Genomic DNA, 59,412 nt, shown 5'->3' on the forward strand with positions numbered 1-59,412 from the left:
CATCGATGAGAGAGAAACATCGATCAGCTGCCTCCTGCACATCTCCCACTGGGGATGTGCCCGCAATCACGGTACATGCCCTTGACCGGAATCGAACCCGGGACCCTTCAGTCCGCAGGCCGACGCTCTATCCACTGAGCCAAACCGGTTTCGGCATGCAAACATATTTTAAAAGAGGAGAGGAAAGGGAAATGTGTAATCCACCAAAGCGGCCCCCACGTGGTGGGGAGGCCTGAGGACTCTGTGCTCTCCAGGTGTCAGGATGTTGGGCTGGGTCCAGAGGGTGCTGCCTCAGCCCCCAGGGACCCCACAGAAGACCAGGATGGAGGAGGAGGAGGGGGCGGAACCAGAGCTGGAGCCCGACCTGGAGGCGGAGCTGGAACCAGCGCCAGGGCCTGACACAGCCCCCCGGGAGGCCAAGCTAGAAGGCGAGTCGCTGGTAAGAAGGGAAGGCGACGGAGGACATGCTCCTCAGTGAAGATTTCAGGCTTTGCGGGTCATGCCATCTCTGGTCATTACTTAACTCTGCCATTGGCGTGTGAAAACAGCCATCGGCAATACGTCAACGAATGAGCAGGGCTGTGTTCCAATAAAACTTTATTTACAAAATACGCAGCAGGCTGGATTTGGCCCAGGGGCTTTGTTTGCCAGCCTCAAGAGTCTAGAACAGTGGTCGGCAAACTCATTGGTCAACACAGCCAAATATCAACAGTACAACGATTGAAATTTCTTTTGAGAGCCAAATTTTTAAAACTTAAACTATATAGGTAGGTGCATTGTTATTAACTTAATGAGGGTCCTCCTAAGCTGGCCTTTGCTAAAAACGTCCTCAATCTGATGGAGGTACGTTCGCTGAGGTCCACCCTTTCCAACTCTCCCATCCACACTCGTCTTGTATACTTGTTTCGTCTGTCTCCTTTCGTTCATCCTCTCTCTATGTCCAAACCATCTCAACATACCTTTCTCAATCCTCGACACTGCATCTTCTTTCACTCCACAACGTTCCCTAAAATTAACTTAATAAACTTTACTTAAAGTGTTAAGTCAACTTCGCATTGTACGTGCGCCCGCGCACATGGTATTTTGTAGAAGAACCACACTCAAGGGGCCAAAGAGCCGCATGTGGCTTGCGAGCCGCGGTTTGCTGACCACTGGTCTAGAATAGAGCTGCCGAAGTAGCCAGGGCATGGGCTGTTTGCTAGCAGTCCACCCTGAGACTAGGAGCTTCTGGAATGAGTCTACTGCGCCACTGAGCGTGCTGCTTAGTTCAGTTGGTATTTGTTTGGTGGTAAGACTGTCTCAGTGGGGGGTGTGATAGGCCTGGGGACCACTGGGAGGCTGTGAGGGCCCCGCCCTGGATGAGGGGCCCTTGGGGCTGGGAGGAAGGGCGTGTCCTAGGGGGAAGGTGAGGCCACCAGGATTTACAGAGACGATTATGAGGGTAGAGTTGTTTGGTCCCCTGGGAGGTGGAAGGGTCCCTTACGGGTGGGTCAGGGGCTGCCCCTGCCGGAACCAGACTGGCCTCTCGAGGGCTTACATGGTCCTATTTGAACCCTCCAGCCTCCCGAGGAGCCATTGGAAGGGGAGGAAGGAGCTGTGGCTGCCCCCGGCCCTCAGGGTGAGTGCTGACGCCCAGGATGGCAGGGCCCAGGTGGGACGGGCTGTGTTCTCCCCTCAGCCTGTAGAGGAGCCACAGGCTGGCATGCCTGCTGGGCTCTGGGCACTTTGAGGCTGAGCTGAGCTGGAATCCCAGCCTCCTGACCCGCTTGGGGTTCTCCTGCCTCTGACTTGACCTCCCAAACAGGGTAGAAATGGGCTCTCCAAGGCTCCAGATCTTAAAGTGTGGGGGACTTGCCTGGCCGGTCAGTGGTTGGGCACCGACCTATGAACCAGGAGGTCACGGTTCGATTCCCGGTCAGGGCACAGGCCCAGGTTGTGGGATCGATCCCCAGTGTGGGGTGTGCAGGAGGCAGCTGATCGATGATTCTCTCTCACTATGGATGTTTCTATCTCTCTCTCTCCTTCTCCCTCTCCCTTCCTCTCTGAAATCAATAAAAAGTATATTTAAAAAATGAATATGAAGTGTGGGGGCCTCTTTTTCCAGAGATCCAGAAAGCCGCCTCTGCTCCGCCCTCATCCCTCCAGGCCCAGCTTGCTGTGGACCCCGGAGTGAACAGGTGCTGTACCCCTCCCCCTCCTGAGGGCCCGCCCCCCGCCCAGCTAGGGAGCCACTGGGGTGGGGTCCACACTGTTCTCAGAGCCACGGTCACCCCCAGGCCAAGTGTGGGACATTTGGGGAACTGGCTGAAGAAAGCCTCAGGAGTGGGGGGCCGTCTCTAGCCACACGGGCCACGCGACCAGGAGAAGTGAGGGTGGGAGTCTCAGTGCCGGAGTGAAATGGCCAGCGCGGCCAGAACCTCCGACTTTTACATGAAATCTCTGCTCACAAGTTACCCAAGTGAGCACGTCTGCGGCTGGGGCTGGCCCAGGCAGTGAGCCCAGAACCTTCATATCTAGGATGACCAGTCTCGGCCACAAGGAACCCCCCCCCCCCCCCCCCGCCCACCAGAAACCCTCCACCCTCTAGAGCAGGGGTCTCAACCTGGGGGTCAAACGACCCTTTCACAGGGGTCGCCTAAGACCATCGGAAAACACATATATAATTACATATTGTTTTTGTGATGAATCACTATGCTTTCATGATGTTCAATTTGTAACAATGAAATCGGGGGTCACCACAACATGAGGAACTGTATTAAAGGGTCGCGGCATTAGGAAGGTTGAGAACCACTGCTCTAGAGCATGGGATGTGTGCCAAGCGCAGGGTGGGGACCCCTGAGCCAGATGAGGGGGAGGCAGGATGATGGTGAGAGCTGGCTGTTCTCAAGCATGGGCCCAGGATGGCACCGGGCACACCCAACTCACAGAGACTTGGTGCCCCCACTTCCCAGGGAGGGAAGACAGCATGTCTGAAGTCTCCCAGGGGGGAGATAGAGGTTTGCAGTTCCAACCAATTGCTGTAGGTTGGAAAACCCAGGATCTTTATTTAGTTGTACATCCACTCAGACCAGGCTGGGGCTGGGGAGGTTGAAGGTGGGTGTGTACCTCTGTCCCCCACAGTCCCAGCGCCTGGGTGTTGACCTGGCTGAGGAAGGGCGTGGTGAAGGTCATCCCACAGCCCATCCATAGCACTGCAGCCGGCTTCGAGGGCCCCGGTCAGGTACTGCTGGTACTGGGAGGGTTGGGTGCGGAAGGAGCCCTGGGAGGCTGGCGCACCTGGGCTCTCTGCCCACAGCTGTCCGTCTGTCCGTCCCCACAGGCAGGAGCTCAGATCCTTGGGCACTGCAGCACTGGGGCCTCAGGTAAGGCCAGGAGGGAGGATAGCTTTACAAGAGGTGGGGCTGAGGGGCCATTGGCATGGGCCTGGCCCTGGCTTCAAACCTGGTTTTGAGTTGGGGTGACCAGGGGGCTCTGGGCAGGCCTCTTGCTGCTGACCGCCATGCCTTCTTCTGCAGATGGATCCAACGAGGCCTCCAGGGCAAAGGACACTGGGTGAGTCCCCGGCCCTGAACGCTGGTTTGGGTGCCCCTGAGCCTCATCTGTAGTGTGTGTGTGTGTGTGTGTGTGTGTGTGTGAGTGTGTGTGTGTGAGGGGGGTGGTATTGAGGGGGATGGGAGAGGGGAGCCAGTGTGTACAGAGCCAGGGTCTTGTGTTTAAGAGCAGGGTCCACCACCACCTCAGTGTGTGACCTTGGACATGCGGTTGGTCTCTTCTGGGCCTCAGTTTTCTCATCCACAAAATGGGGCTATGGGTCCTGTGCTGCCCATGGCTGGTTGTGTTGATTCCTGGGAGATCCCCAGGCAGGGACACCTTCTGAGGACAGGAAGAGGTGTGGGTGAGCTCCTCACAAGGTGGGCTTCGTGTAGGCCAGTGGTCAGCAAACTCATTAGTCAACAGAGCCAAATATCAACAGTACAATGATTGAAATTTCTTTTGAGAGCCACATTTTTTAAACTTAAACTATATAGGTAGGTACATTGTTATTAACTTAATTAGGATACTCCTAAGGCTTAGGAAGAGCCACACTCGAGGGGCCAAAGAGCCGCATGTGGCTCGCGGGCCGCAGTTTGCCGACCACGGGTGTAGGCGATGCCGGGTGGAGCCCAGAGGCAGAGCCTGGGCCACTGTGGGAGACATGGGGGCACCTAGGTTGGCCTCGTAGTTGTCAACAGTGTGGAACTTGTCAGAGGTGGCTGAGGGGGTGGCTGCCTTGTCATCAGGAGGACAGGCTGGGTGAGGAGCCCGTGTCCTTCTCCAGGGAGGGGCCTGCTCAGTTCCAGGTGCCTCTGCCCTGTAGGAGTGCGGGCCTAGGGAGGCCAGATCCTCCAGTTTTTCAAGAGAAGCTAGAAAATACAAGTACCATATGGTTTCCCTTAGATGTGGAATCAGAATCCTATCTAATAAAAGAGAAACATGGTAATTAGCATACATCCGCTACCCTTCCCATTGGCTAATCAGGGCGATATGCAAATTAACTGCCAGCCAAGATGGCGGCCGGCAGCCAGGCAGCTTGAAGCTAACATGAGGCTTGCTTGCTTCAGTGACGGAGGAAACCAACGTTCCCTGCCTGCCTTGCCGGCCTCTGAGTCTGCAGTTTGAAACATAGTTACAAATATAGAAGCTAAACAAAACCCCAGAAACCTGCTTTCAGCTGGCCCGGGATCTCAGAGCTGGAGTTATACAGTGTTTCGATTATAGAACCAAAACAAACCAGATACCTGCTTTCAGCAGCAGAGGCCTCAGAGCTGGAGTCAGAGCTAAAGCTGGCCCAGAATAAAAAAAAGAAAAAGAAAAAAAGGAGCAGTTGGGAGCTTCAGTCACCCACCAGCCTGAAAACAGCCCTCAGCCCCTCACCCAGACTGGCCAGGCACCCCAGTGGGGACCCCCACCCTGAAGGGTGTGTGACCAGCTGCAAACAGCCATCATCCCCTCATCCAGGCTGGCCAGGCACCCCAGTGGGGACCCCCACCCTGATCCAGGACACCCTTCAGGGCAAACCAGCCGACTCCCACCCATGCACCAGGCCTCAATCCTATATAGTAAAAGGGTAATATGCCTCCCAGCACCGGGATCAGCGTGACAGGGGGCAGTGCCTAAACCCCCTGATCGCCCTGTGGCTCTGTGTGTGACAGGGGGCAGGGCCACAACCTCCCTATCCACCCTGCTCTGTTCGTGACAGGTGAAGGCACCCCAACCCCCTGATCAGCCCTGCTCTGTGCCTGATAGGGGGGAGCTCCCCAACCCCCCCTGATCGCCCTGCGGCTCTGTGTGTGACAGGGTGCGGCGCCCCAACCCCCCTCCCCCCAGGGGCCCTGCTCTGTGTGTGACGGGGTAGAGCCATAACCTCCCCATCGGCCCTGCCCTGAGTGTGAGAGTGGTGGCGCCCCAACCCCCTGATCCGCCCTGCTCTGTGTGTGACAGGGGGTGGCACCGCAACCTCCCCATCACCTCTGCCTTGAGTGTGACAGGGGGCGGTGCCCCAACCCCCCAATCGGCCCTACCCTGAGCGTGACTGAGGGTGGCATCACAACCTCCCAATCTGCCCTGCTCTGTGCATGACAGGGGGCGGTGCCCCAACTCCCCAATCAGCCCTGCTCTGAGCCTGACCAGGGGCTGCACCTAGGGATTGGGCCTGCCCTCTATCACCCAGGAGCAGGCCTAAGCCAGCAGGTCGTTATCTTCCGAGGGGTCCCAGACTGCGAGAGGGGACAGGCTGGGCTGAGGGACTCCCCCCTGCACCCCCCCCTCCCGAGTGCACAAATTTTTGTGCACCAGGCCTCTAGTAACAATATAAGTGAACAACCAAAACAGAAACAGACTCATAGATACAGAGAACAGACTGTTGGTGGCCAGCGGGGAGGAGGGCTGGGGGACTGGGTGGAAAAGGTGGGGGGGTTGGGAAGTATAGTTTGGTAGTTACAGAGTAGTCGTGGGCCAGCCCAGGGGAGATAGGCAGTAGTACTGTAATAACCATGTATGGTGGCAGGCGGTACGGGGGAATGGGGGGAGCACTGTGTAAAGCATATTACGCTGTACACCCGAAGCGAATACAAAATAATATTGGGTGTAAACTGTAATTGCAAAAAAGGGGAGATGCTGGAAATGTAGGCTTTAATGTCACACTGCAAGTCATTGAAAAGTTGTTAGAACGGCGTGGGCTCCCCAAATAAGCCTGACGCCTCCAGTTCGCAATCTCTACGGGAAATCCAGTCAGGTGTTCACCTCCATTTACCCGTTCGTTCAACCCTTCCCTCATTCATTCTTTTAAAAACATATGCATATATATTTATTGATTTCAGAGAGGAAGAGAGAGGGAGAGAGAGATAGAAACATCAGTGATGAGAGAGAATCACTGATCGATCGGCTGTCTCCTGCATAACCCCCACTGGGGATTGAGCCGGCCACCTGGGCTTGTGCCCTCTGTGGGAATCGAACCGTGACCTCCTGGTTCCTGGGCTGATGCTCAACCACTGAGCCACACGGGCCAGGCCTGAGGTCCTTTGAGAATATTCAGTACAAGGCTCCCACTGGGCAGAATGGGAGCCGAGGGCTGGGAGGGGCTGGGTGAGGCGGTCAGGACAGCATGGCTGGCCACTCCTTGGGCCGCCTGGCTGACCACCGGCCGCTCTACAGGCCTGTGCCCTGGCTGCTCAGGTGGTTGGAGCAGCACCTGGAGAAAGTGCTGCCTCAGCCTCCAAAAATGTCCGAGGTAAGTGGAGGAAAAGGGGCGGCAGGAAGCTGACCACCTGGGCGGGCTTCTGGGGTCTCAGGCCGTCTGTCCCCACCCCGTCCCTGGAGGGCCCCTGATGGCAGGAGTGATGGAGGAGGGGCTGGATTCAGGGGAAGGTGGGCGGGCTTCTGGGGTGTCAGGCCATCTGTCCCCACCCCGTCCCTGGAGGGTCCCTGATGGCAGGAGTGATGGAGGTGGGGCTGGGTTCAGGGGAAGGGGGGCGGGCGCACAGCTGGCCAGGGGAGGGGTGCGTGGGGCCCGCCTTGCTCTGTGACCTCTCTCCCTGCTTATGATCCAGGGCTGCAGAGACGAGCCTGCAGACGCTGCCTTGGGCCCAGGTACAGCAGGGGACCTGCGAAGGGGCTGTCTGAGATGGTCACAGGCTGGGTGGGGTAGCACTGGGGCCTAGGGATCCCGGCTGGGGGGGGGGGCGGTCAGGGCTTGCTGGCCTATTGTGGGGGCACTAGGACCCCCTCCCCAGGCCAGGCTGGGAAGCCAGTGGCCTAGGACAGCCTAGCGAATCCTTGAACAAGTCCTTCTGCTCCCTGGGCCTCAGTCCCATGTCTGTCTGCTGATGGGGATGGTTGGGGGATCCCAAGGGGCTCCCCATTCGGTCATGGTTACCCCTCAGTCTGGTCCCCTGTGCCCTTAAGGGGTCCCATGTCATTTGAATCTCCTTCTCTCCCTGCTGCTTAGAGACCCCAGGGTGCTCCTTGGAAACGGAGCCCGTGCTGCAGGCCCCGGAGAGTCCCCCCCTGCCCACTCCTGGCCCCCCGGAGCCCGAGGAGGAGGCTGAGGAGGAGCCCGGAGGAGCCCCAGGAGGAGCCCCAGGAGGAGCCCCAGCCCGGCTTCCAGGCTTCCTCCCTGCCACCACCCGGAGACACTGCCAGGTGAGCCCCCTAAATGCCACACTCCCGTGGGGAGCAGCCCAACACCCAACCTTCACCAAACTCTTTTTAAAATTATAAAAGTGACAGATGCCCCTGGGAGAAAACTCAAAGGGGTTTCCAGGGCCCCTGCCCAGGGCCACCTCAGCAGCACCTTCTCAGCCTGGGCCAAAGGATACATGCATTTAAAATCAGGCTAGGGCCTGGCCGGCGTGGCTCAGTGGTTGCACATTGACCTATGAACCAGGAGGTCATGGTTGGATTCCCAGTCAGGGCACATGCCCAGGTTGTGGGCTCGATCCCCAGTCGGGAGCATGCAGGAGGCAGCCAATCCATGGTTCTTTCTCATCATTGATGTTTCTATCTCCGCTTCTCCCTTCCTCTCTGAAATCAATACAAATATATACAAAAGATAAAATAAAATCGGGCTAGGTACTGACCAGTTCCCCACCTGGCAATGGGTGAGGGGCCTAGGGGCACCTGCAGCGGGTTGGGGTGGGGGTCGGGGAGCCTGAGCTACCTGCTGGTGCCTGAGCAGTAGCCTGAGACTTGCCTAAGGAGGAGGCGGGGAGAGGGACCATGGTCTTTGGGGCTGGAGGCCTGGGTTCTGGTCTGCCTTCTGGGGGCCTTGCTGTCTGCCTGGGGTGTCACTTTCCCCCCTGGACATGGCCACTCTCTCCCACCCACAGGTTGGTGGCGTGGCTCCTGCATAGACTGCAGATGGCCCTGCCGCAGCCCGTGCTCCGTGGGAAGGCTGGGGAGCAGGTGGGTGCTGGGCTAGGGGAGGGAGGGCCGGATGGGGGCAGGAGTGGGATGGTTGGTCTGTCTCGGGGGGGCCATCATACAGAAGGAAGAAGGGCGCCGGCCACGGGAGCCCAGCCCGCCCAGCCCGCCAGTCTGCCCTGCCCCGCCATTCTGCACTCTCTCAGGCACCGTGTCTGTGGGGCTGAGCTGGCTGGCTCAGCCCTGCCTGTGAGAGGTCACAGTCGGTGGGGGAGGTGCTACCGTGGTGGAGCAGAGAGGATGTGGGGTGCAGAGGAGGAGCCTCCCGGGAGCATGACAGAAGGCTTCCCAGTGGAGGTGGCCTGCGAGCTGAGCCCTGAAGGAGTAGGAGGTGGGTGGGTGACAGTGAATGTGGGCGATTGGAAAGGGCCCTCAGGCAGAGGACCAGCATGTGCAGAGGCCAGAGGTAAGAGAGGACCTGCACGTTCTGGGAGAATGGGCTGTAGGAAGCCCGAGGCTCTGTGTGCCTCCTGACAGCCTAGGACTCCAGCGTGCGTGGGTTTGGGGAGCAGGGCCCCGGTCACCTCTTCCCCTCCAAGAACCTGGCCCCTGGCCCTTCTCTCTTGGGGACAACTGGACACCTTCATAGAAGCACCTGGAACTGGGGGTGGGCGGCCTGGGTCCTGTCCTGCTGTGGTAGGGGGTGGAGAGCGGCTGGAGCAGAGCCAACCTCGGAGGCAGGGAAGCGAGGGGCCCGGAGCAAGGGGATCTTCTGCGTGTCCTGGGTGCGGTGGTGGTGGTGGGGGGCGGGGAAGTGTCCTGGCGGGGAAAAGGAAGGTCTCTTGCCCCTGCGTGTGCGGGAGGGACTGTGGAACCGGGGAAGTTGGTGGGGAGGCCACATGGTTTTCCCCTTTCTCCCCGTGCAGGAGCCTGACGGCCCAGGGACATGTGACGTGCAGACCAGTAAGTGACACGTTGGTGGGTGCTCCCGTGCATCTCAGGGAGGGTTGCTTGGCCTGAGCGCACAGGGGCCGTGGGCTGTCCCCTGCCAGGCCTGCACCCGCTCAGGGGGCACAGTCAGGGTTTCCTGAAGGAGCCTGTGCTCCGAGGCCCCGCCTCAGGTCAGCCTGGCCAGGGAGCCAGAGCAGGGCCCAGAGCAGATGGTGGCTGGAGGCTCTGCTGGAGGCTGGGGAGGGGGAGGAGGGGATGAACTTGGCCTGTCTTGAGCTTCCATGCAGAGGAGCCCGTCCTGCTGGGACACCAGAGAGAGCTCCCCACTGCCCCTGGCAGCTGGGCCGGCGGGTTTGGCCGAGCAGAGTTTCTGGTTGAGGGATGAGGGGAGACGGACAGGGAACTGGACCCCACAGACTTCAGCTGCCTTGAACCGGGAGGGTATCCCCTTACCTGTGACCAGGTTAGGTAGGTGAGTGTGTTGCCTTTTGTCTCAGACCTGCATCGGGACTCGGGGAGAGGCTGAGGCAGGAGGGGTGGGCTAGGGCCCAAAATCTGCTCGTCTTTCATTTTGTGGCCTCAGGAAAGGCCTGTGGAGGACAGGGCATTCATCCATCCATCCATCCACCCATCCATCTACCTATCCACCCATCCATCCACCCATCCACCCATCCATCCACCCATCCATCCATCCATCCATCCATCCATCCATCCATCCATCCTCCCATCCATCCATCCATCCATCCATCCATCCATCCATCCATCCATCCATCCACCCACCCACCCACCCATCCATCCACCCACCCACCCACCCATCCATCCACCCATCTACCCACCCATCCATCTACCCACCCATCCATCTACCCATCTATTCATCCATCCTCCCATCCATCCGTTCATTCATCTGCTCATTCACTTGCTCACACATGTAAAGGAGGGCCTGCTATGTGCCAGGCCTGTGATGAATGCTCGAGGTGGGCAAAGCAGCGCTCAGGCCCTGAGGGCGGTGGCCCTATTCCACCTGGATCCGGGCACTGGGACTGCAGGGCTCAGGGCCTCCCACTGACTGTGGAGCTCGGGTCTGACAGCGGCTGTAGGGGGCGAGGGGGTCTGTGTGATTGTGTTGACATTGGCAGGGAGGCCTCAGAGCAGGACTCCACAGTCTCGTGGAGCTCATGGCCGCCCTGGAGGACATAGAGCGGGGACCCCCATCCTGTCGGGGCAGGTAGCGCTGTGCCCAAGGTCACCGGACAAGTTCTTGTGGACTTTCGGAGACGAGAGACCACGTGGCCTGGCAGCAGCTTCTCAGTCCGGCTGAGGTTACCTCACGGAAAACGTGCCCTGGGACAGAGACCCCTCCCTGGGATGGCTGAGAGCTTTGAGGGTGGGGCCCCTGGCTCCTCTTCCCCCTAAATATGTTTTTATTGACAGAGAGAGGAAGGGAGAGGGAGAGAGAGAGATAGAAACATCAGTGATGAAAGAGAAACATCATTGATCAGCTGCCTCCTGCACGCCCCACACTGGGGATTGAGCCCGCAACCCGGGCATGTGTCCTGACTGGGAATCGAACCGTGACCTCCTGGTTCAATGCTCAACCACTGAGCCACACCGGCTGGGCCCACTGGCTCCTCTTAACCCTCTCTCTGCTCCTCTGGAGGGAGGCAGAATTCTCAGCCAGCCCACACAGGGCCTCCCTGTGTGCCGGAGCGTGGGGGTCAGGGGTCAGCAGAGGGCCCTGGGGCCGCCATGGGGCAACTCAACACCCCTACCAGGGACCCGGTGTTAGTTGCCGGGGGCTGCAGACTGGGTGCCTTCCAGCAGCAGAATCGTGCCATCCCCCAGTTCACGCGGCCAGAAGTCCAAGGTCAAAGTGCTGGCAGGGGTGGCTCCTCCTGGGGCTCTGAGGGGCACACCGTCCATGCCTCTCTCCCCGCTTCTGGTGGCTGCGGGCACTCGGTCCCCGGGCTTGCAGCTGCCTCCCCGGCTCTGCCTCTTCCTCTGTCCGCTCACCCTGTTTTCTCCTATAAGGGCACAAGGTCACATTCACAGGGGACAGGAGTTAGGGCTTGAGTTATGCTTTGGGGGTCCTGAGGGGCTGTGTCCCCCTTCTCGCCACTCTGCCCCAGCCTCCCCAGCCTTCACCCACTCAGGCACTCACTCATTCAGCCCCTCCGCCTGGCCACCTGGCCACCCACCCTCTGTCTTCTCCTTTGTTTCAGGGGTGGCAGCAGCGGGAGGCCTCTGAAACAGGGGAGAAGGGAGCCTGGGAGAGCACAGATGGACAAACGGACGGATGGATGGAAGGAAAGAAGGGTGTCCTGAAGAGAAGACCTGCAGGGACCGGGAATGAGTGGCCATTGATCCCCCAATCCTCCTTGAACAGTGACCCCTGGCAGGACGAGGGGGGATCAGACTCCCTTCCACTGTCCCAGAGCTGCCTTTTGGGGACACCAGAGCAGGGGAGGGTCAGGGGGCACAGCCTGTGGCATTGAGGCTGGACAGCAGGACTCCCACCTGAAGGCTGGGGAGGCCCACAGAGGACTGTCTCAGCACAGAGCCTGTCACGGAGTTGGTGTTCCCATGGGACACAGGTTTTCCCAGGAGCCGTTCTTCTTAGGCTTGGCCTCAGGGTGGGGACTGCCAGTGGACAGCAGCAGATGCTCTTATTGACTTTAAAGAGCGTAAGCAGCCAAGCTGGCGTGGCCCAGTGGTTGAGCATCGACCTATGGACCAGGAGGTCACGGTTCAATTCCTGGTCAGGGCACATGCCCAGGGTGTGGGCTTGATCCCCAGTGTGGGATGTGCAGGAGGCAGCTGATCAGTGATTCTCTGTCATCACTGATGTTTCTCTCTCCTTCTCTCTCTCTCCCTTCCTCTCTGAAATCAATAAAAAACATATGTAAGTCACCATTAGTCATGCGTGCTTGGCGTGAGGGCCACCTAGACCCCTTGAGCTTTTTGGAAACACCTGGTATCCCAGCAACCTCCCCCTTTCTTCCTTTCCCTGCCTGGGGGTGCGCTTAGGTTCCTGATGAGTCTCCCCTGCACCCACGTCCGCCAAACTCACAGCGCACAGAGTTTTCACTGTCAGGGGACAGGGTACATGGAGAAATGGGGAAAACTGCACATTCTCTCTGAAGGTGGGACCACCTCCATGAGAAAGTTGGGGGGTGGGTGGAGCCTCTCGGTCCAGGAGGGAGAAGAAGACGCCCAGGGGCAGGTGCTGAGATGACAGGCGGGTAGTGTGCCCTCACCAAGGGGCGGCGTAGAGAGAGCAGGCAGCGGGCAAGCACTCTCTGCATCGTGGGGACATTCAGGCTCCCTGCACCTGCTGTGCGGGGGGGGGACCTCGGCCTCGGTCTTTTGGCATCACCTGCCACACTGTGGTGAGAAGCATTGTTTCTGCTTCTGCACAGACGCCAAGAAGGAGAGACACAGACTCGCTGTAACGGAAGCTCGGTCTCAGGAAAACGAATGGCAGGAGACAGGGTGACTGATCGCGGGCTGCAGCCCATCGCTTAGCGCCGATCCAGTTGTTAACAGTCCCGCTGACCATGGCGCCGTGTCCACTGCTTGGCTGAGGGCTGGCGCATGGCTGGCGATGGCCAGGGCTCCCTGGATGGTCCCTGGGACTGAGCCCCAAGCCCACTCTCCCCCACACCCTGTGTCCCCTGCAGTCAGCATCCTCCCTGGAGGCCAAGAAGAGCCCGGTGATCTCATCCTAGAAGAGGTGGACCCTCACTGGGAGGAGGACCAGGCTCAGGATGGCAGCGCCAGCCCGCAGGGAGCAGCAGCGGTGGCGTCAGCTTACGCGGAGGAGAATGAGGCCGGGGAAGAGATGTCCAGGTGGGAGCCAGGGGAGGCCCTGAGGAATGACTGGGAGGACAACAGGCACTTAGTACAGAACCTCGAGGACTTAAAAGGGCACAGAGGGTGGGCCAAGCCTGCCTCTCCCTCCCTCCTCCCCCCTGACACCCATCCCTTTCCCAGGTTCCTCTGTGCCATTCCAGAGACCATCTGAGCACATGCAAGCTTGGACGCCCCCTCCTTTTATTTTGATTTTTATTCACAAAGCATAGCATGCACCTACCTAGCTGACTTCGCTATATTCATTTACCCATTTATCTTGAGATCTTTCCCCTTCAGTACATAGAGATTGCTCACACTTTTTATTTTTAAATAAATGCATCCTATTCCGTCATGCGGATGTGCCAGCGTTGATTTAACCTGTCTACTATTGATGGACATTTAGGTTGATTCCAAAAATTTGTTGTTGTAAGTAATTCTGCAACAAGCACCCTTGTGCATGCCCGTGAGTACAGCCACAGGAAGTCTCAGGTCCTCAGCCCCGCGCCCCGCATTGCACAGAGGGGGAAACTGAGGCCCAGAGAGGATCAGGGGCTGAGACAGGCCCCTCGTGCCATGTTGTTAGCGAGAGTCTGGGGCTCCTCGGGTGGGGGTTCCCGGGTTGATTCTTGGTTGAGGGGTTCAGGTCTGATCTCAAGGGGTCACAGGACTTCTTACTGAAAATTGGGGCAGGAGGTGGACTCGGGGTGCATCTTCAGGGAGGCTCACCTCTTGCCTCTGATCTCATTTCAGGGAGTTTTCCTGGATTCAAGAGGACAAAGAAGATGAGGAGGATGGGGAGGAAGAGGAAGAGGAGGAGGAGGAGGAGGAGGAGCCTGAGTAAGGCGCTATGCCCTGGGCTAAGGAGTGGCCCAGGGAGGGGGGGCTCTTAGATGATAATCCTTCAGAGGCAGTGGGCCATATTGTAAAGGCCTTGAACTGAATTTCCTGGGAGCAATGGGGAGCCATTGCAGGTTTGTGAGCAGGGGAGGGGCATGATCTGGCAGCAGCGTTGTGGAGAGATTGAGGCAGGAGGAGCCTGTATTCCCATCAGGCCAGACTGATTGAATGGGTCCCTTGGCTCCACCCCCGGCACTATTCCCAGTCACTCTGCCCTCTGTGGTACCCCCTGGCCCACATCCTTCCTCTCTGACCGGCTCCTCTGGCCGTAGCCTGAGGCAGGGTAGCCCCATGAGTGTGAGGGACACAGGCTCTGCTGCTCTTAGGGGCAAGGACATCCCTGCACAGAGCTTCTCCCCACACCCGTCAGCTGGGGGAGAACAGCAGCGCCCTGCAGGGTGGTCACGGGCCCGGCTGTGAGAATGGGGGCGGCAGGATGTTCGAATCCCCACTGAGGGTCATTTTTAGTCCCTGCCAGGAAAGAGTTAAACCCTGAGGCCAGCATAGGAGCCTGCTCAGGGTCATCTACATTTAGTCTACCCTTGCCCGGGGTCGCATGTAATCTTTTCATCCTCGGCCAGAGGCCACACAGCTGTTTGCTTCCCTCCAGTGATGGGGAGCTCACCACCTTGCAGAGGCTGTGCATCCATTCCGTCCCTATGCACCCCTGGCTTATGAAGTGATTTCTTCCACCAAAACTAAGCATGCTTCCTTATGATTTCTGTCACCTGGTCCTAATTCTGCCCTCTGGGCCCCCAAGCCAGGCTGCTCTCACGGACAGGTGACCGCTCTTGCCCTGGGTGAGGACCTTTGAGGCTGCCAGCTCCCTTAGTGCAGCCTTGTTTGCCTTCTGCCTTCCACCTGCCTCTGTGTGGGGCGCATAGTGGGGGAGTTGTTCCCCCATTACACCTGCGTGCCCAACACTCAGGCCTGAAAACCCCTTTCTGTGCCATGGCTTCTGTGCCATGGCTCTTGAGGCCAGTGATCCAATGTGCTCACACACCTCTACATGCGCTAACTACATGTATTTTCATGCACACAGGTACATACAGGTGTCTGCACTGTCACACACACCAGCACACAGGCACAGACACATAAGTCTGCATACATACACAACACACACATGTTCGCACATGTGTGCTCACAGGCACACATGTACACACTTGCAGATACCCACACGGCACCCTGCACACATGCTCATGCACACAGCACATGACTACAGATACCCACAAACGCTGCAGCCGCATACACACGCCTGCACACATGTTTACCCAGAGTTTCAAACTCAGGGAAGTTTCGGGCCCGGACCTCAGGCAGGGATGGGGGCTCTGTGGTGAGAGAGCGAGCGATCCCAGAGCCAGGGCCAGAGGGGTCTGCGTGGGCAAGCCGCTGGGCTGTCACTGGTGGGGGAAGGATGCTCTCGGCCAGCTTTGTGGAGCCACAGGGGTGACTGATGACGCTGGCAGATGGTCGCCTAGCGACCAGGTCTCTGCCGGCAACAGCTCGGCTCTTCCTAGCAACCACAGCCTTTTGGTCCCCACCTGGCCTCCCTGGGGGCGCTTCTGCAGAGTCGCCCGCACAATCTGATTAGAAGCAGGAAGAATTGGTGGCTCATCCGCCACCCGGGTCGCACTGGCTCCAGAGCCAGCCTGGCAGGCGCAGGCTCGCGGGCTCGGGCTGGTGGGCTGGTAGACTGTCCAATTCTCCACTTGTTCGTGCTGCCTGGAGCCCTGGGATGAATGGCACCGCCCCCCGCTGAGCTCCTACACCATGGCTGTCCTGGTCGGCAAAGCCAGTGAGACCCAAGTAGGTGCCTGCATCTCCTAAGGGCTCCCCCTTCCTTCTTTTGGGGTTGGGGTGCCATGAAGAGTCTGCGGAAGGCGGAAGGTGACTGTGAGGACCTTAATTTGGGGGCACAGCCTGCTGGGTGACTTGGGGGAGGAGGGGGCTGGCAGACCCTGGCAAGCTGGCTGCCTTGGCTCCTCCCTGCACCTTTAACCCTTTCATGTAGAGAGCGGGGAGGGAGGGGTAGCTCCTCTGGGATGCCCACCTTAGCCCGTCTCTTTGACCCTCCATGTAGAATTCCCTGGGATTTGGGAACCTTCCAGAAGTTGATAGCCTGCTGTTTCTGGGCCCGGCAGAAAGGGGTCTTGGCAGGCACTGAGCACACTGCAGGCCAGAGGCAACCATGACTGTGGGTACATAGGTCCCCCAACAGCCCTGGTAGTGCTGGCAGGGCCAGGGTAGGGCTGGTGAGGCGTCTCTATAGCTGGAGATGTTTGTGCAAAACGTTCCCAATCCACGGGGGTGACTCCTAACCCTGCAGAAGGTGCTCCTCTGGGACTAATGGTGATGGTGACAAGGACGAGCCTAAGAGCAGCTGCCATTGGACTAGCACTTGTGTTCTGTGCCGGACGCCGCACTGCAGCGTCTGTCATTAATCCCAGCTCCCAGGTGAGAGGCCCGAGGCTCTGAGACAGGGGTGTCTGCCAGCAGGTGCAGAGCTGCCCGTCCCAGGTCAGGCTGGCTCTGCGCTCACACTTGGGACCCCAGACCAAGCTGCTGACCGGTCGTTAGAGAATCGAGAATGACCCCTGACATGGGGAGTCTTTTTTGACTTTTCCATGAGATTCTCAGGGGCCCTCTGAGCTCACCCAAGTAAGTCAGGCTGTGCAGGCTGAGCAGGTCCTACCCATTTGACAGGCGAGCAAATAGAGGCAGCCAAGGGCGTCCCGGTGACTTACCCACAGCCACACGTTGACTTCCCGGCCTGATTCTGGAAAGGCCAGGACCCTGGGCAGCCCCTGACTGGGCTGTGGGAAGCGCATTTCCTGGGCCTGTGTGCTCTGAGGCCCAAGGAGGGCATAGTTTCCACAATACTTCTAGGGGATTCTATACTGCAGTGGAGCTCTGAGCTCACGCGTGGGAACAAACGCAGGGCCTGTGTTTGAGGGTTTGTGTGGCGTGTGACAATTTGCTGTGTGATTTTGGCCAGGCCAGTTCACCTCTCTGGGCCTCCCTTTTCTCAGACTCCCTGCCCTGCCTGCAGCACCAAGGGAGCCAGGAGACTTCAGAGGGACATGCTGGGCATCTGTTGTGAACACTGGACAGTGCCCTTGGATCACACCCAGAGGACAGTTCCTTAGCCGTCCTGCACACTTCCCTTTGCACATGCTGTTCCCCCGTCCTGGACACCCTTCCCCACCTATTCCTCGTGGTTCATTCATCATCCTTGAGATTGAGCTCACAGGCCACCGCCTCTGGGAAGCCTTCCTTCCTGGGCCGAACTGTGGCCGTGGCCTTCACGGCCCCTTATCCCAGCACATGTCTCAGACTCGGGGATCGTTAGCAGGACGTGCATCTGCCGCCTCCCGGTGTGGGAGTCTCACTAGGGCAGGACCTATTCGAGGGCATCTTGGTACCCAGCTCCCGGCACAGAGCGGGCACTCAGCCTGACCCAGCCCTTTTCCCTCCGGGTCACAGTGTCCTGCTGGATAGCTGTCTGGTGGCAGAGGCCAGCGAGGACCTGGGCGGCACAGACAGGACGGTCACCCAGAGGGCCTCCTGCCAGGTATGGAGCAGCACCGGGCCTGGCCCCGGCTGCCCTGGGGTGCGGGCTGGCCTCGGTGGAAGGGCTGAGACCTTGACTCCTTCGTTTATGGGGGGTTTTCAATGTGTGAGATCCCGCCAGACAGAGGGAGCAGGGTGGTGGGACCGCAAAGCCCGCTGGTACCAGGGGTCAGATGGTGTGAGGAGGGGCCTTCGGTGGAGTGGGTGAGGAGCCGCTGGACCCGCACTTCAGTCCTCACGTGGCTGTGTGACCCTGGACCAGTCACCGCCCCACGCTGGGCCTCAGTGGCCATCTCTGTGAAATGGGGCTAATCCCCTCCCCTGCAGGCTGTGCACAGTTGTGCAGTGCCTGTGGGGAGGACTGTGTGGCTGCTCTGGTGCCTGTGTCCCCACACACACAGGGCTCATTACATGTGACAGGTCGGGGTGGGGCCTGGGGCTCCTGTACGCACTGCCTCTACGAGGTGGAGGCCGCCTCCCTGGACTCCCCAGGAGAAGCGCTGGACAGGGCTGGGGGTGGGGGGGGTGGGGGAGGGTGTGGCGTGCTGGTCTCAGCTTCTGTTTCCACTGTCTATTTTACAGGAAGAAGCCATAGCCGCCAGCTCAGGAGGTAAGTGGTGCTGGGTAGAAGGTGGCAGAGAGTGTGCAGGGCCACCCCCCTCCTCTCCCTCCGTCTCCACCATCCCTGTCCCCCTCCACCTGCCCCATCCTCAGGCAAACCACCCTCTGCGCCCGGGACCACATCATCAAAGCGGGTGATGGAGTTCAAGGGCCCGGGGGATTGCACTGAGGCCCAGGACTCCAGCAGCCTGGGGAAGCCTGCTCCCAGCCAGCCGCCCCTCTCCCACCACCCAACTCTCTGGGCTGCCACCCAGCAGGGGCTTGGCTCAAACGTGTAACAGATTACAGTGAAAATTAGGACCAGAGCTTGCTAAGGGCAAGTCCTAGACTCCATGCCTCTCCTGAGCTTTTATTAAAAAAAATATTTTTATGGATTTCAGAGAGGAAGGGAGAGGGAGAGAAAGATAGAAACATCAATGATGAGATGATGAGAGAGAATCATGAATCAGCTGCCTCCTGCACCCCCCACACTGGGGATCGAGCCTGCAACCCGGGCATGTGCCCTGGCCGGGAATCAAACCGTGACCTCCTGGTTCATAGGTCGACGCTCAAGCACGGAGCCGTGCCCGCCCGGCTGATCCTGACTTTTTTGAGCCTGAGGTGGGAAATGCTATCGGGGGTTGGTTAACAGAGTGCAAGGAGTTGTAGCCGTGGGCAAACTACGGCCCGTTTGAAATGAATAAAACTAAAAAAAAAAAAAGACCGTACCTTTTTATGTAATGATGTCTACTTTGCATTTATATTAGTTCACACAAACACTCCATCCATGCTTTTGTTCCGGCCCTCCGGTCCAGTTTAAGAACCCATTGTGGCCCTGGAGTCAAAAAGTTTGCCCACCCCTGGGCTAGGGGCTGCAGGCTGCCCCTCGGAGCTGTGGGGAGGACCAGCCATAACACGTGGTGATGCATTTGACATCGAGTTCCAGGGACAAGAGTGATGCTCCTGATTTTGGGAGCAGCTGCTACAGGTGCAGCCGGGCGCCGGGCTGGTCTGTGTTGGCGCCGGTGGGGAGACCCCCGCTCCCCTGCCTCCCCCAACTCTGTGCTCCTCATTGCAGTCCCCAGGGTCCTGCCTCTGCCTGAGACCCCCCTGGCCCCAGCACCATGGCTACCCCAGGCCGGGACATGGAGCTGAATGGCCGGGTCCGGGACCAGCCGCCTGGCCAGGTGGCCCCTAGGCTGGCCCCCCTAAACCCGGTGGAGCACCTCCCCAATGTGCCCAGCTACTGCCCCCCAATCACCCGCATCCCCGTCCTCGTCTCCCGGAGGACGACCTTGTCCAACTCCAGCTTCGCCAAGGAGACCAGGAGCTCCGTCCGTCGCCTAGGTAGCGTGAGCCCGCCCACCCAGCATGCTCGCTCCGTGATGTGTGCTTCTGCATGGCCTGGGCTATTTCCCAGTGTGGGTGCCGTGGTCAGCACGTGGACCACTAGTTGGGCTCGTGGGAAACCACCCTTCCGCTGCTGATCAATGCCTTCCTCATGCTTTGTGGTGACTGGAGGGGCTTTAGTCTCCTTCTCCCTGTGCCTCAAGTCCCACAATTAGCAATTCATGTCTTGGAGTTAAACATTGCTTTCTCCAGATCATCATCATTTGTACAAATAGTCACTCACACGCTAGTGTAAACTAGCCACTCAGATCCCCAGGCCCAGAGACTGGGGGCAGGGAGCTGGGAAGGGGAGAGGTGAGTGGAGGGGAAATGGGGCAGGAGAGGAATGTGGAGTCTGTTGCAGACAGAATCTTCTGACCTTGAGAGTTTGCCGGGAGCTGGAATTTCCGAGGACTGTTGGTATCTGCCCGGCAAATTCCATGTCAGGGAAGCAGAGGCCCCAGGTGCCGGCAGGCAGAGCAGGCAGCTCAGGAGGAGCGGCCTCCCCCGGGGCCAGTGCGGAGGACGGCCGCCCGGCTCTGCTCCACTGTGACAAGGTGCCCTCCGCGGCCGGCAGGCCTGCTACTTGCTGTCTAATGACCAAGTGCTCAGGGACACACCGACCCCTCTGGGCTGACCCCTGTCGTTTTCTGCCTTAACTCAAGCCCGCCCCGCCCACTTGCCCTTTCGATCTGTGTGTGTTTGGCTGGCACGGGGCAGGCTGCCTCCAGGTCAGCAAGCAGGGGGAGCGCTGGACGTTTCATGACGGAGACCACTGTGGTCCTTCTCTCCTGTTCCTAACACGGGGTGGGCAGAGCAGGCCGAGGGGGCACCAGTCGTCCTCATGACAAGGGGTGACGCCCCGCTGCCGTCTTCTGGGCAAGCCCTCCAACCACCTGCTCCAAAGGGTCCCCGACTCCCACCCTCTATCACTCCCGGGTTTTACGCAGGTCTGTATCAACTCTGCTTTGATCTCCTTACTGTTTTCCTCCCAATCGATGCGCTTTTTAATGTAATGAAGTGTATTTAGTTATTTATTTTTAAATATATTTTTATTGATTTCAGAGAGGAAGGGAGAGGGAGAGAGAGATAGAAGCACCAACGATGAGAGAAAAATCATGGATCGGCTGCCTCCTGCACGCCCCCTACTGGGGATCGAGCCCGCAACCCAGGCAAAGTGCCCTGACCGGGAATCGAACTGTGACCTCCTGGTTCACAGGTCGATGCCCAACCATTGAGCCTCGCTGGTCGGGCTTAATGAAGTGCATCTAAGCAGGAAACTTGCCTTTACTCTAACAATGAAAACCGGCCTGCCTTACCGTAATAGAAGGCACAGATAGAAAGAACCACGAAGACACTGAAAGCAAAGCGATGACAATTTTCAGTGGCACAGGACGGCCGGCGGGGCTCGGGCGGAGACCTGCTCCAAGGGCCAGAGGGGAGGAGAGGGGCCACACAGGTGTAAGGCCAGAGCAGCACTAGCCCGACACTCCCTCTCTGCACCCAGGACCTACAGAGCGTTGACGAGAGGAAGGTCCTCATGCTCTGCTGTCCTTGGCCTGCTCTGTGCCATCTCGTCATCTCATGTCCTCCCTGGTCCCGGGAGCCCCACACCCTGAGAAATATTCCCAGTGACACGTTGGGACAGTGGACACCCGGCCCCGCAGTCCCTGTGGTGGGGGAGGGAGCCTGAGGTGGGGCCACACTCAGGCTCCCAGGGAGGACCAGTCTCGGGATGTGGGCCTCTCAGAGGTCGGGAAGGGGTTGGGTTGATGAATTTGGGGGGTTCCTGGCATGTAGTAAAGCAAGGAAATACCGCCCGGCCAGTGTGGCTCAGTGGTTGAGTGTCACACCTATGAACCAGCAGGTCACGGTTCGATTCCTGGCCGGGGCACATGCCCGGGTTGTGGGCTCCATCCCCAGAGTGGGGCGTGCAGGAGGCAGCCGATCCATGATTCTCTCTCATCATTGATGTTTCTGTCTCTCTCTCCCTCTCCCTTCCTCTCTGAAATTAATAAAAATATCTTTAGAAACAAACAAAGAAATACCCAAACGGGTCCCCCAACAGCAGTAACGCTCACGACAAAGACAGGCTGTTGCCCTTGACTGGAGGACGCTCCACATAGCCCCCTGAGGCCTTCAAGAGAGCGAGGCCTGGTGCCTTCTCCTCTCATCCCCGGGCCTGGGAAGGCATCACCCCCTTCCCTGGGATGGGGACACTGAGGCCCAGAGAAGGGAAGCAGCTGAGCCAGGCTGTGCTAGGCCAGGCGCTGGGACTGCCCCCCCCCCCAGGCTCCCCATGCCTTCTCTGAGGCTGTACCCCCACCCCCTGCAACCCTGGGTCCTTGATGCTTACCAGGCCAGGGAATCCCAGTGGGGCTTTGGAGACCTGGACTCCAGGCCGTGTCCTGGGGCTCCGGTGGCTTCTGTGGCATCACAGCTGCCTCTGTGGGTCCTGGCTGGTGGCCGGGGTCGCGTGGCTCTCGGAGGCCTCTGGGCTCTGTGCCTTGCGCATCCTGCATGGAGGTCTGTGTGGGCCCCTTTGGGAGGTGGCTGCCAGCGGCTGCTCCAAGCCTGTGTCTATGGCCTCTCTCTCTCTCTCTCTCTCTCTCTCTCTCTCTCTCTTTCTCTCTGTCCCCTCCCTTCTTTCCCCAAGTGCCTGCCACAGAAGAGCACCCGGAAGTGCAGGTGGAAGACACTGATGCTGACAGCCACCCCCTCATCGAGGAGGACAAGCCACCCTCACCCGAGCGGCTGCCACCGTCTCCTGCCAAGTCCGACACCCTCACAGTCCCGGGATCGGCCGCGGGGACCCGCAGGTCGCCTTTTATGCTTCTCATGGGCTTTCCGCAGCACCGTGCCACCTGCCCATTTGGCAGATGAGGAGACTGAGGCCAGAGAGGGGAAGCAGCTGGCCCGAGGTCACTCAGGGAGTTGGGGTTAGAACCGGGACTGTGCCCTCCCTTGCTGGTTCTCCTAATTCTCTATAGAGGACCCTCCGGGGAAGCCCTGTCCCTACTACCCTGAACTGCATATTAGAAGGGGGTAGAATGTGACAAGCCTGATTTCTACCTCCCCTTTTTTAAAATAATTTTTTTTAAAAATATGTTTTTATTGATTACAGAGAGAGGAAGGGAAAGGGAGAGAGAAAGAGAAACATCAGTGATTGAGAGAGAATCATTGATGGACTGCCTCCTGCACGCCCCCTACTGGGGATGGAGCCCACAACCTGGGCATGTGCCCTGACCGGGAATTGAACTATGACCTCCTGGTTCATGGGCCGATGCTCAACCACTGAGCCATGCTGGCCAGATGAGGGCAGTGACTTTAGACTGGGATGGGAAGGAAGGAGGATGTTTAGGCCGAGGCCCAGCTGAGAGATCAGGTTCTTCTTGTGCTGGGTGGGTTTAGTTCCGTTTTACAGAAGGGGAAACTGAGGTGGCTCCGAGCGTTTAAGTCACTTGCCAAGGCCACACACTGGGAAGAGGCAGGGCTGGATTCGAACTCAGGTCTGCCCGAGACCAAGTCAATGCTGTTGTTTTTATGCTCAGCCTTTGAACGGATGTGGAGACTGAGGTCAGAGAGCAGCTGCGAACCTCTCCTCTCCCTTTCGGTGTCCCTGCAGGGACGTGAGGACCCTTGGGCAGCAGCGTCTCCTGCCCCATCCCCACCCAGGATTTGGCTCTGGGTGATCTGCAAGGGCCCAAGTCGGCTCCCTTCCCCCAGGGCCTGCCCTCGCTGAAGGCCCCTTCCATACTGTGTCCTCGCAGGAAGAGGCTGCCCTCCCAGGATGAGGAAGCGGAAGAGAAGGAGCTGTCGCCGGCCGAGACCCCTGTGGTCGCCTGGCCCGACGCCCCCACCCCGCAGGGTACAGAGTGAGTGGGGGCCTCGCCTGGGGTCTCAGAGAGTCAGAAGGCTGGGGGATGGGTGGGCAAGAGGAGGTGAGTGGGCGGGGGGGACCCTGGATGCTTTAAAATGTGTGTTTATTGATTTTGAGAGAGAGAGAGGAAAGGAAAGGGAGAGCAACATCCATGAGAGAGAAACATCATTGATTGGCTACCTCTGTACGCCCCACACTGGGGGTCAAGCCCACAACCTGGGCAAGTGCGCTGGCTGGGAATTGCACTGTGACCTCTTGGTTTATGGGTTGACCCTCAACCACGGAGCCATGCCAGCCGGACACCACAAGGCAGCCTCTGCCAGTGACTTCTAAGAAGTGAGACGAGGCTGGGTCTCCAGATCTGAAAACACCAGTGTTACACTCAGCTCAGCGAGGGGGACAGGGAGGCCACTCAGAGGAGAGCTGACTTACATGTCTGTGTCCAGGCACCCAGGGCCCTTGCTACACGCCGAGTGGAATGTCAGGCAGACTCGTTCATTCATTCGTTCATTCATTCATTCATTCATTCATTCATTCAGTCTCTTTCTCTTGCTGTGAGTTCATAGTTTAAATTCCTGAAAGTTAAAAAGATATATAATATATCTGTACTGTTTTCCCCACCTCCAGCTATTTCTGAAGCCTAAATAACTAGCCCTGCCTGCCCCTGCCCCCCCAATCTGTCCCAGACACGTATCTCAGGTGAACCCCACACTAGGACTGGTAGCCCTGAGCTGTGTTCACCCCTAAGTCACAGTGGAATCAAAGTTTTTTCAGAACTGCCCATCTGACTTAACGTCTGCACGGTACATTTTCTTTTTTTAAAAAATATATTTTTATTGACTTTAGAGAGGAAGCAAGAGGGAGAGAGAGAGATAGAAACATCAATGACGAGAGAGAATCATTGGTTGGCTGCCTCCTGCACCCCCCACACTGGAGATGGAGCCCTCAACCCGGGCATGTGTCCTGACCGGGATGTGAACCATGACCTCCTGGTCCTCAGGTCGATGCTCAGCCACGGAGCCACGTTGGCCAGGCTGCGCAGCGCCTTTTCTGAAAGCTGGGCCCGGGGCCTCACTCCCAGGCGGGACTTCCTGCCAGGAGGTGACAAAGTGGGCTCTGACGTCCAAGGGGTTCCACCTCCGCAGGCCAGGTGGGGTCAGCTCTTGCCGGGGGCACAGGGGTCCCTTCCCACGTGGTGTTTCCATAGCGACCAGGACCGGGCGTCCTCCTCCGCCAGCCAGAACAGCGCCGTCATCAACGAGCGGCTGCAGGAGCTGGTGAAGCTCTTCAAGGAGCGGACGGAGAAGGTGAAGGAGAAGCTCATTGACCCGGATGTCACCTCCGACGAGGAGAGCCCCAAGCCCTGTGAGTCCAGAGCTGGGGCCACCCAGCAGGGGTGGGGTGGGGCCCCTAAAGCCTATTGACTCATGGTGAGGGTGGCCCCCCAAATGACTGAGGTGTTTGAGAGCAGCCACATCCCCACTGCGTGGATTTTGGGGTCCTGTAGGTACAGGCTTAGCTATGTACCCAGGGGAGGGGAGAAGGTCCCAGTTCTGACCAATGATCTAGTACTTGGCTCCCCTGTCCGACAGGGCAAGTACCCTCATGGACTCTTATTTATTATGATTAAATATATTTTTATTGATTTCAGAGAGGAAGGGAGAGGGAGGGAGAGAAACATCAATGATAAGAGAATCATTGATCAGCTGCCTCCTGCACGCCCCCTACTGGGGATCGAGCCCGAAATCCAGGCATGTGCCCTGACTGGAAATCGAACCGTGACCTCCTGGTTCAGAGGTCAATGCTCAACCACTGAGCCACACCTGGCCAGGCGACCCTTCTGTCTTTATCCCCCTGGCGTCAGGTGGTCCACCCTGGGGCGTATCTCGGGGTCTTACAATCAGATGGTGTCCATAACTCACTGTGGAACCAGACGGTCTTGTCTTTCAGATGCCTCACTAGCAATACTCTCATGGGGCTACCTGAACGTCTTCTGCTTTCGAGGTGGCAGGAGGAAATGAGGAGCCTGCTCTGTTGGTGGGGGTGGTGGGGGTGGGGCGAGGGTTCTAGGTCTTTCCAAAGGAGGACCGTGCCTTAGAACTCACGGTGCCAGCAACGAGCCAGCAGAGCCAGCCTTTGCCATCCTACCGCTAGGAACATGGCCAAATTGCACCTGTAAGAGCCAATCTCTAGGTCACCCTCCTCGCCATCCACTGGCTGTCATCCATTCGGTGTCTTGTTTTAGAGACAAAGGAGCCGAGCTTCCTGCTCTGAGGAACCTAGAGCAGTGTTGCCCTGGTTTCTGACCCTGGGGGGTGGAAGTCCTGGGTCCGAGGCGCTCCTGCCCTGCAGGGGGAACCAAACGATCCAAACAGATGCACAAGCAGACACTCAGCTGACACATCCACTGGCCCAGAGGCGCCTCCTGTGGGCAGTTCCACATGGCGGCTGCTGAGCGTTGCTGGACGGCCCAGTCGCTGCGAGGAGGGAGCTTAGGGTTTTCCTCCAGGAGAGCCCCCTGGCGGCTGCCCACAGAGCCGGGACGGGGCCAGGGTCCCTCAGCCCCAGTGCGGGGTCTGCAGCTGGGAGCCTTCTCCCTGCATCCCCTGCCTGAGCCGCAGGGCTGGGTCAGGGGTGACCGGCGTCCTCCCACAGCTCCCGCCAAGCAAGCCCCGGAGCCGGCCGCGGGCACGACGCCCGCTGGGGAGGCGCAGGCGGAGGAGGAGCACTACTGCGACATGCTCTGCTGCAAGTTCAAGCGCCGGCCCTGGCGGAAGTACCAGTTCCCCCCGAGCATCGACCCGCTGACCAGTGAGTCCCGGCTGGGCCGTGGGCATGGCCGCCACGTGACACGAGAGGACGGGAGAGCGGGACGGGATGGAGGGGCTGAGCCAGACGTGGGCTGGGAGGCCGTGGGCATCCAAGGCTGGGACCCCGAAACAAACACACACATCCCTGGAAGGGAACGCACGATCACAGCCGTCGGACAGACACGGGAACAGAGGCACAGAGAAGTTCGCCGCCGACACACACCGCTAGTGCTGGCAGCTGGGCCCCTGACAGCTGACCAGGTCTTTCTGCTCAGCTCTTGCTGGCTCCTTCCTGGAGGTGCTGCTCTGAGCAGAAAAGGGAAGTTCTTCCCACATCTGAAGGGAATCCCCTCTTTTAGCCCATTCACTATTCCTCAGGAGTGACAGACCTTCATGTGTGCGCGGCTCTTTACAGTTTACAGAGAATCTTCCTGCCTTTCTTATCTGACCTCTTAGGCCTGAGCCTCAGGGCAGGGCAGGAGCCACAGAGGGACTTCCTCAAGGTCACACAGGCAGTCATTTGGGGGACACTGGTGTCCACTGGGCCTCTAAAATGACCAGGTGACCTATGGTATCCACCCATCCACCCATCCATCCATCCATCCATCCATCCACCCATCTGTCCATCCATCCATCCATCCATCCACCCATCCACCCATCCATCCATCCACCCATCATCCATCTATCTATCCATCCACCCACCTACCCACCCACCCACCCACCCACCCATCCATTCATCCATCCACCCATTCATCCATCCACCCATCCGTCCATCCATCCATCCATCCATCCATCCATCCATCCACTCATCCATCCATCCATCCATCCATCCATCCATCCATCCACCCACCCATCCATCCACCCGTCCGTCCATCCACCCGTCCGTCCATCCATCCATCCATCCATCCATCCATCCACTCATCCATCCATCCATCCATCCATCCATCCATCCATCCATCCAGTCATCCACCCATCCATCCATCCACCCGTCCGTCCATCCACCCATCATCCATCCATCTATCTATCCATCTATCTATCCATCCACCCACCTACCCACCCACCCACCCACCCATCCATTCATCCATCCACCCATCTGTCCATCCATCCATCCATCCATCCACCCATCCATCCATCCACCCGTCCGTCCATCCATCCATCCATCTATCCATCCATCCATCCACTCATCCATCCATCCATCCATCCATCCATCCATCCATCCATCCACCCATCCATCCACTCATCCACCCATCCATCCATCCACCCGTCCGTCCATCCATCCATCCATCCATCCACTCATCCATCCATCCATCCATCCATCCATCCATCCATCCATCCATCCATCCATCTACATGTCTGTGTATCCATCTGTCCATCTTCGGTGCATTACGTACCACTGTGTATTTACTAAGGCAGGAACTAGATTCCCCGCTCTGAGTTATAGGAGTGTCACACGTACTTAGTGCTTCTAGGAAAGTGCAGACAGACAAGGGGAACACAGAGGCCCCCACAGAGAGCTCACACTGGCTGAGGCTTGGGCCCGCCCCGGCCCCTCCCGCCCGCAGACCTGATGTACATCCTGTGGCTGTTCTTCGTGGTGTTGGCCTGGAACTGGAACTGCTGGCTGATCCCTGTGCGCTGGGCCTTCCCCTACCAGACGCCGGGCAACCTCTACTTCTGGCTGCTGATGGATTACCTGTGCGACCTCATCTACTTCCTGGACATCACCGTGTTCCAGATGCGCCTGCAGTTTGTCAGGGGAGGGGACATCATTGTGAGTCGCCGGCAGGCGGAGCGGGTGGCTGGGGGATCCCCCTCCCCACCTGGGAACCTGGAGGCTCTCCCCAAGCGCATCTGCTCCGTTCTGGTTCCTCCTTGTCCAGGGGCTACAACTCTGATAGGAAGGTGTGTGTGGGGGGGTCATTAGGGACTTCCATCGCCGCTCCCCATTTCTCGGTCATGATTCCATTTCCTTCCAGACAGACAAAAAGGAGATGCGCAATAACTACCTGAAGTCTCCCCGCTTTAAGGTGTGTGCAGGGATGAAGGTGGTACCTCAGGGGGCCCTGGGTGCTCCGGGGCAGGTGGGACGTGGCTCCCCGGGCTGGCACGGGCTGGGCAGTCAGCAGCCTGTGGGTGGGAGGCCTTCTGCTCTACGCTTAGGCCTCCTGAGTGCACCTGTCCGCTGAGGGGAGAGGCCCCATCGCTCACCCCCTCCCAGCCCTGGGTTTCCTGTTGCACACGCTGTGCTGCCCGCTGGGATTGCAGATGGACCTGCTGTGCCTGCTGCCCTTGGACTTGCTCTACCTGAAGTTCGGCGTGAACCCCCTCCTGCGGCTGCCCCGCTGTCTGAAGGTAGGACCGGTGGCTTCGCCCCGGCAGCACCGGGAGCGGGAGGCGCCGGGAGGGTGTCCCCCTCGGAGAGGCAGGGTGAGTCCAATCTGGGTTCGAGCCCTGGCTCTGTCACTTCCTGCCTGTGTGCTTTGGGTAAGGGCTGAGTGCGTTTCCTCGCTGCAAAAGGAGAATGCTAATAGATACCGCACATGCAAAACATGTGTAAGGTAACATATCTATCGCTATAGAGACAGATATATACACACGTATATAGCTGACCTTGAACAGCACGGGTTTGAACTGCGTGGGTCCACAGATATGCAGATTTTTAAAAATAAATACATATATTACTACAAACGTATTTTCTCCTCCTTACGACTTTCTTAATAATATTTTCGGTTCTCCAGCATCCTTTATTGTAGACATACAGTGTATAATACATACAATGTAAAAAATAGGTGTAAATCAACTGATTATGTGATCGGCAAGGCTTCTGGGCAAAGTAGGCTGTTTGTTAGTAGTTCAGTTCGTGGGGAGCCCAAACTTACACACGGATTTTCGGCTGCACAGGGGTCCGCACCCCAACCCCCACGCTCGTCACTGTACGGTGCGGTGGTCGAAGGTGCTCAGCACAGAGAGCGGCTGTGTGGTTACTTTTATTGTTAGAAAAAAAAGGGTGTAAGTGAGGGCGTTAGGGACACGGTTCACTATGAGATGGTTTTCTTTCGAAGGTAACACTGACAGCAGTTCCTTACCTGGGACACAGGGGCCCCTCCAAGGCTCATGATCAGAGTGAGAAGGTCTAGGAGGCCCCTGAGATTATGCTGTTAGGACATGATGGCATGAAACTTCAGAGGAAGAGGCGCCATGGTTGCCGCCGGATTAGTAACTGGAGTCTCTGGCCCTGACCCTGCGAGGACTCAGGACCTGTGATTTTTTAAAAAATATATATTTTATTGATTTTTTTACAGAGAGGAAGGGAGAGGGATAGAGAGTTAGAAACATTGATGAGAGAGAAGCATCGATCAGCTGCCTCCTGCACATCCCCTCCTGGGGATGTGCCCACAACCAAGGTACATGCCCTTGACCAGAATCGAACCTGGGACCCTTCAGTCCCCAGGCCGACGCTCTATCCAGTGAGCCAAACCAGCCAGGCAGGACCTGTGATTTTGAACGTCCCCTCTCCAGCCTCCTCCTGAGTCCTGGCACCCCCAGGGGAACTGGGCTATGGTGTGAGGGTGGGGTGTCACCCCTGGACCGCAGGCTGCCCTGATGCCTTGTTCTCTCTCCAGTACATGGCCTTCTTCGAGTTCAACAGCCGCCTGGAATCCATCCTCAGCAAAGCCTACGTTTACAGGTGAGAGACACGCACACACACGCACACGCACACACACACACACACGCACACATGCACACATACACACACACCCTCCACCCACGCTTCCCCTGGCCTGCAGGCCTCAGCACGGCCGGAAGCCGGGCCCCTTCCTGGCCCTCCTCGGGGGATGTTTGTGTTTCAGGGGAGCAGGGATGTCCCGTTTCCCGCGATTGTGAGAAGGGAACACCTCGGTCGGCACGCACGCCTCACCCCTGTTTCCAGGGTGAAGCTTCATGTTGGTCTCAGCTCAGGGGACTGACCCCCCCGCCCAATTGCTCAAATCCTGGGGGACGGGGAGCAAGGACCTAGCGGGCCATTGGGTGGTGTCCAAGGATGGCCAGCCAGGGCAGGTCGGGGACAGGTCCTCTCCCCTCTCTCGTGGACTGGCACTTCTGCACACCCTGTCCCTCCTCTGCCCCTGCCCACGGACGCACTGCCCAGGACTGTGTGCACAGGCCTCTCTGGGCCAAACCAGCCCTGGTCTTGACAGTGCTGTCCGGAGCCACCACTCCCAGCGCGCAGTCTCAAAAGAGCATCCGGTCGGCTCCGTGCATTGGCTCCTGTGCTGTCCCTATTGGCCAGTGACCGCCCCCAGGCAGCTGGGCGAGGCCACGCAGCTCCCACGGGGGCGTCTGTGGGGTGGGTGCCGGAGAGGGGAGGTCGGCGGGCGTGTTCCCTGTGCGCCTGCCCCTGGTGAGATGTCACGGCCACCCTCCCGCTGCATGTTCACGCCTCTCCTTCCCTGGCAGGGTGATCAGGACCACCGCCTACTTGCTCTACAGCTTGCACTTGAACTCATGCCTGTATTACTGGGCATCGGCCTATCAGGGCATTGGCTCCACCCACTGGGTGTACGATGGCGTGGGGAACAGGTGAGCCAGCCTTCCTCCCGGGCCATCCTGCCCGCACAGGGACTCCCATACAGCCCCATCCCCGCATGCTCCCCAGGCCTCCTCCATCCCAAGGAACTACCACGGTGATGAGGTTGAGGGCCCAAGTCTCCCGTCCTCGCTCAGCTAACATCTGAGCCCCTGCCACGTGCCAGGCAGAGGGGCACAGCCCTGAGCCAGACCCGCTGGAGAGACCCTTTGGGATCCCGGAGTCTAGCTGAGTTGGCAGAGTCCCCGCACATGTGCATTGGGGTGGGTGCCCTAAGGGCACAGCTGTATGGGAACGAGGCCGCAGAAACCTCAGCACAGCTCCCGGGCGTCCCTGGCCCCTCGAGGGTTGACCAACAAGGCGAAACCTACTTCCCTTCGGGCGGCATGGCTCAGTGGTTAAGCGTTGACATTTGAGCCAAGAGTTCACGGTTCGATTCCCTGTCGGGCACATGTCCAGGTTGCGGGCTCGATCCCTGGTGGGGGTGTGTGTGCAGGAGGCAGCCAATCAATGATTCTCTCTCATTATTGATGTTTCTATCTCTCTCTCCCTCTCCATCCCTCTCTGAAATAAATTTTTAAAAATATATATATATTTTTTTTAAAAAGAAGAAACCTACTTGCCCATCCAGAGAGCTGCCATACACTGTGGGACATGATCAAATGATGATGCTGATGGTGATGGTAATGATGATGATGATAATAATAATAATAATAATAGCAGGAACCGCAGCGCAGCTATAAGGTACCAGCCCTGCTAACACAGTCACTCACTTAATCCTCCCAACAATCACACAAGAGAGGTGCTATCATTGCCCCGTTTCACAGACGAGGTAACAGGTGTGCAGCAACCTCTGAGGGCAGCGCAGTTCCTAAGTTAGAGAGCTGGGATTTGAGCCCAGGCAGGGTGACTACAGTGTCACAAATGTCTGCCTGGGGCTGCGGAGGTGGAATGAGGTCAGTTCTTGGCCTTGGCAGGTGGAGAGAAGGGGCAGAGCATGCCTGGGGGAGGGGCCACCGTGAAGACAGGTGTGGAGTTGCAGGACAATGGAGTTAAGGACCTGCTGGCAGTCTGTGTCCTCCAAGGGGGCGGGGTGTGGAATGACCTGGGAAGGTAGGCGGGGCCTGGTTGCCCAGCAGCCTCCCTACCTGAGCAGTTCCAGCCTCACCTTCTTAGGCCAGTGGTTCTCAACCTTGTGGTCTTTTAAATGCAGTTCCTCATGTTGTGACCCAACCATAAAATTATTTTCGTGGCTACTTCATCACTGTCATGTTGCTACTGTTGTGAATCGTTATGTAAATATCTGATATGCAGGATGGTCTTAGGCGACCCCTGTGAAAGGGTCGTTCGACCGCCAAGGGGGTCGCGACCCACAGGTTGAGAACCGCTGCTCTAGGCCCTCTCTGTCCGATACTGGAGCGACTAGCCACACGGGGTACTGGGCTCTTGAGATGCAGGTGCAAGTGAGATGTGTGGGACATACTGGCTCTTTGAAGGAGAAGTCCCTGGCTTTACTAAGATTCTCAGAGGCGTCTGTACCCCAACAAGCTATGGACCCACGTCCTGGGGCTGGGCCTGGCACCGCCATCGCAGGCACAGGGGAGGAGTGGCCAGCAGGGAGTGGAGAACAGGGCCTTCCTCCAGTAGGGCCCCCAGGAGCTCTCAGTACTCAGCGTGGAGGGCACCCCTTTTCTGGCAACACTGCTCTTTTCCAAAGGAAATCCTACGGGGAACCCCGATACATGGCCAAAGCACAAGCAGCGAAGGAGGACTCCCCTACGAGTCCAGAAGCCCAATACCATGGATAATTATAATACTCAGAACAGCGACCATTTGTCCAGCGTCTGCTATGGGCTGGGGCTTGAGGACCCAACATATCTGGCCCTTCATCCTGCAGGGTCCCCACAGACCGGGTAGCATGGAAGACAAGGCTTCAGGGAGCCCCCTGAGATGTGCCAGCCAGTGGACGGTCCCTCCCGCCAGGAAGGGTTTGGGGAGAGGCTGAGGCTTGCCGACATCACGCCTGTTTTCTTCCTGTTGGCTCAGCAGCTCCCCGCTTCCTTGCTCAGTCCCGCTGGCTAAAGGCCTTTCCTGCGCCCTCTGGTGGCCAGGACAGGTGGGACAGGGGACCTCACAGGGCCGGCCGGTGTTGTCCGGCGATTCCCCTGCACCAGGTGGAAATGAGGGACAGGGCGGCTCAAAGCCCTGCCCAGGCCTCCAGCTGGTCAGAGCCAGAGAGCCCTCCATACCATCGCCGACCACCGCTGCTTCCCTCCCCCATTACGTGTTTGCTTGCCTGTCCCCACTAGATGGTGAACTTCTTGAGGTCACGGGAGTCTATTGTTCTCAGAGCAGGCACGTGATGGCTGGCACTTACCCAGAGCCCACCTGGGCCAGGTGTGCTTCTAGCACAGCGGTTCTCAACCTGTGGGTCGCGACCCCTTTGGTGGTCGAACGACCCTTTCACAGGGGTCACCCAAGACCATCCTGCATATCAGATGTTTACATGACGATTCATCACAGTAGCAACATCACAGTGATGAAGTAGCAACGACAATAATGTTATGGTTGGGTCACAGCATGAGGAACTGTATTTAAAGGGCCAGAAGGTTGAGAACCACTGCACCTCAGCTGTCCTCACGGTCACCTGTGACGGGTGTTGTCTGTGAACACGCCCACTGGAGGGAAGGAAGCTGAGGCTTGGTCCGGGTTTTGCAGCTGGAGGGTGGCAGCGCTGGGTTTGTGCCCGGGAAGTCCAGCTTCAGGGCCCGTGTTCCATTTATATATATATATATATATATATATATATATATATATATATATATATATTTATTCATTTCAGAGAGGAAGGGAGAGGAAGAGAGAGATAGAAACATCAACGATGAGAGAGAATCATGGATTGGCTGCCTCCTGCACGCCCCCCCCCCCCCCCGCCCCCACTGGGAGTCGAGCGTGAATCTGGGCATGTGCCCTGACCGGGAATCAAACTGTTGACCTCCAGGTTCAAAGGTCGATGCTCAGCCACTGAGTCACCCCGGCTGGGCAGGGCTTTCTTTCTCGCACAAGCACGTCTGTCAGGGCCAGGCCACCTGGGTCGGGGGAGCGGGGCCTGTGATGCCTGAGCCGCCCTTCCTCTTCCTCCCTTAGTTACATCCGCTGTTACTACTGGGCTGTGAAGACCCTCATCACCATCGGGGGGCTGCCCGACCCCAAGACGCTGTTTGAAATCGTCTTCCAGCTGCTGAACTATTTCACGGGCGTCTTCGCTTTCTCCGTGATGATCGGACAGGTAGCTGGGTCACGGTCCGGCTGCCCACACTTGCCTGCGGGAGCGTGCCCACGCGTGCCTGGGCCTTTTCCACTGAGCCTGGGAGCCTGGGCTTGGGGCCCATCCCCTCCGGGCGCTGGCTTCCCTGGGAAATGCCCCTCCCCTGGGAGGTCCGAGAGCTGGCTGAACGGTTTCTGCAGGGGCTGAGGGACTGGGCCCTTGAAGAGAGCAGCCCCTGGGGCGGGGGTTCTGATGTGCTGGGGGCGACACTCAGCCGTCCTCAGAGTTACCTTTGAGGCCCCGCGCCCTCACCGGGCATATTTCCTGCAGCCTGGGGTCCAAGTGCCCCTGGCACCAAGCGGCTGTGTGGTATCAGCATCAGCCCAGCCCCTGGGACCTGAGGCCGCCCAGGGGGCCAGCAGCCTAGCCCCCCATCCCCCGCTGGAGACAGAACTCCCCGCCAGCAAATCCTTCTCTGGGTGGACATGGGCCTCCCTCTCTCTGAACCCCACTGCACCCTGGTCTGTGTGAAGTAAACGTGCCCGTGTCCCACGTCCCCAAAGCCCATGGAACGGCCCCGTTCAGACCCAGCAGCTTCCTCGCCCCCACCCCCCTCTTGCCCCAGATGAGAGACGTGGTGGGGGCCGCCACGGCCGGGCAGACCTACTACCGCAGCTGCATGGACAGTACCGTGAAGTACATGAACTTCTACAAGATCCCCAGGTCCGTGCAGAACCGCGTCAAGACCTGGTACGAGTACACCTGGCACTCCCAAGGCATGCTGGGTAAGACTCCCCCTGCAGGCACCCCGCCCTCCTGGGCCTGCCCTCGTCCTGTGACCCGGAGGCCAGCCTGGGGCCTCTGTTGTCTGTGTCCCTACATTTATGTGAGAGGGGCCTGGGAGGCCGGTGGGGCGCCCGGGGCTGGGCCGTCAGGAGGCCCTGGGGACTTGAGGGGCCTGTCTTCTGGGGGCTCTGCCCACCTCACTTCACCCACCTCGGAATGGGTGCTCATTGCACATGGGAGTACAACCGAGTCAGGAGAAAAGGAAGTGCCTCTCTCTCTCTCTCTCTCTCTCTCGTCTCCAAATGTAGACACACGTATGTATAGATTTCTTTGTAAATTTGCTGATGTTATGCTTTGCTTCTGAAATTATTTGGCTACAATTAGTTTAATTCACTGCTGTTTCTGCATTCTTGTCCGTGTTGGGGTGTGGGGTGTGCTCAGCAATTCTTACAAAGTGGGAGAATCTTACCTGAAATTTCTTGCAGATGCAGAAAGGTTTTCACAGATTCTAAAGGGAACCCTTAATGGAATCGGGATATGCTAATCATATGTTAATTATTTAAATTTCCCCAGTTTCCTTTTTAGCTCTGGGAGCTAGTCATTTTGTTCTCAGAGCCTAGACGTGATTTTGGAGGCCTCTGGAAAGCCCGAGAGCCACCCTATTGTGCCTTGGAGCCCCCCAACTTCTCCAGCCAAATAAAAGGGCCCGTTGCCTCTGTGGGATTCCCTCTGGTCTCAAAGAAGCCGCACCTGTGCCTCAGGTCGCGGCGGTCTGTGGCCACGAGGGCCAGGATCTTGGTTACTCTCGGTTGCTAGTGCTGTGACTCGACAGTTTACAAGGATGCTTCATTACCTCATTCCCCGCAGTGACAGCTTCGTGACATCGGCATCTCACCCCCTTTCCCAGGGGTGCACATTGCCAGAGGGCTCTGCCGGCCCAGGCTCGCTCAGAGCTTGAGCCCATAAATCATCGGTGCAGTGGGCGGGGCATCAGGGTGGGGACTGGTAGTGCATTTCCTGTCTCCAGGGCCAACAGCCATCCATGCCAGGCTCTCTGCTGGGCACCACAGACCTCCTGGTGGGCAAAACTGGCTCGGCCCTTCCCTTCCCGAGACAGACTCTGGCGCCCATGGCTGGGTGGGCTCCTGCGTTCATCCCCCTGGGCTTCCCCAGCCTCCCCGTCCTGGCCTGAAAAGTGGGGGTTATAGTAGTGGGCACCTCTTGGGTTGCTGGGAGAATGACTGAATCATCTTCGTAAAGCATTCCGTAAAAACAGTGCTCCCTCTCAGTACCTGAGGTCTTGCTGATGTCATAGTGTGAGGAGGGAAGATAGATCGCGTACAGACAATTGCAATGAAGGGTGCAGTGTGGACAGGGCCAGGTGCAGTGTGGACGGGGCCAGGTGCAGTGTGAATGGGGCCAGGTGCAGTGTGGACGGGGCCAGGTGCAGTATGGACGGGGCCAGGTGCAGTGTGGACGGGGCCAGGTGCAGTATGGACGGGGCCAGGTGCAGTGTGGACAGGGCCAGGTGCAGTATGGATGGGGCCAGGTGCAGTGTGGACGGGGCCAGGTGCAGTATGGACGGGGCGAGGTGCAGTGTGGACGGGGCGAGGTGCAGTGTGGACGGGGCCAGGTGCAGTATGGACGGGGCCAGGTGCAGTGTGGACGGGGCCAGGTGCAGTATGGATGGGGCCAGGTGCAGTGTGGACGGGGCGAGGTGCAGTGTGGACGGGGCAGGTGCAGTGTGGACGGGACGAGGTGCAGTGTGGATGGGGCCAGGTGCAGTGTGGACAGGGCCGGGTACAGTAAGGACGGGGCCAGGTGCAGTGTGGACGGGGCCAGGTGCAGTATGGACGGGACGAGGTGCAGTGTGGACAGGGCCGGGTACAGTAAGGACGGGGCCAGGTGCAGTGTGGACGGGGCCAGGTGCAGTGTGGATGGCCCAGGTGCAGTGTGGACGGGGCCAGGTGCAGTGTGGACGGGGCAGGTGCAGTGTGGACGGGGCCAGGTGCAGTGTGGACGGGCCGGGTACAGTGTGGATGGGGCTGGGTGCCGTGTTTACGGGGCAGGTGCAGTATGGATGGGGCCAGGTGCAGTGTGGACGGGGCCAGGTGCAGTGTGGACGGGGCCGGGTGCAGTGTGGACGGGGCAGGTGCAGTATGGATGGGGCCAGGTGCAGTATGGACGGGGCCAGGTGCAGTGTGGACGGGCTGGGTACAGTGTGGATGGGCTGGGTGCCGTGTGGACGGGGCCGGGTGCCGTGTGGACGGGGCCAGGTGCAGTGTGGACGGGGCCGGGTGCAGTGTGGACGGGGCAGGTGCAGTGTGGACGGGGCCGGGTGCAGTGTGGACAGGGCTGGGTACAGTAAGGACGGGCCAGGTGCAGTGTGGACAGGGCTGGGTACAGTAAGGGCGGGCCAGGTGCAGTGTAGACGGGGCCAGGTGCATTGTGGACGGGGCCGGGTGCAGTGTGGATGGGGCAGGTGCAGTGTGGACGGGCCGGGTACAGTGTGGATGGGCTGGGTGCCATGTGGACGGGGCAGGTGCAGTATGGATGGGGCCAGGTGCAGTGTGGACGGGGCCGGGTGCAGTGTGGACGGGGCAGGTGCAGTATGGATGGGGCCAGGTGCAGTATGGACGGGGCCAGGTGCAGTGTGGACGGGGCCGGGTGCAGTGTGGACGGGGCAGGTGCAGTGTGGACGGGGCCGGGTGCAGTGTGGACGGGCCGGGTACAGTGTGGATGGGCTGGGTACAGTAAGGACGGGCCAGGTGCAGTGTGGACAGGGCCGGGTGCAGTGTGGACAGGGCCAGGTGCAGTGTGGACGGGGCCAGGTGCAGTGTGGATGGGGCCAGGTGCAGTGTGGACAGGGCCAGGTGCAGTGTGGACGGGGCCAGGTGCAGTGTGGACAGGGCCAGGTGCAGTGTGGACGGGGCCAGGTGCAGTGTGGATGGGGCCAGGTGCAGTGTGGACAGGGCCAGGTGCAGTGTGGACGGGCCGGGTGCAGTGTGGACGGGCCGGGTGCAGTGTGGGACGGGCCGGGTGCAGTGTGGACGGGGCCGGGTGGCAGTGTGGACGGGCCGGGTGCAGTGTGGACGGGCCGGGTGCAGTGTTGGACGGGGCCGGGTGCAGTGTGGACGGGCCGGGTGCAGTGTGGACGGGCCGGGTGCAGTGTGGACGGGCCGGGTGCAGTGTGGACAGGGCAGGTGCAGTGTGGACGGGGCCGGGTGCAGTGTGGACGGGCCGGGTGCAGTGTGGACGGGGCCGGGTGCAGTGTGGACGGGGCCGGGTGCAGTGTTGGACGGGCCGGGTGCAGTGTGGACGGGCCGGGTGCAGTGTGGACAGGGCAGGTGCAGTGTTGGACGGGGCCGGGTGCAGTGTGGACGGGCCGGGTGCAGTGTGGACGGGCCGGGTGCAGTGTGGACGGGCCGGGTGCAGTGTGGACGGGGCAGGTGCAGTGTGGACTAGGTCCACAAGGTGGGGAGGAGCCTGGCTGAGCCCCTGACTGTCGCCAGTTCTCATTTGCAGATGAGTCGGAGCTGATGGTGCAGCTTCCAGACAAGATGCGGCTGGACCTGGCCATCGACGTGAACTACGACATCGTCAGCAAAGTGGCGCTCTTCCAGGTACCCCCTCCACCCGCACCTCCGGGCTCTGGGAGGCCTGAGCCCCCACCTTCCTCTAACCGGGCTCCTGGCTGCTCCCCACGCAGGGCTGTGACCGGCAGATGATCTTTGACATGCTCAAGCGGCTGCGCTCTGTCGTCTACCTGCCCAATGACTACGTGTGCAAGAAGGTGAGGGCCGAGGCGGCCATGGCAACGGCTGGGATTTACCCCCTGCCCTCGGCTGTCGGCTGTGGAGAGCTGGGCTGGGCTGGGCTGGGGGGGGGGGGGAGGCGCCTGTGAGGGCCCAGGGGGGGGGTGCCACAGGGAGGGTGGGATTGCCAGGGATGGGAAGAGTGGCCAGAGCTCTGTGCGCTGGTCAGCCAGCCGCAGGGATCCTGGTTCCGTGGCACCGGAGGCTTTGTCCGGCTCCAGACACCGAACTCAGGTGAGTCTCAGGCTTTGCTCCCTGTACACGGGATCATGGGGGCCAGGCCGAGGAGCCCCACTTTACAGAAAAGGGACGTGAGGAGCCTGAAGAGGGGCAGGGCCATAGCTGTGGATGGAACTGTTGCCAGGATCTTGGTCCTGCGAGGGGGGAAGGGGGCGGGGGCAGAGGTGGGGCAGGGCAAGGCTGCACATGGTACCCTTGCATGGCTGTTTGTGGGTTTTTCCACCCAACCTTTAGTTAAAGGTTGTTTTTTTAATATATTTTTTTATTGATTTCAGAGAGGAAGGGAGAAGGAGAGAAAAAAATAGAAACATCAATGATGAGAAAGAATCATTGATCGGCTGCCTCCTGCACGCCCCTCACTGGGGATCAAGCCCACAAACCAGGCATGTGGCCTGACAGGGACTCGAACCGTGACCTCCTGGTTCATAGGTCCATGTGCAACCACTGAGCCACCGTGGCCGGGCAGCTATCAGTTTATTGTCCGAGGCACCGCGAGACTGTCCGAGGCGCGGGCCCGCATCGGGGTGCATAAAGGGAATTTGTAGAGCACCGTTACACCTGCCCCATGACAGCTAGCATTTCCGTCACCCACTGACTCCCCACCGCCACCCTGTCACTGAGGCAGGCCGAGGGGGGTCATTCTCCCCAATCCACAGATGGAGAGACGGAGGCCCCACAACACACACCAGGTCGTGCCACCGGCCCAGTCCTGCTGTGTCTGCGGCCGATTTGACAATGACAGAGGGACGTGCCCCTTCTCGGTTTCAGGGGGAGATAGGGCGCGAGATGTACATCATCCAGGCGGGGCAGGTGCAGGTCTTGGGCGGCCCTGACGGGAAGTCCGTGCTGGTGACGCTGAGAGCTGGATCTGTATTCGGAGAAATAAGGTCAGAAGGGGAGGGCCCCTGGGTGGGCCTCATCCTCGGGCCCCTGGGTGGGCCTCATCCTCAGGCCCCTGGGGGTCAGAGGGAGCCCTGTGGATGCCGCCCGGGCACCTGCCGACAGATGCAGGTGACACGCTCTCGCCAGCGTGGGGCGGACACAGGGGTGGAGAGGAAGACTGCGGGGTGAGCAGAACCGCAGCCCCGAAGGGCCTCACCCCCTCCTCCCTCACCCAGCCTGCTGGCGGTCGGAGGCGGGAATCGGCGCACGGCCAACGTGGTGGCCCACGGCTTCACCAACCTCTTCATTCTGGACAAGAAGGACCTGAATGAAATCCTGGTGCATTATCCCGAGTCTCAGAAGTTGCTCCGGAAGAAGGCCAGGTACTTTCCTTTCTTTTTTTCACTGACAAAGTCCATGGAGCCCTGGCTGGTTTGGCTCAGTGGATGGAGCGTCAGCCCTCGGACGGAAGGGCCCCGGGTTCGGTTCTGGTCATGGGCGCGCACCTCATTGCAGGCTCGATCCCCGGCCCTGGATGGGGTGGGGCACATGCAGGAGGTGACCGATTCATGTGTCTCTCTCACTTAGGTGTTTCTCTCTGTCTCCCCCTCTCCCTTCCACTCTCTCTAAAAAAAAAAGTGCATGGATGCTTTCGTGTGCGGTCCGGAAGGACTAAGACTTCCTCTTCCATCGCTGTGGGACCTTCTGTGTTTCCTTTGGCAAATACAGGCCGGTCCGCGAATGGGTTCTGAGCTCTGTTTCTGCCTTGCGTGGAGAGCGGCTCACTGTGGGTTCTCTCTGCACGTTGCTTTTTCGCACACAGCGCCAAGCCTGCCGCGCGGCCCCTGTGGGTCCACAGACAGCGCGCTCACCCCCGTGGGCAGCGGCAAAGCGCTCCTGTGCGTGGCCATTCGGGCCGTTTCCGGGATCTTGTAGTAGGAACAGGGCTGCAGTGAGAACCTGTGCACCTGTATCGGGGATTGTCAGGGAGCAGGTGATTTCTTAGGAAAGCGTATTTTTGCTTTTAAAAGATCGGGGTTTTAATTGCGTGACGGAGGTCACGTGGTCCGGTGGAGGACCCCTGTCGGTGTGGGGGTCTGATAGAGCTCAGATCTCCTCCAGCTGTGGTACGGGCTGTGTGACCTTGGGAAAGTTTCTTAACCTCTCTGGTCTCGGTCTTCTCCCCTGTAAACGAAGGGTAACCATAACTCCACCACTGTGTGCGTCTCCAGCAGGGTGCCCGGCCTGTGGGAGGGCTCAGTAAGAAGGTGAATAATGATGGTCCCTCTTTATCTGTTCAATTCCTTCTATAATTTTCCCATTGGATACTTTCTAATGCACATATCTGGTGCCTGCCCTCCCTTGCCATTTATTGCATATTTCCTTTCCCCTTCATTCTTTGAAATAACACCACGCACAGAGCGTGGTCCTGGTAAAAGGAACCGAGTCTCCAACATCTGTTCATGCAGCACAGTCATTTATTGAGGACGTAGTTGGAAGCCCTGGGGACACAGCTGGCGACCGTGTCGCCCGCTATCTGCATCCTATTCGGGGGTGGGGGACCGACAACGGAGAAGTGAATGACTAGGTGATGTGTCAGCCGGGGACAAGGGCTCTGTGGAAACACAAAGCCACAGGAGGGGACACACTGATGGAGGGAGTTACTGGGACAAGCCGGCAAGGAAAAGCCGTTCTGAGCAGGTGGCATGTCCACGGAGACCTGCACAGAGGAAAGGCGCAAGCTGGGGCGCTGCCCGCAGGGAAGAGCATGCCAGGCAGAGGGAACAGCATGTGCAAAGGCCCACGGAGGTGCAGGCTCGGTGTGTATGTGTGCAGACCAGCAAGAAAAGGAGCACAGCTTGCTATGGGGATGGAGGAGCGGGGGGCTGAGGCTGGGGAGGGCCTGTAGGTGAAGCCTGGTGATGGCTCCGCCCGCGATGGGGTGGGGGTGGGGGGTTGGGGGGTGGGGAAGCCACTGGGCCCTTCCAAAGGCTGGTGAACCTGAACTTTCCCCACAAAATCCCCCACTTCCCCTCCTCTCCTGAGGGCCGGGGGAGTGTGGTCAACACTCACTATTCTTGGATCCTGTATTTGTGACTCGCCTCCTCGCTAACATTCATTTACAACCCAGACCCACACTCAGGGGCGTGCGGGCATGGCGTTGGCAGGCCCCGGGGAGCAGGGGAACATCTGAGGCGCCCAGAGCGCGTGTTCCAAGCTGAGCCGGAGCGAGAGGCACTCCGCCCTCTCCTTCCAGCTCCTACTGGACTCGAGTGTCTTTTTTGGTGTGGGGTCTGCTACGTGCCCCGGTTTTTACATTTCCGTGAAGTTTTTTGGTGACCTCCTACTTAAAAGGAGGCTGGGACGTGCCTTCGTTCAGGCTCGGGGTTTGGAGCTGCCGGCCCTGGGCTCGTTGTGAATGGGTCGGCAACAGGATCAGTGAGATGGCTTTGAGCAGAAGCACACCGAGGCAGGTAATGCACTGACCGGCTGATGAAGATGCTGCGTTGAGAGGCACACAGAGCCCTCATCCCGATTCCCCCAGCGGCGACGGTTCGGGCGTCACCGATTCCGTGTTTGCAGGGATGCGTAGAATTTACCCAGGTAATGGGAACTGACTGTTTATGTCTGAGAACTGGCCCCCAGGCCCTCCCCCTCTTTTCCTCCCCCTGCAGGAAGGCTCAAGTGGCATGTCACCCCACCAGCCGAGTTAGGTGAAGCTTTGCCAAATGGCCAGATCCTGCAGAGGCCTGGCTCCTGACCTGCCTGTGGGACAGGGGGTGGGGGTGGGGGCAGCCAGAGGAAGGAGGAAGGGCTGATTCTGGGCAAGTTTGAGGAGAGAGGCAGGGGGCCACGTAGGAACGCTGCCCATCGAAAGAGAGACGAGATCGCCCGGCCGGCGTGGCTCAGTGGTTGAGCGCTGGCCTATGAACCAGGAGGTCGTGGTTTGATTCCCGGTCGGGGCACATGCCCGGGTTGCTGGCTCGATCCCCAGTAGGGGGCATGCAGGAGGCAGCCGATCAATGATTCCTTCTCGTCATTGATGTTTCCATCTCTCTCTGCCTCTCCCTTCCTCTCTGAAATCAATTTAAAGAGAGCGAGATGGGCTCTGAGAACCCCAGGGCCTGGGGGTGTCTGACTTGGTGAAAGCCACATGTGGGGTTCTGCCTGAGCTCCCCACTTTATGGGAGACCTGTGGCCCCAAATAAGCGAGGCGCTCAGCTCTTGGACTTGGCCTCTCCAAGAAAGGGGGCCAAAGGTCTCATGCATGCCCCCTCCTTCAGGGGTGAATGCTTGATCCTAATTATAGTGGAACGCATGCCATCTGAAATCGAGGCTCCGTTTCCTTAATCCGGAAGCACCCCGGAAGCCCGATCAATGTTTCAAACCAGAGCCAGCGCCAGCCCTCCGCGAAGGTCCTGTGGACAGCTCCTTCCTGTCGCCTGCGTCCCACGCTGAGCCTTCCTGCAGACGCGTGTGCGCGGAATTACGGACTCAAATAACACGGGTGCCGGTGCCGGGCTCGGAAGAGGCCTAGATGAAGGATCACGTGGGTGTTCTCCGGGGGCAGCCCCAGCTAGCACATGCACATCTCGGGCAATTAATATCGATACACACAATTCCAATCCGTTGCCTCTGATTAGAGAAGCAGCCAGCCAGGGCCTCCTTTGTAAACAAACACGTTTTGCTGGAAGCCCGAGGAATGAATGGGCCAATTAGCAGCCTCGGCTCTGCTCGTTCGCAGGCGAAAGGCATTTGCTCCTGAGCCAAGCCGCTCGCCATAAATGAGCAGCGTGAAGAATTCCTCATGAGAGGCGGCGGCTTTGTCAGATGGAAAAGTCTCTCCTCGTTTAGGGAAGCCGGGGGACATGCCGCATTTAATCTGGGTTGTTATTCTGTCTCGGCCACTTCCTGGCAACCTTGGGCACGTCAGTCCCCCCTCCCCCGCTTCTGGGCCTCAGTTTCCCCAGCTCTCATAGGCACAGTAATCCCAGCCCTTCCCGTGTCACAGGAGTGCTGTCAGCATCCAGGAAGAGCCTGCCCATGAAGTTGCTGCGATCATTAAGGCCTGGCACCCTGGGGTCAGGGGTGTGGGTTTGAATTCCAGCTCGGCCACTTCCCAGCTGTGTGACCTTGGGGAAGTTACTTGCCCTCTCTGGACTTCCATGTCCTCATTCGAAATGAGGGGAAATAGCAGGACCTACCTGAGGACCCCGGGGAGACTTAAATGGCAGAGTGCGTTGTCCGTTATCACTGCTGCCTAACAGTATTACCTCAGATGCAGTAGCCTGAAGCCACACGTATTTATTATCTTGGAGTTTCTATGGGTCAGAAGTCTGGGGATGGCTGGGGCGGGCCCACTCCAGGGCTGTAATCAAGGTGTTGCCAGAGCTGGGTTTCCTCTCAAGTTCAAGTGCTTCCACATCACGTGGTTGTTGGCTGAATTCAGTGCTCGTGGTTGTAGGACTGGTGGCTGCCCTCAGGGTCTTGTCCCCTCACTTCCCCCCGACGTGGGCGCTGGCTTCAGCAAAGCCAGCAAGGCTTGTCCTTGCAGATCATGATCCTGTGTAACGTGTTCATAAATGTGACAGTTGACCACCCTCTCCGTGTTCTAGTGATTGAAAGCAGGTGGCATGTCCCACTCCCCTCAAGGGGCGGGGATCACACAGACAGAGGCAGGAAGGGGGACGCAGAGCCACCCAGGAGCGCCTGTAGAGGACTGAGCACAGGGCCTGACACGTACAGACGCTCAGTAAGGGCTGAGGTGGTGCTGCTGCTGCTGGTGACGTGACAATGAAGCCAGAGAAAGAGAAGCAGAAAGCTTTGGGTCCTTTTCCATCTGGGCCTCTTATTTCTGATTCCATACACTGAAGTACCTTCGTTATTTCCTGTGTGACCTCAGGGAAGTTGCTCAACCTCTCTGAGCCTCCGTTTCCTCCTCTATAAGGTGAAGACAATAAGACCCACGTCTGTTGTTCTGATCGTTCAGTGAGATGCTATGCACGAAGCCCTTAGGGCTGTGCTTGGCTCAGGAAATACACTCAGAAATGGTTTGCCAGCCCAGCCGGCGTGGCTCAGGGGTTGAGCATCGACCTATGAACCAGGAGTTCACTGTTCGATTCCTGATCAGGGCACATGCCTGGGTTGCTGGCTCGATCCCCAGTAGGGGGTGTGCAGGAGGCAGCCAATCAATGATCCTTTCTCATCATTGATGTTTCTCTCTCTCTCTCTCTCTCTCTCTCTCTTTTCCATCCTCTCTGAAATCAATAAAAAAATATATTTTTTAAAAAAGGGCTCGCCAAACAACCACCACCATACAAGTCCAACTCCAAGGGCTCTGTACAAGCAAACTTTTCCTCTGTCCCTGAGTGCGCTGGGGACATGAGCAGAAGCTGCATGCTGGGGACATGAGTGGACACTGTGCTGGGGACATGAGTGAACGCTGTGCTGGGGACATGAGTGAACGCTGTGCTGGGGACATTAGTGAATACTGCGCTGGGGACATGAGTGAATACTGCGCTGGGGACATGAGTGAACGCTGTGCTGGGGACATGAGTGAACGCTGTGCTGGGGACATGAGTGGACGCTGTGCTGGGGACATGAGTGAACGCTGTGCTGGGGACATGAGTGAACGCTGTGCTGGGGACATGAGTGAACGCTGTGCTGGGGACATGAGTGAACGCTGTGCTGGGGACATGAGTGAACGCTGTGCTGGGGACATGAGTGAACGCTGTGCTGGGGACATGAGTGAACGCTGTGCTGGGGACATGAGTGAACGCTGTGCTGGGGACATGAGTGAACGCTGTGCTGGGGACATGAGTGAACGCTGTGCTGGGGACATGAGTGAACGCTGTGCTGGGGACATGAGTGAACGCTGTGCTGGGGACATGAGTGAACGCTGTGCTGGGGACATGAGTGAACGCTGTGCTGGGGACATGAGTGAACGCTGTGCTGGGGACATGAGTGAACGCTGTGCTGGGGACATGAGTGGACGCTGTGCTGGGGACATGAGTGAACGCTGTGCTGGGGACATGAGTGAACGCTGTGCTGGGGACATGAGTGAACGCTGTGCTGGGGACATGAGTGAACGCTGTGCTGGGGACATGAGTGGACGCTGTGCTGGGGACATGAGTGGACGCTGTGCTGGGGACATGAGTGAACGCTGTGCTGGGGACATGAGTGAACGCTGTGCTGGGGACATGAGTGAACGCTGTGCTGGGGACATGAGTGGACGCTGTGCTGGGGACATTAGTGAATACTGTGCTGGGGACATGAGTGAACGCTGTGCTGGGGACATGAGGGAATACTGCGCTGGGGACATGAGTGGACGCTGTGCTGTGTGCTGGGGACATTAGTGAATGCTGTGCTGGGGACATGAGTGAACACTGTGCTGGGGACATTAGTGAATACTGCGCTGGGGACATGAGTAGACGCTGTGCTGGGGACATGAGTGGACGCTGTGCTGGGGACATGAGTGAATACTGCGCTGGGGACATGAGTGGACGCTGCTCTCTTGCAGGCGCATGCTGAAGAGTAACAGCAAGCCCAAGGAGAAGAGTGTGCTCATCCTTCCTCCGCGGGCCGGCACCCCCAAGCTCTTCAATGCCGCCCTGGCCGCAGCGGGAAAGATGGGCGCCAGGGGGGCGAAAGGCGGCCAGCTGGCCCACCTCAGGGCTCGGCTCAAAGAGCTGGCTGCGCTGGAGGCGGCTGCCAAGCAGCAGCAGCTGCTGGAACAGGTAATGTGGCCGGGAACCTGGCCACCGATCTGCGTCACCTCTGTGCCAGGCAGAAGGAAGGCCGGGGACCTCCGCGAGGGGACCCACGGTCCATCCTAGGGGGGTGCTTTCCCTCCTTCCTGTCCGCAGGGCTCCTTTGGTTGCAATGGACAGTGCAGGCTCATATTCACTTGAGAAAACGGAGTTTATGGGGTGGAGTAATTAAAAAGTCTGGTCAAGTGTTACCCGGAAACTCCCGGGTGGGCTCGGGCTGCCTGTCGCTGTGTCCAATAAGGAGGGCAGGGTTGAATTATACTAGGCGTTTATTGGGAAGGCCAGCCAACCAAGACAGGGTGCTTACAAGCATCAAACCCCGCCTTCCAGCAAGGTGCAGGGGGCAGGAGTATAAAGGGGAAGGGGCCAGGGTGCTACGTGCAGCCCCGGGGGTCCACAGACATCAGCTATTGTCTTTAGTCATTGATAAGATGATGTTGATGAGATGATGTTTTGACTCCTGGTGGGTCAGCCTGACCATGCTTATCGGTTCTGCTTGCTGGATTCACAGCTGAGTCACCTCCTCCATCGCTTTGCACAGGCCTTGAAAAGGAAACTTTAAGAAAAACTTAACTCCCTATTCTCATATAAGAAACGTAACCCCCTATTCGCATAAGCATATGTGTTCTGAGATTTAAAATATTATTACTTTTCAGATGAATTCAGGTGATAAGTCCCCCTATCACAAGGCTGAGTCCAAAGCTCAGATGATGCCAACAGGGCGAGGTGTATCATCTCTGTTTTCCTGGGAGATGACTCCACTCCCGGCTGGCCCCAACAGAAGGTGTAGCAGCTCCAACAGGAAGAAAGCACCTCCTTCCCAGTAATTCCAGCAAAAATCCCAGGGCTCGCTGTCATTGGACAGAATTGGGTCACATGTCAATCCCTGAGCCATTCAGTGGGTGCTCCACCGAGGCCTGGCTCACATGCCCCGCCCTACGCTGAGGCGGTAGAGTGGCTTTCCCAAAGGGAAGTCTGGTGTGGGCAGCTAATGTCCCTCCCTCCCCAGATAAGAGTGATGTTCTCCTAGGTCATGTTGTGTCTGTCGAAAAGATTTGCAATTTAAAAGATTTGGAAAGGCGACAGGCACTGTGCAGACTGCTCCCGCCCCCATAAATCTAAAGGGAATTTTCAAATTAGTTCTGGGATGTTTTTTCTGTGACTAATGCCCAGAATGCCAATTAGAGTGATTGCATTAATTATGGCTGCTCATTACGGTCCTGCAGGGAGGCTGCTGGGAAATGGGGGGATGGGCTTAGGCAGGAGCTCGGTGGCAGGGGAGGGGGCAGCAGGCCATGGGAGACAATTCGGAGGAGGCCAGTGCACTCGGGCTCAGTGCAGGCTGGCGTCAGAATCCGGGGACCTGTCAGAGGCCAGGGGACAGCGGGATCTGAGGAGTGATGCCTGGGTCTCCAGAGGCAGTCACCACTGGCCCCAGGTTGAGCGTAGGCGTGACTGTCTGGCTTGCCGCCTGCCAAGGGTGGCATCAAGCGGGCTGGTTGCGGTCTCTAGGGCCGGCTGAGCTGACAGGTGCTCCCCGAGTGTCCTCAGGACAGTGACCGGCTTGATCCGAAATGGGCTCCTAATGTTAGCTCTTCACTGAGGCAGCTCGGAGACGGGAATTACATGTGCACACGTGTTCCAATAAAAGGCATTTCCCCTGCAATTCAGAACCAGGGCAGAATGGCAGCGTGCAAGGGGCTTTTCTGTAGCCATCCAAAGACACAGGTCCAAGCCTCGGCCCTGTCACCGGCAGCTGTGACGGGTATAGCTCCTCAAGCCTCCCGAGCCCCTGGTTCCTCAGGGTCGCCACATGGGGTACCAGTACGAAAGCATCTGGACCAACTGTCCCATGATCCTTCGGGTCCCGTCAAAGCAGGATGCTTCAGGAGGCCCCCTGGGGGCACCATCTGGGCATCCCGCCTTGGGAGTGCCTGTCAGAGCTTAGCGTGGGCAGGGGAGGGGGCACAGGGGTGACAAGCCTGCAGACACATGAGACAGAGGGAGGGACACGTCCCCCAGGACGCCTTGGGTTCTAGGAGCATCTTGTCCCCCACCCCCTGCTCCCCTTCCTTCAACACCGTGTGACTTGAGCCAACTTCAGGGGTCTCTGTCCCTTTAATTCCGCATGGTGACTGCTCTCCCTTTAACTCAGCACCATTTCAAGCGGGACTTGGACATCTGGGGACCCTGGGCCTCCTGGTCTGGGGGCTGCTCCCTCCAGGAGGGGCCATGGGTACCCATAAAAGCATGGGTTTTCAGCCAATTCCCTATGATACACAGACCATGGCCAGCGTCCATGGGGGCCCACAGGCTGGAGGCTGGAGGTACCTACCAAGTCCCCAGGCGTGGGGCTCAGCCCAGCCTAATGCCAGGGGCCTCTGTGGATCTCAGCCTTTGAGACCTTCCAGAAACGGGGGCAGGCCACAGCTGCTCCAGCCCTCATCGGCCCTTCCCTCGTCTGGTTAGTTTTTCTCATCCCCCAAGGAGCGCGCAGCCCTGGGAACTGGGTGGGCAGGGAGAGGCTCAGCTCTGAGACGCAACAGAGACCTAACATATCTCCCCAGGACCTTCCAACCAGAGATTTTAATCCGTCAACGTCCCCCATAATATATCGTCTCCATAACTAACCCTGATGCAGCTCCGCCAAGTCCCCCACCCGCTAGTTGCACCTGCTGAGCTCGCCATCCTTTTCCGTGGGGTCCAACGCGGGGAACAGGGAGGTAGCTAAGATCCCTTGGACATTCTCGGCCTCACCAGTCACCCTTTTGGGATTCCAGGCCAAGAGCTCGGAAGACACGGCGGGAGAGGTGGGCTCCGCCGCCCCCGACCAGCCTGCGCCCCAGGAACCCCTGGCCCCAGGCTCTCAGCCACCCGCCTTGCCTGGGGGCACCGAGAAGGAGGCAACTGGTCCCCAGGAGGAGCATTCGGTGCGGATCCGCGTGAGCCCCGGCCTGGACCCTGGCGAACAGATCCTGTCGGTGGAGATCCCGGAGGAGAAGAAAGAGGCGGAGTGAGGGGCCCACCCCCACCCCGCCCAGCAGCCCAGCAGCCAAGACGCTGGCCCACAGTGGTGGCCTGGGGGCCCTCGGCTACCTGCTGGCCCTCATTCCTGCTCCCACACCAGCTTCTCCCGGGCTGGTCTTGGCATCACCCACTTTCCTAGTGTCCCTAAGTCCCATCGTCACCTGAGAACCCTGCCTCCCTTGACTAATATTTTCAAGGACAAATACAGTTTTTTCTAGTTTGCAAGTTCATAGGCAGCGGCTAGAATGGGGCTTTAATACCAGGGGACGCTTGGCTGGAGGTCAAGGGTTTTGAATGTTGGGGGTTTCCCTTCAGGATCTGTCTTCCATGTTCCAAGGACAGGAAATATCCAGCAGAAAGGTGGGCAGTTGTACTGTCCTTTTTTTATTTTATGAATTTTTTAAAATATATTTTTTATTGATTTCAGAGAGGAAGAGAGAGGGAGAGAAAGAAACATCAATGATGAGAGAGAGTCATCAATCGGCTGCCTTCTGCACACCCCCTGCTAGGGATCCAGCCCACAACCTGGGCATGTGCCCTGATGGGGAATTGAACCATGACCTCCTGGTTCATAGGTCAATGCTCAACCACTGAGCCACACCAGCCGGGTGAGCCACTGTTACTTTTCACTTGATTTATTTGGGAGTGTCTTCCGTTTCAGCACATAAAGGGCGTGCTTGTTTTGTTATAATTGCACTCTAGTCCGTATCCGGAAATAGCGTAACATTGAATTGCTCTACCATTGACACGCATTTGCATTATTTCCCATCTTATGCCGTTAAACAGAACGCTTCAATAGAAAATCGCACACAGACATCATTTCACTGGTAAACACTATTTCTAAATGGAGAAGTCTGGAGGTTTGGGCTAATTCTTTCTCTTCATAGTTATTCCCATTTATCATTCTCATATTTGCATTAGGTATTCTAATAGAGGTCCACGCATAGAGAATGCTTTCATCTTGAGCAAGTACTTCAGACATATCAATACAGTAAGCATATTGCCCTTCAGTAGATGACACGTTTCAAGGTCACCCTCTCTGTGAGATCCTATTTTATGAGGATTTGTTTTTTTGGGTTTTTTTTAATATATTTTTTATTGATTTCAGAGAGGAAGAGAGAGAGACACATCAATGATGAGAGAGAATCATGGATCGGCTGCCTCCTGCATGCCCCCCATTGGGGATCGAGCCCGCAACCCGGGCATGTGCCCTGACCAGGAATCAAACCGTGACCTCCTGGTTCATAGATCAATACTCAGCCATTAGCCATGCCAGCTGGGCTATGAGGATTTTTTTAATATGAATGTACTTATTCTTTTAGATCTCAGCCCTTGAATATGTACTGCTTATTATATAAAGCGAGAAATTTTTGAGGTTCCCAAGAATTGTCCTGGAAAGAAAATTGATTTTGAGACGAGATTAACAGTGTCTTAATTTCACTGAGCCATCTCATTAAACTGGACAATATCACAGAACCTTGGATATTAGGTAGATTGAATTGGAGGCTGGCATTATTCTCCAAATAGAATCGGATGGGCTGATCGCCCAGGTGTGGATGGAACAACTCAGAAACACGAATTCTGCCGCTGAACCGGGACCTATATTTATGTCTGTGGAATCTCGACTAATTTAAAACGTCTCAGCGTTTCCTGCATTCGGGTAGAAAATGAATAGCAAGCTATTTTTTCTAACTACATAAACATTTTAAATAAAATTAAAACCAAGAAGCTGCTTAAAATTCCATTATCAAAATGCGCTCAGCTCCCTGGAATATTTTCAGCTGTTTTCTTAGCAAATGGGAGCCCCGCCTTTCACTCTCTGGCTTTCATCCCATTCCCGTGCGTTTTAATTAAAAGTGGTTCAACCCACGTCCCTGGCTGGTGGATTCATTTCGGAAACTGGCCATGCATGACAGACACTTTTGTGAGGAGACCTCCGCCGATGGCCTGGCTCGGGCTCCCTGGCCCGTCTCCACTGCCATCTCGGGGGCCGCCCTCCGCCTGCAGTCCCGTGGCTGAGTGACATCCCGGTGTCATACCTTACCATCCCCCCTGGGCCCTAGGATTCTAAGACCCTCCCTCCCCGCAAATACCCAGCCCCTTTATATCTGGTCTCACCTATTGGCCTCACTAAGCCCATTGGACTCATTCAGGGGTGCAGGGTGCTGACGAGCATGGGCTGTGGGTGCAGTCTGCCTAGCTTCCCACCCCAGCAGGACCATGTCCGTGGACAACCATGGGCTGCTCTGAGCCCCAATGACCTCATCTATAAGATGGAGATAACACACTCACCGCACGGGGCCACTGAGACGATCAGATAAGAGACTGGCACCGTCTGTCGGAATGGGCATGAGGATGCCCCCTCACATTTCTTGGGGACGGGGGTTCCGCCCGTCTGCTACCCTGGGAGGAACCCCGAGAGTCCCGTCTTCTCTGACTTCTGCCTCCGCCCTGGGTTATGCATAGAAAGGGTGAGATCGGTTCTTTCTTTGCTCTTGAATGAGAGTTAGTGCTGAGGCCTGGACACATGTTAATTACAACAATCCAACTCACAGCTTTCCCCACTGGCCATGAATGTATTTAATCCAACTTCATACCCCCCCCCCCTCCCCAAAGACCCTAAAACACCTTCACCAAGGCTCCCTGTCCTGGGCCGGCCACTCTGCTCCGAGCGAGGCCAGGGCGGGTTTCACGGGTGGGCGACCTGGTGCTCCGAAGGGTCCTGTGTTTGAGTGCCCTGCTGTCTCCATCTTTAAGTTCTGGATAATTCTAGACGCCAGGGCCCCTCCTGGAATACCACCTGCCGTCTGGACAGGCCAGCGGGAGAGGAGGTAGCGTGGGCCTCTCACACTCAGCCTCCACCTCCCACCTCCCAGCCACAGGATCCTGCTTCCATGTGACTCAAACACGGTGCCTCCAGCCAGGCCCACCGGCCTCTTTCGGTGACTCTCCCGTTCAGTTCGCCTCCTTGCTGGGTATGGAATGTTGAGCGTGACTTCCTCGCTAAGGGACCCCTGCTTTGGGAAGGCAACTGCCCAGCCTTGGAAACGGGGCCTTGGTGTAGCCGGTCACTGCTCTTCTGACCCCTTATGCCCGATACTCACTTTCCCGGCCTATCCTGGGGCTGGGGGTGGGACTTTGACCCGGTTCCAACCAACGAATTACGAAGGGAAGGATGATGGGAGGCCTTCCTAGTAAAAGGAAAGCCCCTATTCCTGCTGTCTGCCTCTTTTCCTGCTCGAAGTCCCGCTGGGAGACTGTACTTGGAGCTGCAGCAGCCGCCTCGTCACCAGGCAGCCAGAGGATGGGGGACGCAGATACCCACCCGTGAGTCGCCACCCCAACCCCCAACCCACTCATCTCTGTATTCCCAGGTGATTCTAAGGTGCAGCCAAGGTTGAGAACCGCTGCCGTAGACAGTGAAATGCCTTTATTACTGAAGCCGTTCTCAGGCACCATCTCTGTTACCCGCCGCTGAAAACCTCCCGGCAGGAGGGCAAAGGGAGGGAGGAAAGGGAGAGCAGGTGGGCACACGTTCCGTCCGTGACTCATACACGCTGTGGATGTCACTCTGTGCTGGGTTCCTCCGACACCTTCAGAAGAGAAGAGAGAGGGCCTAGCGCCCTTTTCCCTTTATCCTTTCGGTAGGCACGAGGTGTCCTCAGCCGGGCCTTCCCAGGTCACCAGTGCCAGATGTAGCCAATAAAAATGCAGGTGCCTCCGTTTCAGATCAACAGTAGGTGGAAGGTTTTCCTTGTTCCGCACAAGTATGGCCTGCTCACTGTTTGGGGGTCTATTTATGCTAAAAATTATTTGTTGTCGATCCAAAATTCACATTAAACTGGGTGCCTTGTCTTTCCTCTCGTGGGCTGGGGTGGCGGCCTCCTGGCGGGCCTGGGCCCTGAGGCATTCCCGCTCTTCCCAGCCCGGAAAGGCTTCGGATTGGATGCCTCGCTCCCGCCTTCTCCAGAGCGGGTCATGATTGGCGGAGGAGGAGGGACAGGACCCGCCCCCTTCTGTTGGCTGGTGTTTGGGTTTTAATATTCATCGTTATTAACTTTATTCTGAATGCACAGAGGAGGTGTTCTACAGATTTCTTATGACAGTGATGGCGAACCTATGACACACGTGTCAGAGGTGACACGCGAACTCATTTTTTTGGTTGATTTTTCTTTGTTAAATGGCATTTAAATATATAAAATAAATATCAGAAATATAAGTCTTTGTTTTACTATGGTTGCACATATCAAAAAATTTCTATGTGTGACACGGCACCAGAGTTAAGTTAGGGTTTTTCGAAATGCTGATGCGCCGAGCTCAAAAGGTTCGCCATCACTGTCTTATGCGTTACCTTAATGTAAATAATACAACGCCCCACCCGCACATCCGAAAAGCCAAGGATCCATTCGAGCAGCCAAACACTGCATAGGTGAGGGGTGGGGAAAATTAGCTTGTCTGCTCCTGAAGGGGAAGGAGATCGCTGGCCCCTCCCTTCCTGAAGCACTCTCCCCAGAAACCTGGGGCCTGGCACCTCCCTCCCACTCTTTGGTGTGTAAACAATCTCCCCTGAAGCTAGACAGCCCGGCGGGTGGGGGGTGGGGGGTTCCCCATCCCTGCCTCATGGGGTCTCCCAGTCCTGGGACTGCACCCCCTTTGATGTCATTACCTATGGAGACAGTGCTTGGGGCTGCTGACACCTTGGGCTGCGCCTGGAGGCCGGGGCCCAGCTGCAGCCATTTGGCCCTTCCCCACCATCAGAGGAACTGGATCACCCTTTCGGAGGAGAGCAATTCACTAGACAAACGGCTGCAGATCTAATGATCACAGTCGCTGCAGGAGGCTGGACGCTGAGAAATCCAGGGCCCTTCTGTTTCCCAGTCAGTCCCTATAAAAATGTGCATGCAGACCCCTGGGTCACCCACCCCTCACATTCCTAGATTTCTGAAACCAGAAGTGCCCTGCTCCTTTAAGACCGGGAAGGGTTTCCAGACAGGACCAAGAAAAGAATTCAGGCGAGACCGAAAACATCCCTATAGAAGCCGAAGGTTAAGCAAACGGTTTTAAAATCAGATCCTCCTCGATTCCGTGGAGGACACGGTATCGGATGATTGTTGGCAGATTAGCAATGCATAGCACCTCACCTGGAAAGAAGCTGCCAGGGAGGAGTACGAGCCCCAAAAGTTGGTCCCCAAGAAATAACATGCTGCATGCTGTCGGCATCTACGTTTACTCAGAAGTTTAGAATTGAGAATGTAGGGAGATCCTGTCTGAAATTACACCCAGAGAAACCTTACATGATGACTGTGGAGAAGAAAAATTTGAAGACCAGAAAAGGAGATCCAAAACTTTGTGTGATTCCGATTTGAATGATATTCCCCCCCTGAGAACAATGAACTGAAATGAAGAATGATGCCTGTTGAATCAAGGTGTCTTTCGGAGGGAATGAAAGGGCACCCACCCACCTTTCCTAGCAGGACCCTGCATGAGATTGCTCATATGAAAGAAAATAGGAATATTTCTCTTAAATTTGTCAGCAGATGATATGACTTTGAATGGCAGAACTAACAAACAGCACTCAAAGCCATGTATGCTTGGTGCCTTGGAGCTGTCCTACTTAGCAATTTCGTTTTGATCTTTTTTTATTGTTTAAAGTATGACATACGTCTCCTTTTTCCCCTATTGACCCCCCCACCACTCCCACCCCCGAGGGCAAGCCCCGACTGCCCCAGTGTCTGTGTCCATTGGTTATGCTAATGTGCATGCATACAAGTCCTTTGGTTGATCTCCCCCCCCCCCCCGCCCCTTGTCTCTGGATCTATTTTTGTTCATCAGTTTATGTTGATCATTATATCCCACATATGGGTGAGATCATGTGATATTTATCTTTCTCCGACTGGCTTATTTCGCTTAGCATAATGCTCTCCAGTTCCATCCATGCTGTTGCAAACGGTAAAAGTTCCTTCTTTTTTTATAGCGGCATAGTATTTCATTGTGTAGATGTACCACAGTTTTTAAATCCACTCATCTGCTGATGGGCACTTAGGCTGTTTCCAAATCTTAGCTATGGTGAATTGTGCAGCTATGAACATAGGAGTGCATATATCCTTTCTGATTGGTGTTTCTGGTTTCTTGGGATATAGTCCTAGAAGTGGGTTTACTGGGTCAAATGGGAGTTCCATTTTTTTAAAAATATACTTTATTGATTTTTTACAGAGAGGGAGGGAGAGGGACAGAGAGTTAGAAACATTGATGAGAGAGAGACATCTATCAGCTGCCTTGTGCACAACTCCCTCTGGGGATGTGCCTGCAACCAAGATAAATGCCCCAACTGGAATCGAACCCGGGACCCTTCAGTCCTCAGGCCGACGCTCCATCCACTGAGCCAAACCAATCAGGGCTGGGAGTTCCATTTTTAACTTTTTGAGGAAACTCCATACTGTTCTCTACAGTGGCTGCACCAGTCTGCATCCCACCAGCAATGCATGAGGGTTCCTTTTTCTCCGCATCCTCGCCAGCACTTGTCGTTTGTTGATTTGTTGATGATAGCCAGTCTGACAGGTGTGAGGTGGTACCTCATTGTCGTTTTGATTTGCATCTCTCGGATAATTAGTGACTTTGAGCATGTTTTCATATGTCTCTCGGCCTTCTGTATGTCCTCTTTTGAAAAGTGTCTATTTAGGTCCTTTGCCCATTTTTTGATTGGGTTGTTTATCTTCCTTTTGTTAAGTTGTATGAGTTCCCTGTAAATGTTGAAGATTAAACCCTTATCGGTGATAACATTGGCAGATATGTTCTCCCAAGCAGTGGGCTTTCTTGTTTTTGTTGATGGTTTCTTTTGCTGTGCAGAAGCTTTTTATTTTGATGTAGTCCCATTTGTTTATTTTCTCCTGAGTTTCCATTGCCCTGGGAGCTGTATCGGTGAAGATACTGCTACGACATATGTCTGCTCTTTTGCTGCCTATGGAATCTTCTAAGATTTTTAGGGTTTCCCGTCTTACATTTAAGTCCTTTAACCATTTTGAGTTTGTAGAATATCTCTCAGAAGAGATAATTACTCTTTTAAGATAACAGACAAAATAAGGAAGTGGTCAGCTATAGATACTTTGTGCCTTTCTTTAATGCTTTTTAAAAAAATATATTTTTATTGATTTCAAAGAGGAAGGGAGAAGGAGAGAGAGAGGTAGAAACATCAATGATGAGAGCGAATCATTGATCAACTGCCTTCTGCATGCACCCTACTGGGGATCGAGCCCAAAACCTGGTCCCGATTGTGCACCGGTGGGGTCCCTCAGCCTGGCCTGTGCCCTCTCGCAATCCAGGACTCCTTAGGGGATGGTAGAGAGCCAGTTTCGGCCCAATCCCCGCAGGCCAGGCTGAGGGACGCCACCTGTGCACGAATCTGTGCACCGGCTTCTAGTATATATATAATTTCCCTAGGCATTGAAAGAAGTATTTTTTGCTTTTTTTAATTTGGGCTCCTGCAGAACATTTGGTACTTTCCTATATTTACATTATGGAATAAGTTTTTGGGGATAGTCCACTGTTTTATAACTTTGGGACCACTAGTCTTCATAATCCCCTTGAAATGTATTCTACCCAAGTGGTCTCGCCATTTTTCAAGAATATTGTCTATATGGAAGCTTGGAGTAGGTCACAATTCTGTGCATTTATAATGTGAGTGCTTGGATTCTTCCACGGACGTGGAATTTGACAACATAACAGCACATACCAAGTGAACTATCTAAGCATACAACCTGTCCTATGTCTTTGACTTACTAAAGCAAAATATTTTTATTTAATGATTATTTCCCCCCCTCTCCAACAGCCATTCTTGCAAGGCTTTTATCTCCCGGCGGAATCTAGAAAAAAAATTAATGGTGTTTATATTGATCTATACATTGATCTCAACGGTTGAGGAGCAGTTCAGTTGACAGAGTTAAAAAAAAAAAAAAAAAAAGGAAAAAAATTCCACCCGAAGCACATTATTTGAACAAAAGAAATGATTCCTATCAAATTACATAATTCAATGATCTGCTCTATTGTGACTTTTCTCATTCTGAACAGAACGCAAAATGAAATGCTGGGTACAGCGGGCGGGGGCGCAGCGCTCACACAGCGGAAGTGCTTGGACAGCGGGATAAGAAGGGACATATTTTAGCTGAGCCTTTGTGGTGTGACACCAGCTCATCGGGTTGACAGGCCCATTAATCAAGGGGCGCTTCCGTCCCGCAAGCTGGAAAGACGGGCTTCCCTAGCTGAGTGTTCATCACGGGGAAAAATAACGCGCACGGCAACCTCGCCCTTATCAACGCGACGGAGGCAATGCCGGTGACGTCCGGGGGTACGCGCGGGGTTTCCAAATGGAATTTCAGGACAGAAAAAAGGGGGGTGGCGTTTGGAGAAGAAGAACACATTTACATTTCAATGGGTGCCAGTGCGGAAGGTAATTTTCCACTGTAACCTAATACATTGTAAATCACCGTGAAATTAATTGCAGCGTTTTCCTTTTTGTCGGATTGTATCAGGCAGCTGATGGCTGGGCGCACTGGGCTCCCGGACCCTTCTCCCGGAGGAAGCGTGATTACACTTCAGCATTTTTGTTTAGTTAACGTTTGTTAAATAAATGCAAGGGAGCCAAATACACGGTGATGGAAGATGACTTGACCTTGGGTGGTGGGCACATGTGCAATATGCATACAGATCATGTGTCATGGACATGCACACGTGGAACCTACATGATCTTATTACCCAGTGTCACCCCAATAAACTGAATAAAAACGTTGTCTTTCACTCTGTATGTCTGACACTCTTTTTGAATTTGCCAGATAAAAAAAGGACATATCCTTCTTTATGTAACTGTATTCGGCTTAAAAGGGGTGCTTACTAGTTGAGCCCCATCACATGGCTCAGGGGTTGAGTGTTGACCTTTGAACCAGGAGGTGACAGTTTGATTCCTGGTCAGGGCACATGCCCAGGTTGTGGGCCTGATCCCCAGTGTGGGGCGTGCAGGAGGCAGCCGATCAATGATTCTCTCTCATCATTGATGTTTCTATCTCTTTCTCCCTCTTCCGTCCACTCTGAAATCAATTTTAAAAAAAGAAAAGACAGCTTACTGGTTGTAAGGGCAGGTAGAACATAAAAATCAGGCCCAGACCTGCCTCACAATCCATCACTCATAACTGGCTACATTCTTTTATGCTGTGAAAGCCTGAAACGCCAGTGCCTGGAGTCTCGCCCCCGTCCTTCAGAGCTCCCACTGAATTCTGATTCCAGTCATAAAAGCACTGATGTGTTTTTCCTTCTGTAGTTTCTGCTGCTTTCAAACACGTCTCGATAAATTTCCCAAGACAGAGAACCTAGAGGTGATAGGTGTTGGTAATCTTGGTTTCTCCTTTGTCTCTGCGTGCACATTCTTGTCAAGTGGCCTTGTTTTTGGTCCAGGGAAATGGTCCCGTTTCAGTGTTATATGTGTTTCTGGGACATGCAGTAATGCCGAATGCATAGGTAAGGCTTCAATCAATAGTCACTGAGATCCTACCAGACCCCAAGGAGGTATCCTATATAATAAAAGGCTAATATGCAAATAAACCGAATGGCAGAATGACTGGTTGCTATGACGTGCACTGACCACCAGGGGGCAGACGCTCAACACAGGAGCTGCCCCCTGGTAGTCAATGCACTCCCAGAAGC

At 56.8% G+C, this 59,412-nt stretch overlaps 1 protein-coding gene across 1 annotated transcript; it reads left to right on the forward strand.

Annotated features, from left to right (window-relative positions):
- The first annotated feature begins 262 nt into the window (after positions 1-262).
- CNGB1 (cyclic nucleotide gated channel subunit beta 1) lies at positions 263-50,157 on the forward strand. The gene is made up of 34 exons (XM_036346846.1): positions 263-439; positions 1,561-1,618; positions 2,105-2,177; positions 3,121-3,220; positions 3,320-3,362; positions 3,516-3,552; positions 6,694-6,769; positions 7,089-7,128; positions 7,487-7,581; positions 7,616-7,680; positions 8,367-8,442; positions 9,327-9,363; positions 13,029-13,197; positions 13,951-14,031; positions 17,581-17,668; positions 18,250-18,277; positions 19,405-19,614; positions 22,313-22,475; positions 23,427-23,531; positions 24,744-24,901; positions 26,192-26,347; positions 27,909-28,117; positions 28,323-28,373; positions 28,612-28,698; positions 29,970-30,034; positions 30,805-30,927; positions 34,082-34,223; positions 34,828-34,987; positions 38,514-38,611; positions 38,698-38,781; positions 39,812-39,930; positions 40,162-40,308; positions 46,446-46,662; positions 49,476-50,157. The coding sequence occupies exons 1-34, from the start codon at positions 263-265 to the stop codon at positions 49,710-49,712; spliced, it is 3,774 nt and encodes a 1,257-aa protein (XP_036202739.1). The 3' UTR covers positions 49,713-50,157.
- Positions 50,158-59,412: the final 9,255 nt, after the last annotated feature.

The sequence above is a fragment of the Myotis myotis genome, unplaced genomic scaffold, assembly GCF_014108235.1.
Source record: "Myotis myotis isolate mMyoMyo1 unplaced genomic scaffold, mMyoMyo1.p scaffold_m19_p_19, whole genome shotgun sequence".
In the NCBI taxonomy this organism is placed as follows: Eukaryota; Metazoa; Chordata; class Mammalia; order Chiroptera; family Vespertilionidae; genus Myotis; species Myotis myotis.

Bases quoted from the DNA above. Each gene is read 5' to 3' on its own strand.
- CNGB1 (XM_036346846.1), top strand. From the start codon at position 263: ATGTTGGGCTGGGTCCAGAGGGTGCTGCCTCAGCCCCCAGGGACCCCA. The intron at 6,770-7,088 runs GTAAGTGGAGGA...CTTATGATCCAG, and splicing joins AGCCTCCAAAAATGTCCGAG to GGCTGCAGAGACGAGCCTGC. The intron at 28,374-28,611 runs GTGTGTGCAGGG...CTGGGATTGCAG, and splicing joins TGAAGTCTCCCCGCTTTAAG to ATGGACCTGCTGTGCCTGCT.